This window comes from Anolis carolinensis, chromosome 2 (genome assembly GCF_035594765.1).
Source record: "Anolis carolinensis isolate JA03-04 chromosome 2, rAnoCar3.1.pri, whole genome shotgun sequence".
NCBI classification, from domain to species: Eukaryota; Metazoa; Chordata; class Lepidosauria; order Squamata; family Dactyloidae; genus Anolis; species Anolis carolinensis.
In genome coordinates, this window is record NC_085842.1 from 273,739,768 (window position 1) to 273,811,856 (window position 72,089).

Below are 72,089 nucleotides of genomic sequence, written 5' to 3' on the forward strand. Positions count from 1 at the left end.
TTACAAGATAGGGAGGATGTTTGGAAATCATAGCATGTGATGTGATTTGAAAGTTACTATCTGATGTCAACAAAATAATGCTCTACAGTGAACATCATAGCAGTTTGATACCACATCATCCACCATGGCTCTCTTTTATAAAATCCTGTGGCTTTATAAGATACTTATGAAGCCTCTTAGAATTGTCTCCCAGCGAACTGTAGCACAAGCTGTTCTCAAGCCCTTTTTTCGGGTTACCTTGGGAACTGCTGTTCAGGATGGAACAGAGTGGACTGGAGCTCTCTAGCAGAGAAATCTAACTCCTTCACCAAACTTACAGTCAAGTTCATGGATAATTGTAAGGCAGAGGTGGATTTTGTGTGTTGAACTTCTATAAAAATAAAACTGGAGGATCCAAAATCATACTTAGATGCTAAATCCCAGCCAGTGGAGGGAACAATAGGAGCTAGAAATGTTGAAGGCTGGTTAAAGTGATTTAATCAATCATTAAAGCAAGACTTGCATTATAGAACCTCAACACATCCTAGGATGCTTCCTTGATGGAGCCCAACAGAGCCTGTCATACAATGCAAGGCTATTTCTGGCAAGGCTCCATACAGGAAGCATCCTGGCTTCCTGTATTTTCATTAGATAGAATGGGGACAGTGTGGGGGGAAGCCAGATAGTGACGCTTTCCCCATGTGATGGGGAAAGCGGTGCAGCAGGTGTGGGGTGACGGTTTCCCCCACTGCCTCATGGATATGCCACGCTGCCTGGCAAATCTCCCCAATGTCACTCAGCTTGTGATGATGTGGTGAGGCCCATAGGCTGTGCATACCTGCATATACAAAAGCACATCTGATATATTATAGATGAGAAATGGTAGCAAAGCCCTAAAATTAAAGAGCTGATGGAAAAAATAGATTGTGAGAAAAGAAAGTTAGAATAGTATAATTTTTTCATGGAAAACATTTATGCATAAAACATTGTATTTTGGGTGGAGTATACTGTTTTCTATAGAAAAAAACTCACTGGCATTTAGTACTATAGTTGTAGATTTGTAACCATTCCGTATTCAGTAAAACTTTATACAGCAGTCTTACTATTGTTGCTTGTTGTTACCTGCTTTTCATAGAGAGCGCTACATCACCTTATCATCAATAGCCTTGTTTAGGTCTTACAAACTATTTGTTGTGTTGATCTCTTTATTTCCTTCAATTTTCCTTCTGTCAGGCTCATGCGCAGAGGCTTCAGCATCACATCCAATAGTATAAATACATGCTTCTGTTTAAATCATACTTTTCTGTCTTTATTTTGAATTTGTTTTATTTTTACTTGACATGAATGTAATTTCTCAAATATGGATATATTGCACATTCTGCAGATGTCTAATACATTTGATCAGATACATTCAAACTCTAGTGAACAGTATTGTAGGAAATATATATCAAATGGAATTATCAATCAGACCTCAAGCATATATGCCTAGCAAATATATTTAACACTGTGACTTCTCAAATTTGCTACATATTTGTCAACGGCAATAAAATCCAAATACAATTTAGCCTTTAGTTGGTTTGCTGCCAGTTTCTGTCAGCTCTAATATCACAAAGAAGCAATTTGACTTTAGATTTTAACAAGCCCTAAAATCTTTCACTCCTACTGATGACGAAGTGATTCTGTGTGCTTGTGATTGCTGCTCATTCTTCCATTCAGTTGAACATTTTCTGCTTTAGCACTTGGAAAGAGAAGAAGAAATGAACTGATGTCATTGGCTCTGATCTGGTTTGGATGTGTCGCTAAACTATGGGAGCCTTGTCCTCATATGTTCCCCTTTCCCTTTTCTGCAGCATAGTTGAGAGAAGAAGCTTTGATTTCAGCATTCATATCCCTTACAGATAATATTTATGTCCAAAACTTCAAATGTAGCCAATTGTAACTATAATGGAGAATTGGAAAAATTATGGGTCCTGCTCACCTCCAATATCCCCATGGTCTCCATCCTCTAAGACATCCAGGTTAACCACTTGTACTGTGTAAACAATTTTCAGAAGCCCCCAAATAAACATCAGAAGTAAACTTTCTTTCATTTTTGATTTTTTGTAATTTTCCCCTTCTTTTGGAGCTTATTGAAGAGGAAGAAGATTGGTCTCTGTGCCTTACAAAATTGCTCTCCCACTTGAAAACCACAGTTTGAATTGCGTTTGTTCTCCACAGTAAACATTATACAGAGTTTGTACAGCAAATTAGACGTAAAAAATAAACCATGGTTGTTAAACATGGAAAGAAATTTCCCAGTTTCTTACATCTTCTCAGAGATAGAGAGCAAAGTGGAAACTTGTGACTTTTGGCATACTCTGGCATTGCATTCAGACAAGGCCACTATGTCAATAACATACTACTGGGTTCTAAGTTAGAGGTGTACATTTTTTTATTTTACTCTCCAAAACAAGAATGAAGAATTTAAAAGGTTTTATGCATGCTGGGAAAGATTATAAACACTTTAAAGCTTTTAGGGCAATGATTTTTCAGAATTTATTTTGCACGAGTGATCTTACTTAGGACACTACATCCTATCTGATCCTGGAAGTGAAGCAGAATATGTTCTTAGTCAATATTTGGATGGGAGACTATCAATGAGTGCCAGGTATTGTAGGGGAAGGAACTTGCAAAAACGTCTCTCTGAGTATTTCTTGCCTAAAAGCAGAAATGGAAGCAGAGCTCTATGTGCTGCTAGATGGTCACTTTATAGCTTATGTATTTAAAAAGCTCAGTGTCTTCCAGCCTTATTAACAGTTGTCCTTCTTCAGGGGCTACAAATACAAATACAATTCCATTTGACATATTATAAAAGAAAACAGAAAATTAATATAAAACATATACATTATATAGTTTTACATGTCAAAGACTATACACATACCTTTAAATAGAAATGTTTGTATGAGACATTATTCATAGAACTGTACCATTTGCATCTCTACCACAAGACATATATGTTTTCACATGGAATAAGATATGGGGACACACAAAAATCCTTTTACTCCTTTGCATGTTAGATTTAGTCCTTTCCATATAGAGACCCCTGACTTTGGAATGGTATGGCAGCATCTGACCCAAATACTGTTTCCTTTAACTCTGAATAAGTTGTAGCTGTTCTTCCAGTAAGAAATCTTCTGCAAATTCTTTTCCTTTTCTAGGGGAGAACATACAGTCGAGAACTCTCAGCTATTGCTGAACTCAACTGTAGTTCTCAAAACTGGGTCCTTGTAGTACTTGCATTTAAACACTAGACACAGACACGCATATTAATTGATATCTCAAGTAGAACAGACCTGTTGAATCAACTCCTGAATTGGGTCAACACTTAACACTGATTTCGCTGGCCTGCTATAGTATGATGTGGAAATTGGATTACGGCGGTAGGGGAATGACATACCTAATGGTCACTGTTTAGTTTTCTAAAGAGTCAGGGTATATTTCATAAGAATTTAATCCCTGGAAATTGTCAGTATCATATGCTTTTAAAGCACACTATGCGTAATGGATGATGGGGCATGCCATATTTTCTGATGAAGCCAGAATTGTTCATCAGATCACTGCTAAATCTGTGACCAGATGTGCAGGGAGGAAAGCAATGATTGGAAACCACCAAAGTCTGCTGAGAGAAAGAGTAAGAAGAGGAGAAGGGGGTTACTCATGGGAAAGATGATTTCTGTTTGTTAATGAATGGGAATAAAGTCCACATAAATGGTTGAATTGTTTGCACTTAAATATATAGCATAACTGCAAAAGGTCTTCAGTCCCCACATTAACAATGTGCTGTGATCAACTCTATTTTCAGAATAAAAATAAAAGACTTATTTGATGTTGCATGAAAATCACGTGTTAGTGACTTGTGTCACAATAATGGCAAATTTAAATCATGACATGATTAAGTAAAACTTTGGATAAGCAACTTGATAAATACCCCAAGATTATAATATGCAGTGGAGGAGATTGAAAAATATAGTTGTAAGAGATTTGACAGAACTATATTTTTCTAGTGCATTATGAATTAGGGAAGAGACTGGAAGGATTTGGGTTCATTTGGGAAGAAGGGGAAGATGTGTTGCAATCATGATGTTGTACTATTGTAGAATGTCTTCTTGTAATAAAAATAATAAAATTTAAAATAAAGAAGAAATGAAAAACTATTTTCAGAACAAAGCTTCTAAACTTTTGAGAGCTTTTATTTTCTGAACTGAAGTCAGCCTATACATGACAGGAATGTTTGATTAATAGAATATCTACAAGTTGTAGTATTGCAAAGTAATGAGAAACCTCTAATCATGTCTAAACCCTACATTTTCCTTACTCTTCAGATTCTTCACATTGCCCAAGGCCACCTGGCTTAGAGTCCTGCTCAACCAGAGCTGCAAGCATCCTCTTTCCTATCTGGGAGAGGAAGATATTAACAAGGAAAACAATCACATTCTCAGATCAAAGTTTTATTGGAATGGCTAAGAGACATTAAACTTTAAAATGGCTTAGAGACAAAATGATTTGCTTTTGTGTTATAACATCCAATGAACATTCCTTCCTATCAAGGGATTTATTCATCCTCCTAGATTCTGACTACATATTCTGAACCCATAAGATGGTGGTTGGATGGTTGGGTGGGAGCGAATAGTGTTTTTTAATACGAAAGTATCTCCTACATTTACCATAGAGATCAATAACCACTTGCAGGTATGAAACATACCACAAAATAGATAAATATGAGACATTCTGCTGGTGATGCATCTTGAGTGCAAATGCATCTTTAAAACAGACCCACATTCAAATATTAATTTCATACATCAGTTGAAAATATATGCTGCTGTTTCAGCATTGTGTTGTCAAAGGTTTTTCGTTGCCAGAATCACTGGGTTGCTGTGAGTTTTTTAGGCTGTATGGCCATGTTCCAGTAGCATTCTCTCCTGATTTTTCAACTGTATTTATGGCAAGCATTTTTGGAGGTTCTGTTCAGAATGCTAGTGGAACATGGCCATATAGCCCGAAAAACTCACAGCAACTCTGCTTCACCATTATTTCTGATTTCTGTGATAATGAAAGATATATTTATTTACTTCATTCAAAATCCTATTCTTCTACAAAACTCAGATGACATGCTATCTCAAAGGTGTTGGCTCATGCCCTTCAGGGCTAGTAAGGCAAGGGGCAAACATGCTATAACTGGAACAAAGGCTTTGCCAGCTATTGAGTCAAAGAATTGATTGAGACAGAGCCAACTATGTCTTACTTGTTACCCAATCTCTCTCTTTGCAAGGTTTAACTACAGTAGAGTCTCGCTTATCCAACCTTCACTTATCCAACGTTCTATATTATCCAATGCAGTCTGCCTTTTAGTAGTCAATGTTTTTGTTTTTGCGATGTTTTGGTGCTAAATTCGTAAATACAGTAATTGCTACATAATGTTATCATGTATTGAATTGCCTTTTCTGTCAGTTTGTTGTAAAACATGATGTTTTGGTGCTTAATTTGTAAAATCATAACGTAATTTGGTATTTAATAGGCTTTTCCTTAATCCCTCCTTATTATCCAACATTTTCACTTATCCAATGTTCTGCTGGGCCATTTATGTTGGATAAACGAGACTCTATTGTAGATACAATTGAGGAATACATTTCAATTAACTCAAATGAAGAAACTCATTCTAATACTTTAAAACTTAAGAATTAACATCTTGTTACTTTGAGATACTCAATAATATAGCTTAAGATGTTCTTATTATATAGACATTTATTTTATGTACTCATTCATTTGTTGCATCTGTCATGATAAATTTGTTTGGTCAATCTGTCCCTCTATGTTTGCATTATTGTTTCATTTTTGTCACTTTTTATCTACATCTACACCTGTGTCCATATCTGCTTCTATACCTGTGTCTACGTACAACAATATCTGGCATTGTTACAGGAGAGCTGGGTGCTATCACATTTGGTTCTTTGTTGGATTGGAATATGTGTGGCATTAGCTGGCTCTTACTTTTCACACTCCTTCAATTAGGAATTTGGCCACTGCAAAATTCAGCTTGAAAGAAATGCCCTGTGCAAACACCAAAAAAGGAAAAAGAATGCTTCCTGATTTTTATGAAACTGTAACAAGGGGTTATTATTATTATTATTATTATTATTATTATTATTATTATTATTATTAACTTCATTTCTATCCCGCTCTTCTCACCCCACAGGGGACTCAGAGCGGCTTACAACATACATTCAGGCAAAAATTCAATGCCTCATTGTACAAAGCAAATAAAACATAACATAAAATCAATAGAAACAATCAACATATAAATACAATTTTAAACCATTAACATTAAGATATTAAAACATAAAACAGCATCTAGATACACCCTACTAGCCCCCCCCCCCCCCGGTCACGATCTTAAAGTCTTATTTGGCTCCCTTGGAAGGTGCTGGAATGACTGGGAGATGAGAATGTTGCAGTTAGGAATTAATTTTATGCAAAAAGGTACACAGAATGCTGTTGTATGTACAAATGACAAGTCTTTTCTGGCAGACCCATTGAGATTATTTTTAAATTCTAAATGTTAAAGTATTTATTGACTGATGTGAATGTTAATATGTATTCACTTTATATGCTGTTTTAATAGATGTTAAGTCTTTAATCTATTGTTATTCCACATCTCAAGTCAAGGGGCAGGTAGTAACAATGACCACAATAACGACAATGGCAACACGGTATGCATTTTTGAGAAGGGTATGTTTGAAAGTCCTAGAGAACTATATAGTTTTTGAGAGCATTCGGTGGGAGAAAAAAAGCAAAATCATTCTGTCTTGTCCACAAGAATGAAATGTACAAAGATTTTCATCCCTATCCCATAGGAACTGCCTCCCTGTTAATATCTGCCTAGCATCTTCAATTCTAGCAGTCAAGACTATATTAGAATCTTTACTTTTTATTGCAGTATTATCTTAGGTGAATCATTTACCGAATGTTCTCACTGAATGTTCTCAAAAACGATACAGCTCTCAAGGACTAGTCATCCTTTCAAACATACCCTTCCCAAAATGCATACCATGTTGCCATTGTCATTGTTGTCATTGTTGCTACCCACCCCTTCACTTCGAGGAGATTCAACGTTTCCTCAGTTCTAGTTTAGATGTTAAAGGAACTATCCAGGGTCCTGAATACTATCCGCTAAATAGGTTCAAAAGTTTGGACATCTCCTGGAAATCCCATCTTACTCCACTGACATGGCTTAATTCTGTTCGGTTTTATAGGCACAGCTTCTGTTTACTCCCTGGCTCTGTTCACCCTAGTCCTTGGTCTTTTTTTTAGTGGGGATGGTGGCATCTGTTCTTCCTTCAGAGCAAATCATTCAAATGTTTTATTTCTTCAAACTACTTTAGTGTCCCAGATACATTTTGGAAATAAAGATGATGCAGTACTGCAAAGTGACACTTCACTTTGTAGTGTGCCAACCTTTCAAATAAGCTTCTAAAAGGTAAACACCTCAGAAGTCTCAACAGGGACAAACAGACTTAAAGGTACAAGAAAGTGCCCACAGATACTTCGGCACCCAAAAGTACGTTGCCAATAATGCATACACATAAGCTAATAGCAAAGGTGTCTCATTGATTCTCACTACCTTGTTTTGCAGCCTAACAACTGATCAACAGGATAAAATCCCATGAAGTCAAATTTGGGTTGGGTGATGACTGTAGATTTCATCCCACAAACAGGAGTGTCAGGAAGTATAAATGTTCTAGTTTACTCTTGGTAGCTTCTTTTTTCAGTGTGTCTCTGGTAGGCTAACCAGAACAATTTGACATGTCCACCCCATCTCAGCCTGCTGTTGCCAAGGTTTTACCAGGCAGAATACCTTCTCATTTAAGCCACACATAATGTATATACACATGACAACCCCCCACATGAATTGTGCTTGTGCTCATTTTGTTGAAGCTTTTGAAAAATTGATTCTGTGATTACTATCTAAAGAAATAGTTCACTTCATCAAAAGGAATGCTCTGTGAGGGAAAGGTCACACAACTAGAACATGTGCTGTTTCTAAATGGATCTCTAATTGGCCGACTCCTTTCCTACAGAGAGTACTAGCTGATATTGTTTCTGCTGTTTTTAGAAAGGGAAAACTCATTTTTCCTTTGCATTCTTATGAACTACATCCAGAGTTAAAGGTTTTTATAAACAACAAATGTAGATGTTCAGTTCTATAATTATTGCTGTGGAAAAAGGGACAGGTGGTCATTCTAAACTGTTAAGTTAATCAGAAGTATATACCATTGGTGGAATGACAGTACTAATTCATTGTTATTGTTGTGTGCTTTCCAGTTGTTCCCAACTAGTGATGACACTGCGATAAAATCTATCACTGCATTTTTTTGACACAATTATTTCACAGGGCTTGTGTCCTTTCCTTCCTTTTCAGAGAATAATTTGCGCAAGATCACCCAGTGGGTTTCCATGGCTGAGCATGGATTCAAACTGTGGTCTTCAGAGGCATAGTCCAATGCTCAAACTCTCCACTCTCCATTACTTTTTAAAAAGTCACATTAATAGAGCTTGGAAGGTTACTTTTCAAAAGTTAATTTGCTTTATTATTCATTAGAACATTAAAAAGTTATCAATTATTGTTTAGCATTATGATTATGAAAAAGGATAAGTTGCTACTTTATTTGTTACTTTTTGATTATATTTTGCTTTGAAAGGAAAAAGTAGGGTTGAAAAAATTGAAAAAACCTCCAAGTGCCTCTAAAATGGCTTTGAATGTAGTTTTTGATAACAACCAGAAAGTAATGTATGTCACAGTAATAAAGTGATCTTATCTGTTATACCACATTTAAAGTGCCAGTTTATTATAACCTCATTTTCTCCCAAGGACATCACCTGTACCTCATTACTTTGGGTATTGACAAACACTTCCTGGGCTCACTGTGAAGTTTCTGTGGTGTTAAAACAAAGTAAAATAGAATCTGGTAAGCTCTTTCTTAATCTTAACATATTGGAGTGGAGCAGGTTTAGAAGTACAGTTGGCCTGCTGTACCCACAGTTTCTACATCCACCTACAGGGAGACAATCCACAGCACTGTTGGTAACAGCTGACCTCCAGCTAGAATGCTCAAGGGCCAGGTCTTCCCAGTTCTCAGTGTCTATGCCACAGATTTCAAGGTGTGCTTAAGCCCACCTTTAAATCTCCTTTCCTTTCCACTAACATTCTGTTTTCCATTCTTGAGCTGAGAGTAACTGCTTAGGGAGATGGTGATCAGGCATTTAGACAAAGTGGCCAGTACAGTGAAGTTGATGGCTGAGGATCATCACTTCAATGCTGGTGAACTGTGCTTCTTCCAGAACGCTGACATTTGTCCACTTATCTTCCCAAGAGACTTGGAGGATTTTTCAAAGGCAATGTTGATGGAATCATTCCAGAAGTTGAGTGTGATGTCTGTAGATGGTCCTTGGTTCACAGGCATATGTATAAAAAGGTTGGGAGTACAATAGCTTTATAAACAAGCATCTTGGTATCCTCACGAATATCCCAATCCTCAAACACTTTCTGTTTCATTAAAAAAATACTGCATCTGCAGAGCTCAGACAGTGTTGTATTTCAGTGTCAATGTTGACTTTTGTGGCGAGATGGCTGCCAAGATAGTAGAAGAGGTCAACATTTTCTAACATTACACTATTAAGCTGTATTTCTGGCATTGCAGAGGGATTTGCTGGTGCTTGCTGAAAGAGCTCTTTGGTTTTCTCAATATTGAGTGAGAGCCCAAGCTTTTAGTATGCTTCTGCAAAGATGTTTAGAGTGGCTTGTGGGCCTTCTTCTGAATAATAACAGACTACATTATCATCAGCATATTGGAGTTCTATAACAGATGTTGTTGTGAACTTGGTTTTGGTTTTCAGTCAGAGCCGGCCCTAGGTATTTTTCAAGTGTAGGCGAACAGAATTTTGAGCCCCCCCCCCAAAAAAACCCCATCACTGAAAAATAAAAGTGTTGGATAAGTGAAAATGTTGGATAATAAGGAAGGATTAAGGAAATGCCTATTAAACATCAAATTACATTAAGATTTTACAAATTAAGCACCAAAACATCATGTTTTACAACAAATCAACAGAAAAAGCAGTCTCGACTGCGCCCCCCGTATGTTTTGCGCCCGAAGCAACCGCTTAATTCGCCTCATAGTTGGACCGGCTCTGCTTTCAGTCCGCTGAGGTTAAAAAACTTGCCATCTGTCCAATAGGTGATTTCCATGCCGCTTCTTACTGATATACCATGTTATTAAGGGATGTCATTTAACTATAACATTGAGACTTTGAGAATCCATGGATTTTGGTATCTATGAGGAGGTGGGCTCCTAGAGCCAAATCCCAGCAGCTATTGAGTGTCCACTATAAAGTTAATTTTGTACAGAATCTGCTCCAAGAACTCCTTAGCAAAGGGAAACACTTTTGAAAAGATAATGTCAGAGTGGTGTCCAGGTAATGAAAAGAGACAGTCTAACATCTCCAAATAGTAATATACCAGTAACTAGTATTTTGTGGGGTGGGGATGGGAGACCAAATTTTCTGGAAATATGTGGGCAAATCCTTCTCATATTTAAATAAATTGGTGTATCACCTCAATAGGAAAAGGTTTGCTGTTGGATGTGAAGGCATTCCCTCACTTCATGAAAGATATTCAAAAACTCATACCCTTCTATCCCATTTGTGATCTGAAGCTTACCAATCCAGAATTGCTTTTGCCATCTCTTCTGCTATTTATATACAGAACCACTAGATGGTGAAATTCAATAATCAAAAAGGGCTAAAGGGCTCGCACATTGTAGCTGATTGCATAATACAGGATATCAGATGTCCACAACTGGATTTTGAATTCCAGAGAGCTATTCAGTATTATGTTGTTTTTAGCAGGCACTCCGGTTTCAAGATCAAGAACTTGGAGAAGTATGAATAGAATATGATCACACTTATCCTCCCAACAAATGAATGCAGAGACATCATTTAATAAAAAAGATAACAGACATGCAACATGCTTTCACTGCAAAGGCAAGAGAAAAGAATCTTGGATATTGTTTGTGTATTTCTGTTTGCCACCAATTTCCCCCCTGTTAACAAACACTTACTGGGCTCAACTGTGACATTTCTGTGGTGTTAAAACAAAGTAAAATAGAATCTGGCAAGCTCTTTCTTAATCTTAACATGTTGGAGTGGAGTTCACACAAACAGAACTTCACTCTTGCATGGCATAAGGGCACTGTACTCAAAGTGTATTTACTTATTCTTCACATTTGGAGAAATTTAACATATCCAATCCCACCCAAATATTTGCAGAAATTTAACATATCTAAACCCACACAAATATAAGTTTAAGATTCAAGTTCCCCCAACACTTTAGAGTGTGTATGATAACTCATATTTAAATGCAGTAGAAGAAACCCACATTTGCCACTCTTCTTGCTGTTGTTGTTATGAGCTTTCAAGCAGACTGTAACTTATGATAACCATATCATAGGGTTTTCTTGGAACGATTTATTCAGAGGAGGTTTGTCCCTGCCTTCCTCTCAAGTTGGGGGAGTGTGATTAGCCAAGGATGCCCAATGGGTTTCTATGGCTGAGTTTGATTCAAGGCTTCCCCATAGTCCAACATTCAACTCACTGTACTGAACTGGCTTGCTATCATTCTTAATAGGTTCTATACCAGGCACAGGGAACCTTCAGCCTTTCAGGTGTTTTGGACTTCAAATCCCACAATTCCTAAAAGGAGTTAGGCTGTTAAGAACTGTGGAAGTTCAAAACACCTGGAGGGCCAAAGTTTGCCCATGCCTGTTCTATACAGTATATCCATGAAGGATACATTCTTCGACTGCAGATGGATACAGTGGATAATTGTTAACCCTATTGAAATAAAGCACTTTTGGTCCAAGAACAATATAGTGTCATGCTAGAGGACCTAGAAAATACCTAGAGATGACATATTTTGTTGGATTTGGAAAAATGAAACTAGAAATCCATCTAATGGATAGGAGAGTGATAGTCTATTTATTTATTCTGCCAATTTTTTATGATTAGGTTTTTTATTAAGACAGATTAAAACAAAACCTACATACAAGCATACAAAAAACAAAAATGTAGTAGTATTATTCTATTTTAAATCTTCAGGTGTTGTTGATGATGTTTTGTTATTCAACCAATAATTTCTCTGATTTCAAATTCATTTCATCGAAGCCATACTGTAAAACAGGAATGAGGCACAGAGATGAAACTCCAACTTCCACCAGCCCTTGCCAGTAGAACTAATGCCAAAAGTTGCAGATTGAGCTCAACATCTTGGAGAGCCAAGTGTTCCTCATAGAATCATAGAGTTGGAAGAGACCTCATGGATCATCCAGTCCGACCCCCTGCCAAGAAGCGGGAAAATCGCATTCAAAGCACCCCCGATAGATGGCCATGCAGCCTCTGCTTAAAAGCCTCCAAGGAAGCAGCCTCCACCACACTCTGAGGCAGGGAGTTCCACTGCTGAACAGTTCTCACAGTTAGGAAGTTCTTCCTAATGTTCAGGTGGAACTATACCACTGTAGTTTGAAGCCATTGTTCTATGTCCTAGTCTCTAGGACAGTAGAAAACAAGCTTGCTTCCTCCTCCCTATGACTTCCCCTCACATATTTATACATGGCTATCATGTCTCCTCTCAGCCTTCTCTCCTGCAGGCTAAACATGCCCAGCTCTTTAAGCCACTCCTCATAGGGCTTGTTCTCCAGACCCTTGATCATTTTAGTTGCCCTCCTCTGGACACATACCAGCTTGTCAACATCTCCCTTAAATTGTGGTGCCCAGAATTGGACATAGTATTCCAGGTGTGGCCTGACCAAGGCAGAATAGAGGGGTAGCATGACTTCCCGGGATCTAGACACTATATTCCTATTTATGCAGGCCAAAATCCCATTGGCTTTTTTGCTGCAGCATTACACTGTTGGCTCATGTTTAATTTGTTGTCCATGAGGACCCCAAGATCTTTTTCATGCATACTGCTGTTGAGCCAGGCGTCCCCCATTCTGTATCTTTGCATTTCATTTTTTCTTCCTAAATGGAGTATCTTGCATTTGTCCCTGATGAACTTCATTTTGTTAGTTTTGGCCCATCACTCTAATCTGTTAAGGTTGTTTTGAATTCTGCTCCTATCTTGTCTATCCCTCCCAATTTGGTATTTTCTGCAAACTTGATCATGCCTTCTAATCCTTCATCTAAGTCATGAATAAAGCTGTTGTACAGAACCGGGCCCAGGGCGGAATCCTGCTGCATTCCACTTGTCACTTCTTTCCAGGATGAACCCTCTGGGTTCATTCACTTAGTCAATTACAGCTCCACCTAATTGTAGTTTTGTCTAGCCCACATTTGACTAGTTTGTTTGCCAGACAGTCATGCGGGACCTTGTTGAAGGCCTTACTGAAATCCAGATATGCTGCATCCATGGCATTCCCTGCATTTACCCAGTTTGTAACTCTATTGTAAAAAGAGACCAAAGTAGTCTGGCATGAATTGTTTTTGATAAATCCATGTTGGCTATTAGCAATGACTGCATTCCTTTCTAAGTGCTTGCAGACCTCTTCCTTAATGATCTTTTCCTGGTATCGAGGTGAGGCTGACCAGATGGTAATCTTTTGTATAAAGTTCTCCTTCTCTCCAAAAGACACATGGGAATGTAACAATAATACCTCAAGATCAGGTTAAGAAGTCAGTCCACTCTAGGTATCCCTGAATGTCAATTCAAATTGCCCTGGGTTACCATGGTGTCAGTGTCCAAGGGTCTTCTCCGCTGTCACAAAGGAGTTTGTTGGCAACATTCCAGAAGGAGGGCTGAGAGTTCTGTCATTAAAAATAAAAGATTCACTTAGATTGGAAGAAGCAGGCATTTATGCTAGACCTAAAGCTAAAGATGACCAACAACTGTATGTATTTCAACATGCCCTGTATAATGTCTGATGCTATGTAAGCAGCACATACAGCTCTGCAATTATTTCGATTTGGAACAGGTAGCTATCTGCTTAGAAGAGGGATGTGTTCACAACACTTTGCCCTGTCCCAATCTTTTCAAAGGCAAACACAGTGTCAAAGGAAGAAATCTTGGGAGGAAAGAGGCAGCTTGTCCAGCGCTCCTAATTTTGCTTAGTTATTTGGTGACACCTACTGGTTCCTCTTCCTATCGTGGGGAATCTTTTGAAAGGAAGAGGTGCCTTTGCAAGAGGAGGCGGGATAAAGGACTTGGCCCTGGAGAAGAAATAATAAGCCATCCTGTCCTGAAGGAGCCATGTGAGCAAACTGGTCGTTCCAGTAGCTGGCAAGAAAGGCTTCTTGGGCAGCCAAGCTTGACAAGAGCTCCAAAGGTCCCCACCTCTTCGAAAAGAAAAGCTTCTTGGAAGGGGAACTCTCCTTTGCAAACCGGTTGGTTTGGGCGGGCGGGCGCGCGTGCTTCCCGGTGCGCTTTCCGAAAGGGACACGCGCTCTGCCTCCTTCCTTGGCCCTTCCAGAAGTATTTTGGGAAGCCCAGGCTGCTCCACGGAAACCTTTCTCCGCCTGCCATGAAGAAAGACGGCGTGGACAACCCGGCTTTTGAGCCCGGCAGCCCGGATCGTGTCGGCGCGGCTGCGGCTTCCGACACCGCTATCCGGGGCTCGTTCGTCTCGGAGTACATCGAGGACGAGCTCTGCGGGTTTGGAGGCTATGCGCCCGTCGCCCTGCAGCTCTGCAACAACGCCAAGGGCTACTTGGTCTTCTACAGCCTCCTCTCCGTCTTTCAAGGTAAGGAGTGGGAAGAAAGACAGAGCGAGAGAGAGAGAGAGAGACCCTCTGCAGACAAACGCAGGATAGCTTGGCTTACATAGCAGTCCTTCCCCTGCATTCCTAGTTCCATAGCTTTAACTGGAGGTGTACATACACTAGAACAGTCATGGGCAAATTTGGATCCTTCCAGGTGTTTTGGACTTCAATTCCCACCATTCCTAACAGCCTCAGGCCCTTTCCTTTTCCCCCTCAGCCGCTTAAGCGGCTGAGGGGGAAAAGGAAGGGGCCTGAGGCTGTTAGGAATGGTGGGAATTGAAGTCCAAAACACCTGGAAGGATCCAAATTTGCCCATTCCTGCACTATAGGATTCATGCATCTTGATGCCACTGTAACTGCCATTGCCCAATGCTGTGGGATCCTAGAAGTTGTAGTTTTACCGGCTTCTCTGGCAGTGAGTGCTGCTGCCTCACCAAACCACAATTCCTATAATTGACATTGCATGCAGCCCTGGCAGTTAAAGTGGTGTCAAACCGCAGGAATGCAACTGTGTAAATGCACTCTGAGTTGCTTCCTATATGCGTGGGAATGGGGAGGAGAGAAAGAGAAAGATTTGGCAAGTCGGGAGGAATGAAAATAATAATAAATAATAAAACTTTGTTTATAACCCGCTTCCATCTCCCCGAGGGGACTCGGAGCGGTCCACACAGGGTCCAAGCCTGATCAACTGATAAAACAATATGATGGCAGCATATATAATTAAAACAATAACAGTTAAATAACATTCATAAAATACATAGCGAGGATCAGGACTAAACGGTGGGGCTGTTAAGAAATTACAGGGAAGACAGGTGTGCAAAAACACAAGGCAATGAGATTCAGGGATATGGTGAAGTGCTGAGGGTTAGGGCAGTAAATAGTTAATGAAAACGGACCTACTGTTCAAAAGCACATTGAAACAGCCAAGTCTTCAAATTTTTGCAGAATGTGGCCAGGGTAGTTGTTAATCTAATCATCCTAGGGAGAAAGTTCCAGAGCTGGGGGTCCACCACTGAGAAGGCCCTCTCTCTCATCCCTACCAGTTGTGTTTGTGACAGAGGCGGGATCGAGAGAAAGGCTCTCCAGCAAAACTAAGAGCTTGCGCTGGTTCATAGGAGGAGATATGGTCATGCAAGTAAGCAGGACCCAAGCCGAAAACACGGGATCCCATTGCTGCTCCTCCAACCTTTTTAAATGGTAAAGAGTTTATTCGGAGCCCCCGGTGGCGCAGCGGATTAAACCACTGAGCTACTGAACTTGCTGTCCAAAAGGTCAGTGGTTCGAATCCAGGGAGTGGGGTGAGCTCTTGCTGTTAGCCCCAGCTTCTGCCAACCTAGCAGTTTGATAACATGCATATGTGAGTAGAGCAATAGGCACTGCTCTGACAGGAAGGTAACAGTGCTCCATGCGTCATGTCAGCTACATGACCTTGGAGGTGTCTCCAGACAACGCCAGCTCTTTGGCTTAGAAATAGAGATGAGTACCACCCCCCAGAATCGGACACGACTAGACTTAATGTCAGGGGAAAACCTTTACCTTTAACTTAAACAATTTATTATAGTTATGGTACATAACAGAACAACAGATCATAACACATATAATCAAGTAAATGTATACATGCATATCTACCTTAGTCAATCAACCAGTTATTTCTGACATTGAATGCATATTAATATCAGTAACTTAACATAATCATTTAGTCTTTCTATTTCTACATGTTGTCCACAATTTTCAGTCTATACTTTCTTCTCATTTAATATTTTATATAAGAATTCACCATAACATTCAAACAACACATGGCATATTACAGCCCATACACGCACCCAAAACCCCCATCCCACACAAAATAAAACCTCTTCCCCGCACCTGTACACCCTTCACCATGACTTACAATGCTGAAGCACCATGAAGCCTTTAATGCAATGTATCTATCCTTGTACATAGTTGTCCTGAATTCCTAATGGAGCTCCTCTATGTCACTGACTCTCTATTCAGATATGCCACGGCCAGCTTCCATTTTTCCAAAAAGTCCTCATTACTTTTGCTCATCCTATTATGGGGTTGGTTTGGCCATTAGCATATATTCCCGCGTTCTTTCCCTCTAATCCTTTTTAGTTAAACTTTCCCCCCTTTTCCAGTCTTTGGCTATGGTTAATCTTTAAATCCCCCAACTGTTAAAGATATATTTCTCAAGAAAGGGAGCAGAGGAATCCATCACACACACCTTCAAATACCATTAGCATAAGGTAGAGCCAGTAGGGTGTAGTGGTTTGAATGCTCGATCCTGGAAAAATAAGGTTTGGATCCTTCAGCTGGACCATGCAAAACTCATTGAGTGACCTTGGGGAAGTTCCACTCTTTCAGCCTCAGAGAAGGCAAGGGGAAATCCACTCTGAACCAATCTTGCCAGGGATGTGCTTTGATAGGACTGGCTTTGGGTGGCCATTAGTTTGAAATGATTTGAAAAAAATGTAGGAGCAGCATATCTTGTATCCATCATTTATCCCTAAAGTCAGTCCTGGGCTTTGTGGGGGACCTTGGCATCAATGCTGTCTTACAGACCACTGAGGCTGTTCTGTCTTTGTTTGGAGTCATGTTTCATCTAACTACCTGTAATGCAAAATGACTGGCAATAGACCTTAGGACAAGTGAAGTAAATACTTCTGGCAACAAAGGCAGGGGTGGGGTGGGGGACACTTAAATGGGTGCTTGTCCATTTCATTCTTGCTGAGATCCCAAGGGATTCTTCTGTTCTACATCTACACTCTTCATTAATCCGCTGCCCTTTCCCATTATGAGTGCTGAGCTAAAGTTCAACTGCCAGTGCTAGTGGAACAGTGCTAAGGGGAAGAGGAATATGTTATTTTTGCCTTGGATAGAAAAATGTAATGAAAACTCTGTGGGATTTCAACACCACATGAAAGGCCTGTGATTGAGCCTCAGACCTTTTTGATGCAAACCACGCATTGTGCCACAGTCTTTAAAGAACTAATTGCCTCACTTTCCCCAGCAGACCTTGCCATGTTGCCTAAACACAGCAGCACATTGTGACACGGCACAATTATAACAATTTGGCACTTCAATTGCCATGCCCGTCATACTATAGAATCCTGCAATACGTAGTTTGTTGAGGGGTTATAGCCCCCTGAACTTGAAACTTTCTGGATGAAGAATCCAGATAACTCACAAAACTACAAATCTCAGGACTAGATACTGTGACTCCATCCTATATGACTCCATAGGATGGAGTCACAGAAGTTCGAATGGCATTGCAGTGTTATGACTGTGTCATATGTAAACATCTCTGTAACCCTTAAAGCCACTTTCATTTGGGCAGTGGAATCTTTTAATCCCTGTACAAATGTTCTTGTTTGTATTCTTGAGGGACAAGTGATTATGACTGCAGCAACTGAGAGGCTCTGTTTCCCATTTTGCTTTGGCCAAATATTTGCACAACTTCCCATGTATATAGACCCTATATGTACCAGGTCCATCAATAAATCCATAAATTTACCAGTGTTAAAATTGCACAGTTAGAGCCTGTTAAAGCGCTGAGCTGCTGAACTTGCGGACCAAAAGGTCCCAGGTTCAAATCCCGGGAGCGGAATGAGTGCCCGCTGTTAGCCCCAGCTCCTGCCAACCTAGCAGTTCGAAAACATGCAAATGTGAGTAGATCAATAGGTACCGCTCCGGCGGGAAGGTAACGGCGCTCCATGCAGTCATGCCTGCCACATGACCTTGGAGGTGTCTACGGACAACGCTGGCTCTTTGGCTTAGAAATGGAGATGAGCACCAACCCCCAGAGTCAGTCACGACTGGACTTAACGTCAGAGGAAACCTTTACCTTTACCTTATACATCAAGTGGCTTCATTAAAGCGAATGGAACTAACTTAAATCAATCCAATTTATGGATTCAAAGCAAAGTATAATATTTACTTAAGGAATTGAACATTTCTTGTTAATGGTGTCCAAAACGTGTTGCATCTTCATTTTGCTCTTTTTCTTGGTATTGAAAGAATAGTTACAAACTGCTATGAAATCAAGTTGTATTTGAATGGCTGCTAATATTTGGGAATTTAACTCACTGCAGCCAACAGTGGTAACTACCATGATCTGCTTTTCCTCTAGAGCAGTGGTTCTCAACCTGTGGTTCCCCAAGTGTTTTGGCCTACAACTCCCAGAAATCCCAGCCAGTTTACTAGCTGTTAGGATTTCTGGGAGTTGAAAGTCCACTAGTCTAGAGACCTTTAAAGAAATCACTATGGGCACTGAACCATGGATGCTTATGGGCATCCATCCTCCTCAAATTTCACTGTTGAATTTGTGATGGGAGAAAAATACTCTTAATCACTCTTAGGCTCTTTCATATTTAAGAAAAGATGATATTTTGCCATTTAGTTCTCTAGCTCTCTCCATATTGTAAAATGTGGCCATTTCAAACATCTGACTGAAAAACCAAGAAGTATAAACTAAAAGTGAGTTCTGATCACTTCTGGTCTCCATTTCCAGAACAAATTTAGATACAAATGTGGTGATATGGTCTCCTATGAAGATGTAAATTCACTCTTATCATAATAGCTCCTGCTGTACAATATTAAAACTGCAATTTCATAATCACATAAGAACTGCTAAGGCTTATTTCCAGCTAGACATATACGGGATTTCAGCCACATTTTTGTGAAGTCATTAGTTTTTCATTAGACGATACCTCTATTGTAAGCCATAAAATATGCAGATGGCATATTAAACAGTTTTATCCATCTTACTTTACTACTTTAATATACATATTTCACCTTACATTTTATGCCATTTCACAATTAACAAGCCCTGTTTGGAATAACTTTGAAACTTAAGAAAGAAAAGTTTAGGAAGATGTCTATCTATCTATCTATCTATCTATCTATCTATCTATCTATCTATCTATCTATCTATCTATATCAATAAAACATGTTTGCAACCTTTAATTGTCTAATTATATGTCTCTTTTGTTGCAGGCATTGTGGTAAATGGACTAATAAATGTGAGCATTTCCACGATTGAGAAGCGATATGATCTGAACAGTTCCCTCACAGGTGTAATTTCTGCAGGCTATGACATTTCATTCTGTATTTTGTGCCTTTTTATATCCTTCTATGGTGAAAGAGGGCACAAACCGAGATGGCTTGCCTTTGCATCTTTCCTCATAGCACTGGGATCCCTTGTATTTTCCTTGCCACATTTTACTAGTGGAGTGTACACATATGGAGAAAAAATTGAAGGTAAGTTCATCGTAGGGTTTTTATTGGTTTCTTAATTTACTTTTATTGATGCTTTGGGGAAATGTAATGAATCACACACTGAATTTCTACAAGTTGAAGATTCTTTGTCCAGAATTCTGAAAACTGAAACTCCAAAATTGCCCATGTGGTTGTCTGAGATAGAGACACATTGTTTTCTGATGATTCAGTGGACACAAACACATACTATTTCATGCACACAATTATTAAAATATACAATGTAAAATTTATTTCAAGTTATGCATATAAGGTATATTAAACATAAATGATGTTTGTGTTTAGATGCATTTCCAAGATATCTCATTATCTATGCATATGCAACAACAGATATTCCAAAATACAAAATAATTAATTAAAAACTTGTTTTGTCTCAAGCATTTTTAAAAAGGTATACTCAACTTGTGCCATCCCTATCTACATCCACATCTAAATATCTCACATGCATTTATGAGTGTATACTCTCTATTATTTCTTTATTATATTCCCTCTTCATTAGGATTGATAGTAATCACCTGTGGATTCTATTTTCTTCTCTAGATGGGGAGCATCCATGCATATTTATATGCTTCTGTTCGCAATATAGCACAAAGCATTGTACAGAACAAAGCTTCTAACAACGAATGGTACATTGATACTATCACACAATGCTGTTATACCATTATAGCAGTGGATTAATCTTGCCTTTTCCGTAGCCTATCACACAATTTGGTAGCTTCCTGGGTGTTTTTGTGCTGTTGAGCAATTTTGATTTTACTGGAAATAATCTGTTAATGATCCTATCTTTCCCAGTACAGTTCAGTTATCCGTTTAAATGTGAATATTTCATTTTTCTTCACTGCAAGAAGGATTAAATAGTGGATGTTGATTAGGTATGAACATGTTCTCCCTCCTTTGGGGATTTCCAAGGAAATATCTGGCAAGGAAGGTCAGACTACATTTAGTGTCTTGGCTTTGTTTACTGGTTTGGGTTCTATATTCTATACTTTTGAAATAGTTTTTAGATTTAAAAAACCATATATATATATATATATATATATATATATATATATATAGTTTGTAAGCATAGTGCAATGAAGGAGCAATCCTGACCTGTTAACATTTGCAAATCACTAGTCAAATACCTTACTGCAAGAAGGTGTTTTCCAAAGATCTCTTCTCTGTTTTCCTTTGGCATCAGGTGCCATAGTATTACTGTTGCAATGTTATTGTATATCATTATCTATATCTGCGATACAGAATGTAAAACAGATAAGATTGTATGAATGGCATTTTTGTATTAAGAAAGTTATAGTGCAGATAAGAAAATATTGAAAATTAGGTTGTTAAAGCGCAAGTGTGATGAGGGTGCGATACACGTCATCATTTAACTACCTTTGTGAGTATGGATAAAGCCGTTTTTGAACAAAAGAACTCAAGCAATTGACTACTGTGATACGAATCCTAGTGACAGAAGTGTAGGTCAAGGCATTAATCTTGGCATGCGTTGGTAAATCAAATGAAAAATACTAACACTGAGAGGATACAGTATTATGTCTCCTCAGAATAAAGCAGTGCCTCCAACACCATATTTCCATATAAGTGCTTCTTCCAAAGTGAACTATGGCAAGGGTTCTCAACTTTTGGTCCTCCATATATTTTGGACTTCAGAAGCCACAGTCAGCATGACCAATGACCAGGAATTTCTCAAGTTGAAGTCCAACAAAATCTGGAGAACCACAGTAAAAGAAACACTGAGCTATAGGAAAACCTCTCCAGTTCTGTGTTTTTCAGATTCAGGCTGCTTTTGGAGACTAGGGAACTCATCATACCGATGCCCCCTCTTTTGTTGTGTTTTGCCAGTAATTTCCTAAATAGCCTTTGTTTCCTAAATAGCAAAACAAAATTATGACAGAACTGTTGTCCAAAGCGTTAACCTTGGCATGATCCAGTAAGTGCTTTTTTAGACTCAGGCTGCTTTTGGAGACTTACCACCTCTTCACATGGGGCATTTTTGGCCTGTTTTACTGCTTTGTTATGCTCTGCCCACATTCCTCTCGAAGTGGGGTGGAAAGTGTAGTTTGGGTAGTCCCGACAGAGCTACCCACACTTTCTTCCCTTTTTTCCCATCTGATGAAGACAGGGTGCCAATGCACCCAGTCCCCACATGTGATGGTAGAGGAGGGAGGGCGCGTGGGGTGCCACAAGCCCCCCTGTGTGTTTTCCCCTTTGCCGGTGCTTGCTGGTGCAACAGCATGGCCTGAAAAAGCCATATGAAGAGATCCTTAAACTGGAGTTTGGGTTGTCATATCTTGGCTAAATGGCATATATAGTGCTTTCAGCTGGGATTCAAATCAGAAAAAAGACAACTGTCATTCAGCCATGCTCTCATTCTGGCAGAAGTAGTACAGAAAAAATACAGAAGGAAATAGATTTCTTAGAAATTACATCTAATATTACTTAATTATGTCATGATAATATAATAGGTTATATCCTATGGCACTGTATATATCCTATGCCCCCCGCACCCATGTTTCTATTTTAATTGTCATGGTTTCATCCCTTGCAATGGTAAGTGTGTAGTGTGAAAGGGCCCTATGATTCTACTTTAATTGTCATGATTTGATCCGATGGAATACTAAGCTTTCCAGTTTAAAAAGACACATTTATAATTCTCAGCTAGGAAGGTCTTTTGTGCACTCCAACTATAAACCTCAGAATCCTGTAAGATGCTCCTATAGCAGTTAAAGTGGAATTATAATGTAATAATTGTGTAGTGTGAAAAGATCCTTGGTTGTATTCAGGTCTCCTTAAAATCAGTAAGAATCAGTCATGACTAAATTCCACTAATTTCAGTGGGAGTATAAATGAAACTCAAATAATCTGGATTTAACTCTGTGTCTTTCCAAAGGATTGATATGACTGCTGTCTGACTATTCCTTTATTACACTAGGAGAGCAGTTGCCTGATAGTGACTAATTTTATAGAGGTGAAGAACCTGTTTATGTTTTTGAAACAGACTAGTCAGCAATGGTAGAAGGAAGTAGAGGGGAAGACAGATTTTGTTTGTGAATAACAGGCACTTGCACTTCATAAGCCACACAAGCACACAAAACAAAAGGGTTTCTAGCTATCTGAAACTGGATATATAATATATGAGATTTAATTTGGGAGCTGTCCAACATTCTGTCAAGGAATTTGCCTTGTAGGAGTGTCTTTTCCCTTTCACTTATGCTATCCTTATATACAATTAATATATCCCATTTTACAAAGATGATTAATTTTTATTGGAATTAACTAGCATCCAAAGGTAAATGAGTCTAAGTATTGCTACCCCTAAAGGTTCCCACTTAACAATATAGTTTAGTGCCCTTTGGAAATGGTGAATGGACATTTTGGTGCAAAAAAACCCTGGTTTTTTTTTTAATGCATGTTATCCTGTGTGTCAGAAGAGCAATATAGGTTTCCCTTTTAGAACAAATAGTATATTATTTTCTTTGCATATAGCATAATACATCATTCTATAAAAGTCAGTTGCTAAATTCCATGATAAAGTATCATACTGTATCATCACGAGTGAAAAGACTGTCATAGTGAATCATCACCAGAATCTAGTGTGGGACGATGGAAACAAAGTGGTTGAGCTATGTACATTATGAAATAAAGGAACGGTAGCTTACACCAACATGGTGGTTAGGATTCAAAACGTGTCACACAGGGACTATGTACCAAAATATGACAGATACAATCAATCATTAAACAGCCTTGGCAGGATTCCAAACTCCTCTCTTCTCTCTGTTTATCAGTTGTGGAGAGTCCGTTGTTGAAAGCAAGGTGGTAGACTTTGAACTAGAAAACATACATTCAGCACAAAATCACTACCTTCTTATTATGAGAATTGCCCCATATACACTGGATTTTAAATACTGATTGCGTATCCTTTATCCAAAATGCTTGAAACTGGTAGGGTTTTGGACTTTTTGGATTTTGGAATACCTGCATTTGCATATATGTATATAATGAGATATTATGGCAATGCCACTGATGGCTGTATATCAATGGTTCTTAAACTGGGGTCTCCAGATGTTTTTGGCCTACAGCTCCCAGAAATCCCAGCCAGTTTACCAGCTGTTAGGATTTCTAGGAGTTGAAGGCCAAAAACATCTGGGGACCCCAGATTGAGAACCACTGCTGTAGATGAAATTCATTTAAGTTTCATTCATATATATATATATATACACATACACACACAAAGACTAATTTTACTTATTTTGTTCATGAAACAAAGTTTGTGTATGTTAAATCACCAGAAGGCAAAGGTTATCTTAGTTACTCATGCGGACAATTGTGGAATATTTCAGATTTCAGAATTCCAGATGAGGAATGTTCAGTCTGTTCTTATTACAGTAACAGTTAATCATTTGAATGCAGTGAAGCAGATAGATAGCACATTTTTTCTCATTTTTAATCAACACTCTGTTTGGACAGTGCAATTGCAGTTGATGGACTTGATAGTTGAACATCATGTTTGACTATGAACCTACATGTTTAACATTTTTGGTAGAGCTTGTGTAGGTTTACACATCATACACTTCACACAGATCTGCAATCTCAATCTTCCAACTTGCATGTAGACTTCTGTTTAAAGGGCCATTAGCATATCAAATGAAAGTCTTCCCCAATCTGGTATTCTCCAGATGTGGTGAACTATAACCTTCGCCACCCCCAGGCAGCAAGGCCAATTCCTTAGGCAAATATTCCTAGACTAAAGAGTTATGCATTAGCTACACAACTTGTTTCAACTTGAAAGGAAACATGAAATCTCTTTTGTCTCTTGCTAAATGAAACACAGTGCACTTGATGCAACACAAGCATTTCCAAAGAGGCCACCTGCAAAGATGATGTTGTCACATTAACTCACTAAGAAATTCCCTGTAAGCATGTAGTATTACTATCGTAAGGGAACTTTGTTTGTAATTCATTTTGTTTCTAGGGAAATAGCTCTCAAGAAGAGCTTTCTCTTACTACAACAGTGGTTATGCAACAAAGCAAAGAGCACACGTCATACACTTGAATCAGGAAGACATCTTCACTGCTGATTAGTTTTACAAATAACATATGAACTATTTTTATTTGAGAAACGGTTACTAATGATATCTTGTACATGTTTATGAAAAACAAATGGAAAATCTGGAGGTAATGGGAGGGGCTCTTGGCTAAAAGTAGGAACTGAAGGAAAGAAGTTGACAGAGTGCAAACCAGTTTCCACTGGAGAGATGTAAATGTGTTTCTGTGATATGTTATGCATGAGAAATTAGAAATATAACTGCCTGTGAGAATATCTGCTTTAGACAGAGAGATAAATGTCAGATTTATCTCTTTGTGGTTTAGAGTGATAGATGTGTACATGCAGAAAGAATAACATCTTACACAATGTCGATATCCAGAGCTCTAAAGAGTTCCATTTGGACTATAGTTCCCACTAGTATGCTTATCTTAGTTGAGTGATTCTAGGAATTCTAATACTAAAAAGTTACTATTCTGAACACTATGTCTGATTTGGGACATTTCCATATTTCTTTGGTTTTTGCCATTCTCAACTGCATTGTCAAGTTGCTCCATATAAAAACTTTGCAGAAAGGTTTGTGTTTCAGACTTCTAATACTAAGAATGGGCCTTACTTATGTGCACATTAAATGCTCATTGCTCTAAATTTCTTTGTTTGTTGAAATGATTTTTCTTTAACTGAAAAGTGTGATAGCATCAAGGTTACTGCTATCATTAGTGAGAGTGAGTGAGACAACTGTGTTAGGTGAGATGGTCACTGGGAATGCGGAGAGCAATCACTTCAGGTGATATGTTTCTGGGTGCTTTATGGAAACTTCTTCCTGAAAATCTTGACTGTCCCCTCAGTCAGATTACTGAATTGTATGTGCCACATAGCCCCCTAAATTAGTGAACTGCCACAGCTGTGTTAGAAATGATTATCCACTTCCATTACTGAAATAAGTCCCCGTAGCTTCCAGTGATGAAATAGGGAGAGGACAACATCTTACCTTTGGTGTCAGGCAGCAAAATGTATTGGGTTGACCTTGAATGTCACAAACATCTCATTCATATATCATTCATATTTAAGAGCATATTGTTTCATTTTTATATTTTTAGAAGTTCTTAAGGTTGGGAAAATTCCATGTTGTGTTTAATACACAATACAAACATTATGTTGTACCAGCACATTAATTGTACTTCAGTAATTGTACCATAAATCAACACTGTTACCTGAACCAAATCCATGGAGCCTCTCTGTTCTATAACAAAGCAAAGAGAATGTGTTCAGTTGGAGCTGTACACTGTTGTCTAGGTTATCTGGATTCCTGCAATTTAGAGACCATTAAAACGTAATGTGTTTTTGGCTGATTACCAAGAAACCAAAGCTGCCAGCCCAAATGAAAGCTAATCTCTTTTCAGCTGCAATGACATATTGTTTGTGAAAGAAGAGGTCTGTGTAAGGTTTTAGCTCTCATTTATTTCGTTGTGGGTTCTTATTACAAATGGATTGTCACAAAATGGTGTAATCTTCTTATTCTTGGAGATTCTGGCAAAAGCAAATGTAATCCTGTTACTCCTGATCACCAGTGGAGTCAATGAGTATTGGAATGAGTAGTGGGTATGGATACAACTTTGTTCAAATAGGTACTGCTGACCTTCTCAAATAAATCTCAATCAATCTGCACCTTGACAGGGAAAGAATACTGAATGCCAACCAAAATACACAAATAATGGCCACAACTTGGGGCTGAAGTGCAAGATCAGAAATTCCGATTTCTTCTGAGCACAATTATTATTAAACACATTACAGTTATTAGACACATTTCCATAAAAGCAGGAAATGAAGTATGATAGAATGAGACTGTAGGAACAGAGTGTCAAGCTACAATCAGATTTTGAACCCTCCATTGCCTGGACTGGTCCAAGTTATTTTTAAGGCAAGGTAATAACATTTTCATTCGCCCCTTATCCACTTTTCCCCAAGGCTTGATGTGGGGTACAATTTGGAATTAAAATATAATATATAATTAAAACACATAAATTAAAAACACATAAAAATAAGACTAAAATAAACCATTGCACATAAAATCATCCACAATTTTAATATATGTATTTTACACGATGTTTTATAATGATGTGTTTTTAACTGCATTGTACCCTGTCTGAAGCCTCAATGAGGTTCATAGAGGCAGGATAAGACCCCACACTACTGCTATCTCTTGATAAAAAGTAAAGGTAAAGGTTTCCCCTGACGTTAAGTCCAGTCATGTCTGACTCTGGGGGTTGGTGCTCATCTCCATTTCTAAGCTGAAGAGCCGGCGTTGTCCGTAGACACCTCCAAGGTCATGTGGCCGGCATGACTACATGGAGCACCGTTACCTCCCTGCCGGAGTGGTACCTATTGATTTACTCACATTGGCATGTTTTCAAACTGCTAGGTTGGCAGGAGCTGGAGCTAACAGCGGCCGCTCACTCTGCTCCCGGGGTTTGAACCTGGGACCTTTCTCTTGATGCATGTCTTAATTTTCTTATGTTTCTATACAGATGTTTATGGAAATAGGAGAAGGGATACTGAAACAGCAGACAGGATCGGCCTGGCTGTTCTGGGAGTAAGGCCCCCCACTCAGAGCTACAGGAATAGGAATGGTGCCTTAATCTGGACACTGGCTGGTTTGCTATTCACTGCCAGGAGGCCCTGAACAGATAACATTAAAGCTCCTTTTCAACTCTCCACTTGAGAATCCTTGATACTTTGTTTGCCCCTTGTCTTTCATAGAAATAACCATGTCACTACATCGCACAATTAATGCAGTAAGTTAACTGAAACTGCCATGGCTTAATGCTATGGAATCATGAGAGTTGTAATTTTACAAAGTCTTAAGCCTTCTCTGCCAAAGACTGCTACTCACTAAACTGAAACTCCCATGATTCCATAGCATTTAGCCACTGCAGTTAAAGTGGTGTAAAATTACATAATTCTACAGTGCAGATGCTTTAAGATAACATTTATCACTGCCTTGCGGTATTAGAAAAGATAGACTGAATTATAATTTGTAATTTCATTTGGAAAAAAGCTCTATAGGTATCTAAATTTTTTTTCTCCTCCTCCTCTCCTTTTTCTTTCTGTCTTTCGTTCCCTATCTCTCCAGCCTCTGTACAGGTAATAATAATCATGAGCCCAGTGTTGTTTTATTAAATGAATCTTTGTTCTTCAGTTGAACAAAAAGGGAGCTCCCTCTAGTGGCCTTCCTTATTTTAACTTTCCAATAGAAAGCTCAAGTGGTAGGTGTTTGCTCCTCTGATTTTTAATCAAAATCGGGCTACTTTGGATGGGGCGGGGGGCAGAGTGAAATGTCCATCTTAGAAAAAATACTTGACTGGAGTCCTGAATGGGGATATATTTTGTAGGTTGGAGAATTCATTGCAGTAGGTGTTGTGGTCCTCTCGTATTATGTTAGTGACATGCATTATCCAATATTATTGTTGGAAGGACTTTGTGTGACTTCTAATCTTGCCTCCATTCTTTTAAATATCTTGAACCCAAAATGAATGAACAAACAAAGAACAATTGTGTTGACTCTGTTTCATACCAAGCAATGTAGGCATGGCTTTCACTGTCCTTCTGGTTTTTTTTTTTCATGAAATGCTGTCAAGCCAGGATTAAAATGTATCAACATGAAAACCCAATGACCTTCATGCAGGAATGGCTGCATACTTGCAGTTACCATTTCCTAGTTTCCGTTCATTTTTTGTCATTTGACAAGGTGTTTAAGATCTACTCGGGTGCTGTGGTTTTTAACTTTGAATATGTTTTGATGGGTTTTAACTGAATTTTTACTGCAGCTTGTGTTTAATTCTGTTTTAATTTTTGAATATTTGTGTGTGTGTGTATGTATATGTGTGTGTGTGTGTGTGTGTGTATATATATATATATATATATATATATATATATATATATATATATATATATATAAAGGGTAATGAAATTTCGGCCTAGGACAAAGCAACAAAACTACACATCCCAGAAGCACTAAACTTGGCAGCACAACCCCTCATCCATGCCTCTATGTTCATACAACGAAAAGCTCCAGCTACTCCAGAAAACAGCCAGGCTTTGAGACTGCAAGGCTATTCACTGCTATTTCACCTGGCCAACAAAGGATTCCCATAAGCCACAGCAACGTGTGGCCGGGCAAAGCTAGTCTATATATATAAAAGGGTAATGAAATTTCGGCCTAGGACAAAACAACAAAACTACACATTCCAGAAACACTAAACTTGGCAGCACAACCCCTCATCCATGCCTCTACGTTCATACAACAAAAAGAAAAGAAAAATAAAGTCCTAATTAGAGGGAGAGGAATCATTGTTTTTATCCAATTGCTGCCAGTTAGAAGGCTAAGCTCTGCCCACTTGGTTTCCTAGCAATCCACGCAACCCAGGGGACAGGCAGAGTTAGGCCTCACTTAGGCCTCTTCCACACTGCCTATAAAATACAGATTATCTGATTTGAACTGGATTATATGGCAGTGTAGACTCAAGGCCCTTCCACACAGCTATATAACCCATTTATAATCTTATATTATCTGCTTTGAACTGGATTATCTTGACTCCACACTGCCATATAATCCACTTCAGTGTGCAGTCGAACACAACTGGACTTAATGTCAGGGGAAAAGCTTTACCCTTTACCTTAACTACCACCAATTCTTCAATACTTTATTTCCCATACCACCAGACTTCGCCACAGCAACACGTGGCCGGGCACAGCTAGTATTTGTATATATTGAATTCTGTGCTAATGCTTTTATGTCAAGCCACTTTGAGTCCCCTTTAAAGTGGGGTATAAATTAATAACAATAACAATAACAACAATAATAATTGTTGGTTTGCAACCCTATATTTCTAGATATTTGTCCTATACCTGAATCTGGAATTCATAATGGAACATGCACTGGCAAAAGAAGATCTACACTCACCAACTACTTCTTTGTCTTTCTGCTGGCCCAGCTCATCTTGGGAGCAGGAGGGACTCCCCTTTACACACTGGGAACAACTTTCATTGATGATAGTGTCCCAAAACACCAAGCTTCAGTCTATATAGGTAAGATTAGTTAAATATTTTTTTTAAAAGAAATTTCCATTTGTTTCTGTTGTGTGCCAGTTTTTGAAAGTTTGTTCAACTGATTTGTTCACAACTGCTGTGATGAATTGATTCAGCACCAGGACTATTAAACTGGATTTGTTTTCTACTACATGTTGAGCATCCAATAGCCAGACTCCTGAAATACTCTAAACCCCCAAATTATACACATGGGTGGCTGAGAGAGTGACACCTTTGCTTTCTGATTGTTCAGTGTGCACAAACTTTGTTTCATGCACCAGAGAGCTTGGACTTTTTTAAAAAAACAAGTAGCATTGCAGAATTGACTGCTTCATCCTTTCAGAATAATGATCAGATTTCAGTTGCTCTTTTTAATCTTTCTAGTTAGAAGATAGGAGAAAGGATAATTATCCTTTCAGAATAATTATCAGATTTAAGTTGCTCTTTTTAAACAGTCCAGGTGAGAAGAAAGAAGCCCAGTGCTATGTTCTGGTTAAGACAGAAACTGCTTCTCCATTGTCTGTACAGCCTTCAAAGTAGCCAAAATGCATTTCTGCAGCAATTCAACAGCACATGAATATGTAACAAACACTTGAAACACATACTCCATTACTGATAACTATGCCCATAGAGTCCCTTGCAGTTGGACAATGTCCCAGCTGCAGAGAATTGTCATAAAATGTAGAGAGTGGAAGTGGTGGCTTTCATGTTCATGGGGTAGAGACTCTGCTTTGAGTTTTTGTGCAGACTTTAAAGGCTGTCTTGAAGATGATGAACTTTATTTCCCCAAAGAGTCATTAACAACAACAACAACAACAAGCTTTATATCTCACCCACTCTCTCCGAAATGACTTGGGGAAGCTTACAACAGAAAAAACACAATATAATAATAATAATAAACATACAACCAAATCAACTTAAATCACAAAATAACTAAACATAAAAACACATAAATATATTAATAAAATTCAGAAGGGCATTACTGATGGACAAGGAGGTATGTGAAAGTTAAAACATATACTGAGATTAAAAGGATTACAAAAACGGATCCTTCCTAAAACAATAAACCAGTTAGCATTTAAATCCTCTATCATTCTAATTGTGTTAGTCATTCTCAAAGGCCAGCTTCCATAATCAAGTTTTTTTTCATACACATTGGAAAACTCTTTCAAACTGAAAGCCAGAAAGATTCAGTGTTGTGGAAGCCACCACAGAATGCACTTGAGTGCTTCCCTGTAGAAGGATGGAAATAAACACAGTACAGGAACTATTGTAAACATGAAGCACCAGTATTCATTGTGTACTTTGCCACCCTCAAACTAAAAATATTAATCTTCATACATTTTGTTCTTCTAGACAGGAAAGATTCTCTCCACTGTGAGAAAAATCCTCAAACTGTGCAGTTGATGTTCATTATTCACAGCTTATTCTGTGAAAAATCCACACATGGAGGTTTTTTTAAACATAAAAAATAGCATTTTGAGTGCAAAAATGTTATTTTCTGTGTTAAAAAAATTCCTGTGCCAAAAAGATATACATTTTTACATGCACTTGCCATAAGCCCTAGCTAACACAGCCAATGGTGAGGGATGCTAGGAGCTATAATCCAACAGTATACAGAAGATAACAGAATCCATATCTCAGCTTTCTTTCATTAGATTGGGTTACAGAGGTTTTGTTTCCTCTGAAATAGTCATGTCAGTGATTTGACTCACAAACTATTATCCTTCTCTACAGGCATTGGTTACGCCATGTCGCTTCTGGGTCCTGCTATTGGTTACGTACTAGGAGGGCAGTTGCTTAATGTCTATGTTGATTTCAATCGTCAAGTAAGGCAAGGATGTTTCTCTTTTTTAAAAAACACATCTGTTGTACTAACCTTAGGATTCAATTTTTTTCTTAACAATACTTGTATTTCATATCCTATTAGGGAATATACTGTGCAAAGGAATATTTATTTAGTGGGTGAAATGGTGGGGAAGGAGGCGTGATTTGATCACAATTGTGATTGAGCTGGGATCAGGAGATGTGGGCTAGCATCCTGTTAGTGGTATAAAAGGTAAAGGTTTCCCCTGACGTTAAGTCCAGTTGTGTCCAACTCTGGGGATTGGTGCTCATCTCCATTTCTAAGCCCAAGAGCCAGCATTGTCCGTAGACACCTCCAAGGTCATGTGGCCAGCATGACTGCATGGAATGCCATTACCTTCCTGCTGGAGCGGTACCTATTGATCTACTCACATTTGCATGTTTTCGAACTGCTACATTGGCAGAAGCTGGAGCTAACAGCGGGTGCTCACTCCGTTCCCCAGATTTGAACCTGGGACCTTTCAGTCTGCAAGTTCAGCAGCTCAGCACTTTAACACATGGAGGTATACACAAATATAAATTAACCTTATGCAGTGTATGCATTCTTTTGGTTGGTATTCCCTCCTCCAGTCTGCACTGACCAATGCATGCCCCCCCCAATAATAATAATAATAATAATAATTGTTTGTGTAGATTTTCTTTCCATCCTCATCTTTCTTTATCTACTGGAAAGCAGAGAGAATTGCAGAAGCTTCTGGCTGTGTCTTTGAACCAAACATGCAATGATAACATCATCCATGGAAGGTCCTTGGAGACTTCACATTGCTTTTGGCTACAGATATTTAGTCAAATGCTTTTGTGATCTCCTTTGGTACAGAAAGCCCAGTTGGTGGTGATGGTGAATCTAGGAATTCCCCATATGAAACTACTATCTTATGCTGAGCTTTTCAGAAATGTAGTCCTTATTAGATCATGCAATTGTTTCTCAGCAATTTGTTTAAGCAATACAAATAGGAAAACAATGTTTATCTTATTTATCTATTACTAATTGCTCTCAGAACTTTAAAACATAGTGATTTTCCAATCTGGTGATACAGAGATGCCTCTGTTTATGTAATTGTTCTCAGCATGGGCAAAACGGGCTGAGGCTGTGACAAAGAAGCCAAAGATTTATAATTTGTCTAGCAGAAAATGTACTGACTTGTAATGTACTAACTCTGTTAATCATGCTTGTATTAAATCTGAACTTGTTATATTAATATTGTTTTAGCATAGACATCACTCCCACAGATCCACGCTGGGTTGGAGCTTGGTGGATAGCATTTGTTGTATGCTGCTTTGCTACTTGCCTTTTAGTAGCACCATTTTCATATTTCCCAAAGCATTTGCCAGGTAAATAAGTGTTTGAAAGTAAGAGATAAATGCTCTAATTCTGGGAGGTCTTCATATGAATTTAGAACTCTTAAAATTGAGAATGAAAGAATTTTAAACATAATGTTCTGGCCTGCCTGTGTCTTCATTGTTGCTATTTGGTTATCACCTCTATATTACAGAGGTCTAAGAAGCATTACTTTACTGTTCGTTATTTATTTCTAAGATTATTTTATGTATTCAAGTTAATTCTGACTTGTGAGAACTCTGTCCTAGATGTTTGCCATTGTGATCATTTTAAGGCAAGAGATTGTGATTTGCTCAAGATCACCCAATAAGTCTCCTTGGCCAAGACGGCATTCCAACTCTGGTCTCTTGGAGTCCTTGTCCAACACTGAAATCACACAGGTTGAAGCAATGATCCTCAGGAATCTTAAAACCACAGATGACTATGAAATATGGAATCTGAAGCCATATGTAGTCTATGGAATTACTGCAAACTATTTTGCATTATAATATTGAAGGTTCTTGAGATATTCAAAGCAGTGAGTCTAGTAGAAACACCAAGCTACTTGTTTGGGGGAATGGAGGTAACAATAAATACCATATATCACCTGTGGAATTTCCATGTAGTTAATCTTTCATTCATTATAGCGCTGTGGTTCTGTAATGTTCTGTGGATGATTTGGATTCAGAGTGAGATTACAGGTCCAGTCCCTCTTTATATAATAAACTAAAAAAACAACTCAAACAACCACTGCCTTGCATACCTTGACAAAACGACCACAATATTTAGAAATAACCCTAAAAGAACTAAAGAAGACCTCAGTAACTATGAAAACAACAACTTACCCCTTCACACAACAAGAAGATATGGAAAGAGGAGTTTTAGGATTCACGTGATTGCTCATATGTTTTTATACCGTAAGCCACTAAATGCAGCAGTTCCCATCTGAGCCTGGAAGCTAAGGAGAGTCAGCCTTGGTTAGTACTTGGATGGAAGACCATAGAGGAATATCAGAAGCTGTAGGCTAAATTTTAGAGGAAGAAACTGGAAAAAGCTACCTCTGAGTATTCTTGGCCTAAGAGAACCCTATGAAATAGATAGGGTTATCATAAGTTGATAGGCAATGTGAAGGCACATACACACAGCCTACCATGAGGGGTTGTGAATTTTAGTATTGTTTGAGCCAATTGAGAGTCTTTGGATTGAGAAGCAAAAATGCACAAAAATTTAGAGAGTTTTAAAGAAGTATTTAAGAAAGTCAGATATGCCATTCAAGCCATAAAGACATATGAAGAAAAGAGAGAGAGGTTTTAAAAAGGCAGACAATCACAACTTCTCTCAAACATGTAATCTGATATAGCTTTGGCCAAATGAGTTCCAATTCTATACTGAAGAATACTATCTTTCCCTAGACAACTTGCAAACATAGTTACAACAAATCAGGGCAGGACCCATATATACTTGAGACAAATAGTTTTGCAAATGATGCCCTCTAGTCAGTTGAAGATATGTGATATGCAAAGCCAGTGGAGGGATCCTTGCTTCCATGAGGTAGAAATCCTATAAGCACATTTCCATGCTTCCTTGGAGGTAGATAGAATACCAACAGTAAATAGCTAATAGATTGATTCAGAATCCTCTGCCTAAGGCAAGCCTCTCTGTACCTAATGGAAGGACTGTCCTTCAAGAAGCACATCTGTCAGAAGAAGGAGTCCTCTTTTGATTTATGATCTGAGCAAGGACATTCCCTCTAGCATGCAAAGTTTCTCAAAGTCATAGCTTAAAAATTCCCTGCTCTAATCTGTAAAAACTAAATGAGGGAAACAGTGGGTCAAAGTAATGTTGTATTTCCTTTCTGTCATGGGATCACTTCCCACGATGTTTCCCTGCTGTCCCCAGCTTCTTCTATGAGCTTACAAGATCTTTAGCCCCACCAGATGGGCTGATGGGCTTCGTGGGACTCTGTGCTGACAGCATGCCAGTAGGGCAAAGAAGCACAGAGAAGACACTTCTCAACCTCTATATGATGAGGTCCTAGACCAGCTGAACTGGAGGAGGAGGTTCAAACTGATTTCGGGATGCATATCAATGCCTGTTGGTTGCAGCTAGAAGTAGGAAAAGCATATGTGAGCCCATCAGATGTAATATAATTTGAAATGCTACCTTCAGGAAACTGACGGGGGGAATCTACACTGTTGAATTAATGTAGTTTGGCACCACTTTAACTACCATGATTCAATGCTATGGAATACTGGAATGTGTAGTTTTGTGAGGCGCACTCACTCTTTGGCAGAGAAAGGTAATGTTAGGCCCCAGCCGGCTAGGGCACCAAGGCCTGCAGTGTTTCAGGACCTGCACTTTGACATAGATAATGAGGAGGAATTCGCTGATATTGTTCGGTAGATTCCTTTGCGGTGTCAACGATGCTTTCTGGAGGAAGGTTTCTCTGTTCCTAGTTCCTGATCAAGCCAAGTATCCAGTTTCCAGTTGGGCTGCGCCAGGCCGCGACTCTCAAGTAGATCCCGACCTTACTTCGGATGTTAATCCTCGTTCCTGATTCAAGATCACCTCTGCTTTAACACCTTGTTTACCTTGATTGCTACAAAGCATTTCCAGTGGATAGAACTCTGTTTTCTACCAGCCTTGTTTCCCTGTTTAATTTCATGGACTTGTTTTCTTGGGAGAGCTAATGAGTTCTCATTTTGGATTATGATATTGGACCTTTTCCTTCACACAATTGAAACTGTCATTGACTTTCTGACAAGAACTATTCCTTGCTCAGACTTTATACCTAATTTCTTTTGGCTCTATAATTGTTTTAATAAAGATATAGTGTGTTATATTGGCTCATGTCTGGTTTTCGAGTGCTCACGCTGCCTTGGGGTGCAACAGGTAAAGATCTTGTAAAACTCCCATGATTCCATAACATTGAGCCATGACAGTTAAAGTGGTTTTAAACTGCTTTAATTCTACAATGCAGATGCATACTCAGAGACAAACAAAAGGAAACTTCCCATAGCAGCTTACATTTGTCAAAAAGGATGAAATTATTATGTTTATTCTGGATGACAGGAGGATTTGGGAGGAACATAGGCACATTCAAGCCAACAGATTGAATCCAAATGGAACATCAGACCTTAGCTTGGTTTTTAACTTTGAATTTGTTTTAATGATTTTTAACTGGGAATTTTTAAAATACTGCTTATATTTAATCCTTTTTTAATGTTCACACATTTGTGTATTTTAAATGGTTATGCTGATGCTTTTATGTTAAGCTGCTTTGAGTCCCCTTTGGGAGAGATAAAGCGGGATATAAATATAAATATAAATATGATAATAATAATAGCTTGCATTTTTAAATTTGTTTTAAATACCACATGTAATTTATTTTAATTAATGTAATTTAATGTAATTAATTTTCTGTCTTCTGTTACATGGTAGTTGTTTAACATTGCCTCCTGCTACAAGTGGAAATGTGTCACTGTTTTCTTCTTCTTCTAGGTACACAACAAATACAAGCTGAAAAGATTTCTGAAGCACATGGAGGAATCATGAATGTTGACTATACCGGCAGTAATTTCAAAAACCTTATATTGACTCTCTGGGTAATATAAAAATGAATCTGAAGCAATGTTCAAGGCAGTTTTTAAGTTTTGTGTGTGTTTGGTTATTTTAATTTGATGTTATATATAACATTATAGATATATAATAGTCTTGAATTTGTAGCTCATGGATACATTGGGGCTTATGCAAGGTTGGCAACTTGAATCATGATGCTGAGGGGTATGGAAACTAGGGACCTCATCAGATGGAGGTCCATAAGCCAGGAGACCATGGGGGAATCTGTAGGGCAGCAGGGTGAATCTGGGGGGCAGCTGGGGAAACCATCATGCAGCACCCCTCATCACCTCCTTATCATCCCATGGCGTTTCCCGTCTGCCCCTGGATTAATCTCACACTGTCCCTGGTTTAGTCAATGAGAAAACGGGTGGTCACCTGTGTTCTCAGGGCAGCCTCTGAACATGCTGCTGAGATGCTGCCGGGACAGAGCCCCATCGGAAGTAGCCCTGTGTCATGTGATGGGTTCCATCCTGGCTGCATCTTAGGATGGGAAAAAGCTCCATGTGATGAAGTTTGATCAGTGTGGTTGAAAGAAATTAGTACATTTAGCATGAAAAATTAAAAACTGGGAGATGATGTGGAAACTACCATCAAATATTGGAAGGGTATCATGCAGGAGATGAGACAGACTTGTTCCTGTTGTGCTAGAAGGGGATGGGGGAACTGCATGGAAAGAGATTTTAGCTTAAATATCAGAAGAAACCTCCTCATGGCAAGAAAAGTGTTCCTCTGAAGAGGGTGTGCAATCCTTTGCTATGGGTAAAGCAAATGTTGCAAGATTTCTGAATTTAACATTCAGGAATTAGACAAACTTCAAATTCTCTTCCAGATACAAATTTCTACGATTCTGATTCTAAATTAATAATGTTTGAGAACTGGGAGAATGGTATAGCTGCTCCACTGGTGAAAGCAATTTTCTCAGTTGAATCGGGAAAAGAAATTCCTGCTCTATACTGTCTCCTCTTTACACTCTCACTAGTTAGGAAATGTGTGAGAGAAGTAGGTGATCTCTGTAGCAGAGTAATCAGATTCAAAAGGCAAAACATGAGCAGTCCCATGCTCCCCTGCCCAATACAGAGAGAAGAAAAAATGTATTCTTCTTTGTAAGGTATCTAAAAGTAGCTTTATTTATACATGGTCTAATGAAGGAGAGATAGGGAAACACAGGAAGGAGACAGTCTCATTAAGAGTGCATCTGCACTGTAGAATTAATGCAGTTTGACACCACCTTAGGACTCTAAACAAAATAATGAAAAGAATAAATTCAAAAGCCAAGAGGATAAATGCATCAACTACAAATAACCCATTTTATTACTAAAATATTTGTTCTATATTAAAACAGCTGGTTTAAGTATCCGTAATTAGCCTTGCTTCCCAGTGTGAAGCCACTTACCATAATATTGTCTTCATCTTCACCATTGTCTTAAAACCAAAAGTAATATTAATTCTTGGAATTCAATTAATGTGCACAGAAGGAGTTTTCAATAACTCTACTATTGTAACAAAGAGATATTAAAAGCTAGGTTAGTACAGGTACAAAATGCCTAGTCTATTCAGCTTGGATCAGAGCCCATTTGGAGAGAATCACAGTTCTTCAGATGTAACACACCTATCCTCCCTGGTGTTTTGAACTGAAATGGATTATTCCCAAGGCCTTGGAGTCACCTCAGATCTTAACCCCCCCCCCCCCAATTCTGAGATATGTGGGTTTCTAACTACCAGCAGAACAATGGATACCAATGCAATACATAGCTGCCCGAGGACTGAGGTCTTGAGGATGCCTTATATGTCCCAACAGTGAGGTCAATACCTGATGTACAGTTGAATCTCCACATATCTAGATCTAACTTTTTTTTACATTTGATTATTTGTGAATTTGATTAATACATTCTCTATAGGAGAATGTATATTAATACATTACATACATAATATATTAACCCTAGCTTTATTTAGGAGCCAAATAAAAATTTGGCTTTTTTTATTATTTGGAACTAACTGATTTGTTGTATATTTTTTAAATTGTTTTAAAGTGTTTCAAACTTTTAAACCTGGTTTAAGTTGTCAAGAGGCTTAATACATTTTAGTCTATTTAAATTATATTTATTGTTTTACATTGTCTTAACATATTTATTATGAAACTCTTGTGATATAGGCCATTTTAGAAATAATAAAAATAAATACTTTCATGAAAGTAGATCTTGACTATTTCAGCCAGTCAGAGCTTGGAAAAGTTAGTTTTTTGTTTTTTTTTGCTACAAATCCTCAAATTTCTTGCTGGGTGGGGGATTTTGGAAGTTGTCATCAAAACAACTTTTCCAAGCTCCAGCTCAGCCAAAACCAATCTGCTAGTAACATATCATTTCCTCCATTGAGTTCTGATTGTGTTCCTCAGCAGCGATGCAATCAGACAAAGAAAAATATTTCAATAATGTAAAGTGTTGCTTGAGTTTTATGAACTGTATTCACACTAGTCGAGCAATAATATTAATATTGTTTTGATGGAAGGTCACAAAATTTGAGAGGAAATGTTTATAAAAGACTTAAAAAGCAACCTGAGTAGCAAAAAAGTATAATAATCCCTCCACATTTGTGGTTTTGACTTTTGCAGATTTGATAGTTAAAAGATTTTATTAAAATGTTCTCTTTAGAGTCTATGGTCAACTTTCTCCGGTCATGGTGGAGGACCTAGAGATTTCTATAGAGATCACCTCTCTAGGAATCCCCAAGTCCTCCAATGTGATTCTGTGTTTTGCTTCTAGTGGAAGTTGACCATAGAATTGTCCTGTAAGACCAAATTCTTTATTTACTGTTTTTCACTTTCACAGGGGCTTTGTGCTCCCCACCTCAAGTGGATGTGGAGGGCTGATTATACTTACATTGAAATGTTATTTTAAAAATTAAGAGTTGTCATTAAGTGTAATTATCTGCTATGAATACAACTATCTGCTACTGTATTTTGTGCATTAGATACAGTGATTTCAAAAGCATAATGACCGTGTGTGGGATGAGCTGTAATTATTGTTTTCCCTTGCTTCCAATTCCAGATGCTGCTCCACAATCCTGTGCTCATGTGTCTCGTAGTAGCTGCTTCACTGGAAGCTTTAGTTGCCACTGGCTTTGCAACTTTCTTGCCCAAATTTATTGAAAATCAGTTTGGATATACCTCTAGTTATTCTGCTACCTTAGGAGGTAATCTGTTTGTGAAACACACACACAAACACACACACTTGTTGAACAATAAGATAAGAACAGTGTGAAAATCATTCTTATTGGGAAGTAGCTCTTACTGAATTTGGTGGGATTTATTTTTAAATATGTTTTCCATAGTTGATCAGCAAGGAAGTGAAATTACATCTGAGATCTACAACAGAGCTTTGCTCTGCTAATGCACTTCCAGATTGCACCCTGCAGCAGCTCCCAAGCGTCAAGAGGGAATGCTCCTTCTTACCATGGGAAGTGGGGAGGGCATCAGATGCTTAGGTGAAATATAAGGACAAGAGACTAGACCCCTGCCCGCTATCCAAAAAGGAACATACATTCATGTAAGTGGCACTTATGTGCACACATATTACTAACAGGATGATTGCCTGCAACTCCTGGGGTGCATCATATTCTTGTCAGCATAGGACAATATTGGGTGCATCTACACCATAGAATGAATGCAGTTTGATACCACCTTAACTGCCATGGCCAATGCAACAGAATAGCGGGAGTTGTAGTTTTACAAGGGCTTTTCCATCTCTGCGAAAGAGTGCTGGCACCTTACCAAGCTGATGTAGGATGTTTCCAAGATTCCATAGAATTGAGCCATGGCAATTGAGAAATGTCAAATAGAATTCATTCTACACCCCTTGTCTACATTTTATTGTTTTTTGAGATGGCACAGATATGATTTCAGATTGAAGGATGAATGGAATCAAGTGCTTCAAAGTTAAACTTGAATAGGTGAGTTTGTGGTTCTGTAGTTCAGGTGTTTTTTGAGTTAGAAACATTCCAGGTTGCTTTTGCTACCTGCTTCATCACTCTTCACTTCATGGACCTTGAGGTTGCCTGTCACTTTATGGCAACCCCCTGACTTCCATGCAGTTTTCTTAGCAAGGAGTACTCAGAGGTAATTTTGACAGTTTCATCTCCCCAAATATAGCCTACTGTACCTTGTAATCATTAGTGGTCTTTCAGGTACTAAACAGAGCTGACCATGCTTAACTTTCAGTATCAGGTAGAATTTGATGCTACTTCCAACAAAAATATGGTTTTCCCCAGTTTTTCTTTTACATGTCTTTATTGTTTTATTTTGCCTTGAATTATTAATCTGATAATTGCTTTTGCCTTGTTTCTTCCCAGGGCTTGTATTGGTCCCAGGAGCAGCAATAGGTCAAATTATAAGTGGAACTTTGATTTCCAAGCTCAAGATGAGCTGCAAAAATATTATCAGGTTTATTCTCCTGACTTGTTTGGTAGCACTTTTATTAAATACAGTGTTTGCATTTGCTAAATGTGGGAACGAACCATTTGCTGGTGTCTCTGAAACATATAATGGGTATGTATGCTTTAAAGAACTATGGTATCTTTTCAAAAGAATATCATAATATAATATCAGCATTTATGGCAATTCACATAGGAATAGAGATCACTTTGTATTTGGAAGTATTTCATTCTACATGCAACAAAATGTGATTTCCCATTCTTCCTCTTTTCTTTTTGGAAGCTTTCACTGTTTTATCTGCAGATTTACTTGCTCAATATCACCTAGTGGCTTTCCCTGACCAGATGGGAATTAGAACTCTAGTCTTTTTAGGACTCCTACCACTCTACACCATGCTAAAACAGATTCACCCTATTGGTTGGATGAGTCTACCTACATACACAGCCTTTACTGGCATACAACAACAAAATTGGCATACAACACATAGACAACAAGAGGAAGTCACAGATAAAAAGAAAAATACTTAAATAAAATTACTAATCTCAAGGATAAAATTTGCAGCCATCTCACAAAAGAATGTATCATGGTTGTTCTGAGGATATGGAATTTTATAACATATTTGCCATTGAAAACACTGCAAAAATGAAATTCTTGTATTTCATTCATATATTATCATACTTGGGGCTAACAAACAAAGAATGGTGAAGTGTTTCAACATAGACTAAGTCACAGGAACAAATCCTTTTGGAATGTTCCACTTTTTATATCTATCTTAGCTGGGACTAAGAATTGCATTTAGACCACTGAAGAGAGAGATCTGGGAGGAATAGGACTGGAGGATATCATAAAGGGTTATGAGTGGAGCAGTTGGCTTTGTATGTACTTCATTTGGGACTGACTCACATGTTGATTTGTGGATATGAAAGAAAAGCAATGTACAATCATGATATTGCTCAGATTGCTGGTACCAGCCATAAGAGATGGGAAGGAAGCATAGGTGGATCCATCTAAGAGTACAACAAGTCAACTGGCAGCTGAATGCATTAGAAATTGATAAGCAAAAGTCACGAGCATTGGAAAAGACAGGCATTTTGGGTAGTAGTAAGATGAAAAAATCTTTCTGCATGCATATAGTACACATGTATTTTGTAAATAATTGGGAATTTGTTTTGCTATTTAATTTATAAATCTCTGTTCCAGGACGGGCACGTTATCAAATCTCGTTGCACCATGCAATGCCCACTGTAGATGTATGCCTTCAGAATTTGTACCAGTTTGTGGGGCAGATGAAGTCCAATATTTTTCTCCATGTTATGCAGGATGTACCTCTTCAATTCTTCACAAAAAAACAAAGGTACAGCCCTATTACATCACTACCCGAGAAAGTAAAATCCACCTATTTGCATGTAAAATATTTAGATAATTTGTCTGTGATTTATTAACTTGCAGATTAATTCTACTAATTCAATTATTTATTTTGGTACTGAGGGAAAAACACACCCACGAGATAGCACTTGCATTATGCGTGTAGGAAAATACAGTCAGCCCTTTGTATTTACAGTTCCAACAATCCTAACAAAAATATTAAAATTGGAAGTCTTAATTTTGCCATGTACTCAGCACTATGCTGAAACATAGTTATACCCTGCTGTAGCCTCCCACCATTTCACAAATCCTCAGGCCCTCTCTGGCACTCATTTGAGATGCTGGACATTTTGTAGAGGGAATGCCATTTTACTACATCATTCTATATAATGAGATCTGAGCATCCAAGTGGGGTCCTAGAGCCAAACTACGGTGCATACCATTGACCAACCATATACAGGAGGACTGTAATATGCATTAATATACACTAGGTAAAAATATATTAAACATGTAAATTGTTATAACTTGTTTTGATAATGTCTAAAATATCTGAAATAAGAGTTTCATGGTTAGCTTTTAGTTGCTTTTAAACTTTTGTATTGCACCTTTTAAACTTACTTAGTGTGGAGTGTTAGCCACCTTGAGTCCCCACAGGGAGAAAGGCAAAGGTGTAAATGATGATGATGATGATGATGATGATAGCTGGAAGCCTAGATAGGGAAATTCTTCATAGGATTTGAGAATACACTGCAACATTGAGTTGTGGGTATCAATTATCATTAGGGATTGAAATAATATTCAAAACTATTTAAAAATGGACTTCCCTACTTTCAGGAATCCTTGACAAGAATGAAAATAAGTTGCAAAATTTGTACACATGGCAAGTTTTTATACACATGGCAAGTTTTACTAGAGCTCGATCAGAAAACATTTGAAATGATAAAAGAATCCTGCAAGTTTGTTAATACCTTTATTATGTAATATTTTACTTATTTAGAACAAGTTAAAATCAGACTAATTACTTATATTGCTGTACTGTTATTCTTTAATGCACTGTTTCTAGGTCTACAACAACTGTTCCTGTGTAGGGAATCCCACCGTTGTAATTGAGAACACCATCCAAGGAGCCTTGCCGGGAAAATGTAAATCAAAATGTACCGTCCTGCCCTGGTTCCTTAGCTTTTTCTTTCTAGCTGTTGTTTTTACTTTTATGGCAGTTACACCAACAACTGTGGCTATTCTCAGGTAGTTGCTGTGTTACGTTCTCTCTATCAGATTTGTAAAGCCTTTTAAAAATCACACAAACGTATTTTATGTAGTTAAAATATTATCCTAATATTGCATATACAGACTATTATTATTGTTAGACATGTGTGTGAAATTTGTTCCTACCATTTCTACCATTTCTTTTGTGTTTTCTGTGTCTTTGGAAGCACGAAATGGAAAGCCCCTCCCCACACAAAGATCTGTTTGACACAAAAACCTGCTTTTGTGTTCATCCAAATTTGCCTCCTTGCCATGGAAAGAGAGTGTGTGTCTGCATGCCCCACCACACATGCACCCTTGGAAACTGTGGTGACAGGGTGTGTGTGGCGGGGTGTGCAGGCAGGTAGACAGGCCAAGAGCTCAGCTACAGGCACACTCTGAGTCTTCCTGAACACCCTGCCACACATGCACTCTCGGAGAGAGTGGCAGTGGGGTGTGTGTGGTGTAGTGTGCAGTCAGGCAGGCCTGGAATTCTCCTGCAGCTGAGCGCCTATTACTCTAGATTAGAAACAGCAGGTGCCAGGTAAGAAGAACACATGCTGGGAAGGGGAGCCAGTGGGTGGGAAGCCCTCCTTATAATGGTCTGATTTTCAGGACCCAAAACAAAAGACCTGAAAACAACCCTCCCAATTTTGGGAAGCTTACAAAAAACAGATCAGGGCCCCCAACAAAAGCTGGGACATGAAACAGGACAAGGTTTCCCCCAAATGCACATGTCTAGTTATTATATTTCCTTGGGGGTTGATGCATGGCCGCATCAACCCTAAAAATAAACCAGTGAGATCAAAGCAAAAGCTTCAGCAGTCATGGCTTAACTTGAAAATATCTATGTTGATGCTGGATTTGGTCTGAAGTGATATTGATTGGGAAGTTCACCAAATTTCTACCCATTATTAAAGTGTGTGCTAGCTGTACTAGTTGAGACGTATTTAAACTTTGTTTACAGTTTGTTTTATAACACCTATTTTGTTGTGGGAATGATAACAGAGTGTGGCAAAAGCTCAGCAGAGTCAGCCTGGGTCAGTACTTGAAGTACCGGTGACTCATTATCAGATGTCTGACTTTCTGAAAACTGCATTTTTCTTAATAAACAATGTCATGAACATATAAAATTATTAAAGTAATAACTTCTTATAAATGCATAAAGTTATTGATTTACTTAAAATGTAAGTTTCTACTTATGAATGGTAAATAGCAATTGGAAATAGCAACCCCCCACAACCAAAATGCAGTTTTAAAGTTGTAATATGGACATATTTTTAAACTTCAAACATTAATATATCTTTATATATGATAAGACTTGGTACCAATTTGTCTCTCTGTTTTTGCTTTTTTAAAACTTTTCCAGATGTGTACCAGAAACAACCCGGTCATTTGCCATGGGTGTTCACATGTTGTTTCTACGAATTATTGGTATGTTTTTTTTTTTTAAATCGTTAAATAGAAATGGAAAATCCTACGTTCTTAGTCTGGAACAGTCTGTAAAGGGATTTTGTGGCTACTTTAACACTAAATGAGTAAGAGTGGTAGCATGGGCTTTCCACAAATTTAAGTCTAATTCATGAGATGCATGGAGATGCTACAAGATTCCTTTGTAAAGAGAAATAGTCCCACTCTCAAGAACCATGAGGACCTGGAGATCATAGTTTTATATGGAAACTTTGAGATGATTAGGTAGGGAATGGCTCTACTATTAGACAGTAAGGTGTCCATTTTCCATGGCAAGTGTGTACAGCAGTGAGATGTGGCAGTGAGGCATTACATTACAGAGGTGTTTGTGAACCAGAGATCCTGCTGTATACCCTTTAAGTTAGCATTATGGGCAGCAGAGAATGCTTTCCTGTTGCCTGGCAAAAAATGGAAACATAATTCAGTCCTAACTCTGAACCTTCAAATGTGTTTGGGGTTAGCAAAGTGGCCCATGGAGTTAAAGTAATTATAGAGCCCTTCGACACTGGCCCAAATTTACATGAAATTCGCATTGGTGCCCATACAGCGGGCCACAACCTCACCTTTCCTGCCTTCCCATGCCCCCTTTCCTGGATTTAAAATGCTTTAAAAAACCTACATACCAAGCATGGCGGCTCCTGTTTTGCATCTAAATGATGTGAGAGAATTCTGGAGAAGGGAGGAGAGAATTTAGATGTGACACTGAGTCCTTAGAAGTCTCCAAGCTCAGTAAGGAGCCTCTTTTAAATACTTTAAACATAGGAAAGTGGGTGGGGGAGAGGAGGACGACATTGCCATCCCTCCTCCATGGGCTGCTTGAGCACACAGAGGTGGTGTGAGTATGGAGACTTCTGCTAAGATTGCAGGTGACAATCTTAGAAGCAGTCTCCACTGGCCTCATATCTCTAAACAGAGGTCCTCAAACTTTTAAAACGGAGGGCTGGTCCACAGTCCTTCAGACTGTGGAGGGGCCGAATTATAATTTGGGGGGGGGGGAAACGAACAAATTCCTTATTTGTCTTATTTGTAGTGCAAAACAACAACAATGAAAGAACAATACAATATTTAAAAATGAAAACAATTGTAACCAACATAAACCTATCAGGATTTCAATGGGAAGTGTGGGCCTGCTTCTGGCCAATGAGATAGTCAAGTTAATTAGGATTGTTGTTGTTGTTGTGTGCCTTCAAGTCATGTCAGACTTTGGGCGAGCCTAAGTCTAAAATTATTTATTCATTTACTACATTTATTTATTACATTTATATCCCGCCTTTCTCACCCCGAAGGGGACTCAGAGAAGCTGTATGTACATACAATATATTATATTATTAGCATAGCACAATATTAGCATTATATATTACTATATTGAATTATACCACTACACTGTAATATTATATGTAATATATATCATATAATTAATATTATTATATTGTATTATTAGTATTATATTGTATAACATTATGATATTATTATCAATATTATATGTATATACAATATATTATATTATTTAAAATTATATAAAATATTATATTATAAAACTGAGGGCAGGGGCCAGGTAAATGATCTTGGAGGGCCGCATCCGGCCCCCGGGCCTTAGTTTGGGGACCCCTGTCTCTAAAGATCTGGATAATCTGGATTAATCTGCATTATCATGAAGTATCATTTGGACTGCCTACACCATATTTGTGTTGCTTGGACTCTCTACATCACATTTTTGTGCAGTGTAGATGGGACCAAAGTGTCAATACATTTGGAGGGTACGCACGCATTTAGGGAAGACTACTTTGTGAAGTGGGTGCCTTCCTGATATGGAGACATCATTTATTACCTATTCTTATACAATTCAGTAAGTTTCAGTTTCCACAATGCTAGCCATTGAAAATGAGTGTGTTTTAAATCAAAAAAAGTTAACAAATGAATATGACTACATTTTTAACTAATTCCCTAAAAGATTAGTGAACATTTTTCAGATTGCTTACAATTGATGGCTAAAACATGAATTATAATTATCTGTATTTTCCTTCGAGGCTAGCAATACGGAACTAGGCCAGACCGAAAGGAGACATGAAATTCTGCAACCCCATTTGCTGGTTTGGGGGTTGCATGAAGATTTTCCCAATGATTGCTGGCTGGGGAGGGGCATAAGATTTCTTCTCCCAAGTTCCTAAGAATGGCATCACACAATGGTATTCCATTGTTTTTATATCTGCCTAAGGAAGTAGAAAGACAACTCCATCTAACAGCTTCTGGATAGGAGCACAAGATAAGCACTTCGCAGTATCATTTACATTGAGTATGAGGGTTTTTATGCCTCTTTTGTTTGAAAATTTAATTAAGTTAATTTAAGTAGCATTTTCTCCATTTTGTACTATAGCATTTACAAAGTAATTTGTTGTTACTCATTCCAATATTAAACAGAAATTTGCATTATAATTTGGTGCTTGGATTTCCCTTTTAGCTTTTTTCCCTTTTCTGGAAAAAGAATTAAAAAAAATTCCAAAATGGGTCTAAAATGACCTTTAATTATACCTTGAACAATATGTAGAGAATATTACCCATTACTCAAAAAAGTCACTTCATTCTCACTTGCAGTGTCACTTTTGTGGTAATGTTATGTTAATTTTAAGCCTCTGTCTTTTCTTCTGAGTAGATATGCAGAGTGTTGTACTATAAAATCTATTACAGTTAAAGTATACAAAATATATATTAAACACTATTTTATTGGCTAGTTATCTACTCTCAGAGTGTCAGATCAAGAGGCATCCATATAGAAAAGATGTTCATATTTTGGAGGAAAGCATCATGGTATATATAGGGAACTGAGAAAAGTTCTGAAACTTAAAATATCAAATTGTCTATTCCTTTTCTCTTTACAGACAACTGTCCATTCATCTATCTTTACTAATTAATTTTGTGTTATACCACTGTCTAAGCAAAATGTATATCAACAAGTTTGTTGAATGTTTTTGCTGCGCCGTCTTGATTAGGAGCATTTGTACAGCATTCCTAAAATACCTAATTTACCACTTTGCAGAACAGGTTCAATCACTTGTGTTTGCATTTAAATTAATTCTACTTCATCTTTTATAGGCACAATACCTGGACCGATACTGTTTGGTGTTGCAATAGACCATTCATGTACATTATGGTCTGTTGATAAATGTGGAATTAGAGGATCATGTTGGACCTATAACAACAGCAAAATGGCATATATGTTAATGGGCATAAGTAAGTGTCATATCACTTGTTTCTGTATCCGCCTTTATTAATAATATTGAAAATTCTACCACTGTGAAGGAAATAGAAGGATGAAGCTAAAGGATGGGAAGGCAAATTTTTGCTGAATGTAATATTATCATTCATTGATTAATATTACATTCATAACCTCTAATGGGCTCTGGGCAGCGTACATGGCTCTCTCTCTTTTTATAAAATCCATGACAACTGAGGTGGAACTAGCCCTTTTGGAAATCTTGGAGGAAATCCCATATAGGAGCTTTTAGGGATCAATGGACAAGAGGCCTGTGTAAGTTTGTAGGTCACATTTTCTCCAAACAAAGCACCATTATTAGCTGAATTTTTTTGTTCTCATTTGTCTAATGGTTGGAATGACCTTCAGCTGGTCTTCAGTCAGCCAACCAGTCAATATAATAATAATAATAATTTTTATTTTTATACCCTACCTCCATCTCGCCATGGGGACTCGGGGCGGCTTACAAATACAGAACAAAAGTACAATAACATCTGGTACCGAACAACACGTAAATGAAAATTTAAAAAGACATAAATAAAATGACAACTATTAATAAAACACAGGTTAAAATATAGCAATAAAATCATAAAAAAGAACTAGGCAAAAGTGCACTAAGTAAGACTTGTAAACATGGTGGAAGTTAAAGTGCTATAAGATCATGGGGGAGAAGCTTAAAAAAAGGGAGGGGGGTGAACCCTGAGACTAGTATGGAAAGTTTATCATACAAATAGGTGGTACTTATTCAAAAGCCTGAGTGAAGAACCATGTTTTCAGGCTCTTTCTGAAGACTTCCAGAGTGGAAGCTTGCCTAATTTTTCTCCTTTCTAATTTGGAGTTGCTGGGGATCTCTTGAAGGTAGACCATATTACTTGACATTATGAGGCCTAGGACCTTATTAGAAAGGCCAGACAAAGCATCCCACTTTGCCTGGCTTCATCAAGAAAAGAGAGAAGGAGTGGGGCGAATCTGTCACCCTGCAAGCAACTCCTTCTTGACAGTACTATCCACATCACACATGGGAAGAGTCTTCTTTTTGTAGCCTCCTGTGTTGTGGGGGAAGCCTCTGACTATGCTTTTACCCTGGTTTGGGGCAAGACTTCTGCTGGAAGTCACATATTGTGTGATGTCCGGTGTGGGGCTCCGCCCCTAAGACAGGGTGGAAGCCACCTAGGACGCTTAATTCACCCCATCTGATGAGGCCCCTAGAGAAGACTATTGGGAAGGGGGATCCCTGTTTTCCATAAAATTTGCCTGTACATACCATTGTACATCAATCACTCATGTGTCAAATTTAATCAATGGGCTCTGATTTTAATTGGTGGGAATAAGAGTTGTGGCACAGATGTTTGTTTCTTGAAACTAGCTTTTTACTGCTAATATTGATACTGTTAACTAGTATGTATGATATATTTGCTACTTTGTGGGTTATAAATCTACTTTTTTAGTTATGTCAGATTTTGGGAAATAGTTTTTCTTATAAGTAGGATGGTGAATCATAAATCTTGTCCTTTCTCTTTTACAGCTGCATGTTCCAAGGTAATTTCGATAATTTTTACTTTTACAGCATGGATGTTATACAAGCCCCTAGCAAATTCAGCTTCAGCTAACAAAGATGAAACTGGGATTTCTGTCCAGCTATAACAAGATGATTTTTTTTGAGAAAAAGTCACAAAGAGTAAAATGGACAGAAGTGGCAGCTCCGTAAAAAAGTGTCCTAGTGGCCAAATAGGCTGAATATGAGCCATGCTACAGGACTGGAGTATTCATTAGCCATTTTGCATTTTAAAAATAAATGCAGATTTCCAGGTTTACGTCAGTCATGGGAAGCACTTTTTTCAGACCAAATGTGAGACTACTCATATTGCTTAATTTTTCTTTTATCAACTGATCAAGAACAAGTTGTCTTATTTAATTTGTTGTCATGTGAGTCCCAAACTCAACAGCTTTCTAAGTATTTATGAGAGCACATGGGTCACCAACAAATACATAGGCTTTTTTTTGAGATCCCATGAAATATGCAATTATGTCTTCCTGTTAGTTGATTATAGAGCCAAAACTGATTTGGTAATCATGGCAGCCACACATTAATAAATCTCATTTGCAAGTAGTTCATACAGTTGGTGCTTTTGTGCACTCAAGATGGTCATATGAACTGTCATGTCTGGTCTGCTACTGAATAGTGAAGAACCAGAAAGCATTAGCAGAAGATTTGCTTTTTGGATGGCAGTTTCCAAAACTCTTCAATTAGCATGGCTGGAGATATGGCTGCAGGGTTTCAACAAGTACACTTTAGAAAAGTAATATTCCCAAATTAATTTGCTTGTTTCAAACTCACATATATTTTCTATAAACCAGGAAAATATGTAGCAGTGACTTTGCTTAGTTTATTACAGATTCAGTGTATTGTAAATTTGTTCATGGCTAAATTTCTGAACAGATGAATGTGGTTTAATGTTTACATAGCTTCCTGGTGACAAAAGGGTGTACTTGTGAAAATATTTCATTAAAGTTTCAGTACTGTGTATTGACCGAAGCTTTATCATCACATGAGTATACAGAAAAGATGTTGCTATGTTTCCCAAGCCCTTCACTGTTACTACGGTATGAAATAGCTATTTAATAGAGCATTAGTATCAGTCACAAAATTCACCAGTATTTTATCAAGAATTTCAATTTCAACATTGGAAGTGAATCAACAGACTCCATCTTGTAATGTGTCTTAACAGAGCTTAGGGAAATTACTATTTTAAAGTAATTTCTGGTGTCAGAATCCACCAGCTAGCTTGGCCACTGGCAGTTGCAGTCTAAAATGTAATTTTTTTGCAACTTTTTTGTTTATTAGGTGAATGTAAATGTTCATACAAAAATAGTGGCAATCCTACCTAAAATTGACGAATGTGTAAGTAAAGTATTCCAAAATTTGTCTTTGAATCACCTGTGTGTGATTGATAAATATGAAACAAAGTTTTGTTTTTATTGTCATAGGTTTCTGTATAGAATTTGCACATCAATGTCTGCTTTCACATAAGCATTTCCGTGACATTACTAAGTTTAACATGAAGATGTTTAGTAAAGAGTAGTGTTTGTAGGTTTGTTGGCTTTTTTCGTGTTTTACTCTGTTGTCTTTATTTCTAGAGGAAGATGCATAAAGGGTTTCTAGGGTGTATTCGTAGATTATTTCCTTCTCCTGCTGTTTGCATCTGTGGATCGGAAAGAATGATCCTGCTAAATAGCAATGTGCTTGATCTTATAAAGGCATCCAAAAGTGATCTCTGAAATCAGCAGCAGCAGCAAAAGGCCAGTAATGACCCAAAGACTGCTGAAGAGAAGTTAAGTTTGTTGTAGTTAGTCAAATTATAATTTACTACTCTATAGGGGTTTTACAATTTATTTGTTTTGTCACAGCATTCCATTATTTCCAAAAAATCCATTAATAAATGAACCTATAATATTCTTTTGCAATGCTCAGTGAAAGCAAAACAACATTGTTCTATGAAACTCATCACATTGATGAGGTCCTTCAGAGTGATCAGCCAGCAGGACGAGGATGAATCAGCAGGGCAGTGGGGTAAACCTGGTTCCCTTTGCTCCTCCTCGCAGGCAGTGATTATTCCCCATCACATGTGGGGAAGCATCGCCATGCGGTTTCCCCCTGCTCTGGCCCTGTTGTTCAAAATGGAACATGGGAAGCCTCCCATGTTCTGGGTGCAGTGTCATAGGATGCTTGCGCCCCAGTTAACCGATGGAGTTATGCTGGATATCAGCTTGCACCATGTGGCATGGCTTCATCTATTATCTGTGTTGCAAGCATCCTAGGATGCTTGCAGGTAATCATAAGATGAAGTCCATATGTCTTCATAGTAAAAAGAAATTCATAGGGCAAGAAAACACTGTTTTAATATCTTTGTTTTTCCTGTGCATTTTGGGGTTGTTAAAAGTTGTTTATAATTTTAGGTGAATTGAAGTATGTGGATAAAGAAATAGTACAAAAAATAGCATTTTATTATCTTGAACATTATGTTTACATTATAAGAACTACTGTTAACTAAGTGCCTTCAAGACTGAAACCACAACCCATGAAGTGGATATCCAAAGAAGTGGAGTTGGTTCTTTTCCTTTCTCCATATCACTCTACAGCAATAAATCTCAAATTCCTTGTTGAACTTTTGTGAGTTCTTTATTTCACACCAAAATACAGAGTTGACATATCTGGATTTCAGTTATGCTCTTGTCTTGCAGTATTCCTGTAGAGAACAATGATTTCACATTCTGTAACAGACATAAGTATGTACAAAAGAAAATATAAAATGTAAAGTTAAAGGTTTCCTCTGATGTTAAGTCCAGTCATGATCGACTCTGGGGGTTGGTGCTCATCTCCATTTCTAAGCCGAAGAGCCGGTGTTGTCCATAGACACCTCCAGGTCATGTGGCCGGCATGACTGCATGGAGCGCTGTTACTGCTGGAGCGGTACCTATTGATCTACTCACATTTGCATGTTTTCGAACTGCTAGGTTGGCAGGAGCTGGGGCTAACAGTGGGCGCTCGTTCTGCTCCTGGGATTTGAACCTGGCACCTTTCAGTCCACAAGTTCAGCAGCTCAGCACTTTAACACACTTTGCCACCAGGGGCCCCATAAAAGTAAATATATGAACAACAAAAATGAGTTCTTGGAAACACCTTTCAGATAGCATTCTAAAGAATATGTTAAATATATGGAGAAAACATGCAAATGTGAGTAGATCAATAGTAGTAGATCTGATGGGAAGGTAACGGCGCTCCATGCAGTCATGCCGGCCACATGACCTTGGAGATGTGTATGGACAACGCCGGCTCTTCGGCTTAGAAATGGAGATGAGCACCAACCCCCAGAGTCGGTCATGACTGAACTTAATGTCAGGGGAAACCAATGGAGAAAATACAATGGAACTTTAGGAAGTCTCCTTTTCCATGCGCTTCTCAGCATTACTTGAAAATGGACTGAGGGGTAATAGCTCTTCAGAACTAGATTTGATACATGGGGTAAAGATGAATCACTGTTCTCTCAGTTCTGGTGTAATTGGATATTTTGTGAGTTGAAGACTCATTGTTGTATCTTGCCTGTTTTTTGAAGTGTCAAGGAATATTGTCTTCCATTATAATAGAATTCTCATGTTCTGTGTGTTTATTATGGTTTTATTCATTGGAAGCTACCTGTATGTTGGTATAGGTTGCTCCACAGTGCCAGATGTTTCCATCCTTTTTTGTTGAATGTATTTTTAAAAAGATATATATGCAAATATCCTGATGAATTGTATTCCTCTCATGTCAAAATCACATTGTGTAATATTTTAAATGGAAAAACTTTTTATTTTATAGAAACGCCATAAAATGTAAAAGAATAATTTGTTAAAAAGATGCTATTGAAATATTTGAATTAAAATAGTTTCACCACTGCAATTTGTTATTAGTGTGCTTATATTTTGCCTATATTTTGCCTTCTGTTATCTCTCTGAATGAATAATGCTTTAGAGTTCTCTTATTTGTTGACTTCAAAGCTTTGATAGAGGGGGACATTTTCATGTCACAGAATTAGAAGAATACTTAAATTTATAACTGACAAGGATTTCAAATTCCTTTCATATAAGGTAATTTCCTATATTTTTTGTATTTTAAGTAGATCAGTGGTTCTTAACCTGTGGGTTCCAAGATGTTTTAGGCCTTCAACTCCCAGAAATCCTATTAGCTGGTAAACTGGCTGGGATTTCTGGGAGTTGTGGGCCAAAAACATCTGGGGAACCCAAGCTGAGAACCACTGATGTAGATCATAGTCATGCCAGAGTTGAGGGATCACACAAAGGCAATAACACCATTTGGATGCTGTCTCTTAATGCAGATGGGAGGTCTTCCCTTGTATGGTATATTTGGCCTTGCATCCCTCTCCCATGTTCAATGGGAACATCATGGCTTTTCTCTTCCCAGTTTTGACACTTGGATGTTAAGGGAATAAAAATGGGTAGGGATTTGGGGTGTCGCATAGGCAGACTGAGAAATGTTTTAGACTTACTGAATCTTTTGCAGGCTATGAATATACCTCCCAATACGGTGCAGAGTGGGCAGAGGTTTTATTTAAGCCCTAGATCTATTGTAAGACCTTCACTTCCATTGCAGTTGGGAAAAGATAGCTCATTTGAAAAAAGTACATATGGAAATTGTTGATGAGAGGAGTCAACACCCATTCCCTTTATAATGAAACCACAAATTCTTGGAATTTCTTCAAGATTCTCACATTGAAACTATCTATAAATGACAAGATTATCCTATGGGAAAGTTTATAAGAAGGATGAGCACATTGCTCCCAATAGGCCACATGTGAGCCCCAAAGGGACTTTTCCCCAAGTCTCTCAAGTTTCCATGCTCCCCAATTTGAGTATGTTTGAAAACTACTCCAAATTGGTTACGAGCTCATCATAGAAGTCTAAGGAACTTGTATAGCTCCTTTAAATTTGGATTAAAATCTGACCACAGACACTGAAGCTACCAGCCTCCATTGAGTTCTACCACAGAATGATTCCACCTGATACACAATACAAAGAACAATATTATAGTATAAAATATAGCAGTACTCCCACATAGGTCATATGGCAAATATGCCCAAGCACACAATCACAGAAGTTATTTTGTGTTGTACAATTATTTCATCTTTTCTCTCCAGAAGATTATAAGAGATATAGATACTTTAAATCTAAAATTCTACTTATTAAAAAAGCAGCCTTTGGAGGTGAGGAGGGGGAGAAAAGGATTTGCAAAAATATTGTAAAACTCTTGTTTCACCCTGAGGGACTGGGTGGCTCCAAATGCAGTGGAAATAATATTTGTATACTCTATTTGGTTTTGGCCCTGATCGTTGGGGATGGGGGTAGTGGTGGTGTCTTGATATAGAATGCAAGCTAGAAAGATTTTGTTTCTTGCACTCCTTGCTTCCATTTTTATCTCAATTCATCCTATTGCAATGGGTGGACATGTAAAACTGAGTTTTCCAAAAGCTATTTAGCTGCTTCCATCACTCTGAACTTCAAGGGTATGTAGTAGAAAATGTAGTTGAGTTGCACTTTTGCTGCTTTCTTTTTGGCACCAAATCAAGATGTGGCTTTTAAAATACAAACAACTTTTAGCCTTTCAAACTTGTTTTCATTTGTCATTTAATTTGTTTTAATTTTGTTGAAGTTATTAATTTTAATTAGGAATTGTTTAATTTGTTTATTTTAAAATAAATATATATCAAGTTGGGGTTTTTGCCTTCTTTCCAGAACGTTTGTAGTACATTAATGTACATTTAAATACCAACTGAAATTAATGTAATATAATACATGTTTCCATTTCAACATAAACAATCTAAGGTTGTTACTTTTTAAAAAGTTGATTAGTGTAAACATAATATAGTAGCACCTTATCATTAACTTTTTGACTATAATTTAAGGAAATAAACCTACTTTTGAGCATTATTTGGCCAACAGATGGTGCTGTTGTGTCTTGAAACAAGATTTCATTGCAACTCAACTGTAGAACTGGCATCATGGTAATTGATCACAATCTGCAGCACATTTAAGATTTTGTTCTAATCAGTGCAGCCATACTCTATTTTTTTTTTTTTAAGATTGAACATTGTTTTTTCAGTGAAATCACAGGTCATCCCAAGGTGTTGTAATGGAAGCAATGGCTCCATGTAGAGCTTTTATTTTGAATGCAATAAAGTCATTTCATGCAAAAAAAAAAATAGATTGGTAATTCTAACAGGGATGTTCTTGTATTAGCAACAGAGTTTTCAGTTTGTGAAGCGGGTTTTTTTGCCACAATACTGTTAGCAATCTATAGGTTGCTATTAGTCTTTATTAATGTTGAAATTTTAACATGGTTTGTCTTTTTATATTCATAAACTAAACACATGTATCCACAGTCCACAGTTTACGTCTCATGTCTTTTATTTATAAAACATATATTTTGGTATTGTTTTTGTTTTCAGAAATGAAAACAGTTCAGTTTACTACCAATCAACTCTAGGTGGCTGTCTTGGATGGCAAAGCAGCAAGTAAAAGTAGCTTTCTTCACCCGTCACAACATTGTGTATGTATGTATGTGTGTGTGTATGTGTGTGTGTGTGTATATATATATATATATATATATATATATATATATATATATATCCATTCTAAGGAACAGCAGAATGTTAAAAAAATAGAAAAGCTTCTTCTATAGCACTGGTTCTCAAACTGTGCTCTGCAGAGCCTTTAGGGAGGCCCTTCTAAGAGTGCCGGTTAGAAGCCTTTGTCTTTGAAGCCTCTGCTGCTGATAGTGTCACCTCACTGTGTGAAAAGGCAGAAAGAGAGAGAGAAAGGCAGACAGGAAGGAAGGAAGGAAGGAAGGAAGGAAGGAAGGAAGGAAGGAAGGAAGGAAGGCAGGCAGGCAGGCAGGCAGGCAGGCAGGCAGGCAGGCAGGCAGGCAGGCAGGGAGGGAGGGCAGCAGGCAGACAGAAGAAGAAAGGCAGGCAGGAGGCAGGTGCATGCCCTTGGGCATGCAGTGAGGTGCTTAAAGGCGCAGGGTGGGGAGGCTGCAGTCCATATGGAGACACAGCACATCAGTGGCGCTGAGAGGGTTAAGCCATGAAAATCATTGATAAGTTTTCTTATACAGAATGGTATGAGTTCCATTCCTAATTAATCTATTAGCATTACTTACTTTAGATATCATAGTAACTTGTACATACAAGCATACAAGAAAAGCAAGGTAAGTAGTAGTACAGTAGAGTCTCACTTATCCAAGATAAACGGGCCAGCAGAACATTGGATAAGCAAAAATCTTGGATAATAAAAAGCCTATTAAACATAAAATTACATTATGATTTTACAAGAAATTGTCAGAAAAAGCAGTTCAATACACAGTAATGTTATGTAGTATTTACTGTATTTACGAATTTAGTACCAAAACATTGCAACATTTACCACAAAAACAATGACTACTAAAAGGCAGACTGCCTTGGATAATACAGAACCTTGGATAAGTGAAGCTTGGATAAGTGAGACTCTACTGTAGTAGTAGTAGTAGTAGTAGTAGTAGTAGATGTTATTATTATTATTATTATTATTATTATTATTATTATTATTATTGACACAACGACATTGTATGACACAGCAAACATTATATGCTGGATTTCGTATCACAAAATCACAAGTTGAACACTTCCCAAGTGTTTAGGACTGTGTGATGTATTTTTCGGATGATGCGCGCAGATCCCATTAGGGTGGCCTTTTGCAATTGGCAGATCGTAATTTTGTCAATGTCTATTGTTTCCAAATGAGACATTGACAAAATAATAATAATAATAATAATAATAATAATAATAATAATAATAATAATAACAACAACTGCAAAAGGCCACCCTGCTGGGATCTGCACGCATCATCCGAAAATACATCACACAGTCCTAGACACTTGGGAAGCGTTCGACTTGTGATTTTGTGATACGAAATCCAGCATGTCTATCTTGTTTGCTGTGTCATACAATAAAATGATAATTACTATTATTATAATCTTTATTTATACCCCACCTTTCTCCCCAAGGGACTCAAGGATGCTAACACTACACACTAGGCAAATTTAAAAGGTGCAATACAAAAGTTAAAAAAGCAATTAAAAAGCTATTAAATAGTAGCACTGCGGCAAAAATAAAATTAAAATACAGTAAATATACTAAAATGGCATTTAAAACTCACATTCCCACCCACAGCACCCCCTGAACTTATCTTAAAAATCTCCTCCTTTAAATGCCTGTCTAATTAAAAAGGTTTTAGCCTTCCACCAGAGGGGGGGTATTCTGGCTTCCCTGGGCAGGGAGTCGAGGGGCAGCCACCGAGAAGGCTCTCTCTCTCATTCCCACCAACTGGGCTTGAGATGGGGGTGGGACCAAGAGAAGGGCCTCTCCTGAAGGTCTCAGAATCCAGGCAGGTTTGTACAAGGGGATGCGGTCAGCCAAATAGCCTGGACCTGAGATATCTAGTCTTTAAATGTCATAACAGCACTTTGAATTATGCCCGGAAACAGACCAGCAGTCAGTAGAGCTGCTGCAACAGGGGGGTTGTCCTTTCCCTGTAGCCAGTCCCAGTGAGCAACCTGGCTGCAGCTCTTTGGACCAGTTGAAGTTTTCAAGCACTCTTCAGAGGCAGCCCCACATTGCAGTAATCCTGACAGGATATAACTAAGGCATGTATGACTGTGCCCAGATCTGGCTTCTCAAGGAACAGACGCAGTTGGTACGTAAGTTTTATTGTGCTAAGGCTATCCCAGCCATTGCCGACACCTGGACCCCCAGGTTCAGTGCTGAGTCCAGGAAGACCCCCTAAACTATAAACCTGTGTCTTCCGGGCAAGTGTGACCTCATCCAGCACAGGGTGGATCCCTATTCTCTTATCTACCTTCTGAGTGACCAGGAACACCTCTGTCTTGACTGGATTAAGTTTCAATTTGTTTGCCCTCATCCAGTTCATTACTGATGCCAGGAACTGATTTAGGGTCAGTACAGTTTACTTGGCATTAGGTGGAAAGGAGTTGTAGAGTTGGGTGTCATCCGCATATAGGTGGCACCATACTCCGAAACTCTGAATGACCGATCCCAGCGGTTTCATTTATATATTTAACAGTATGGGGACAAAATGGAACCCTGAGGAACCCCACAGGTCAACGACAAGGGGTTCAAACAGGAGTCGCACAGCACCACCATCTGAGTACGGCCTTCCAGGACGGATTGGAGCCACTATAAGACAATGCCTCGCAGTCCCATCCCAGCGAGACTGCCCAGAAGGATACTATAAAAGCTACTGAGAGATCCAGGAGAACCAACAGGGAAACACTCCTCCTAACCATCTGTCTGTGGAGGTTATGCACCAAGGTGACAAAAGCTGTCTCTGTTCCATAGCCAGGCCTGAAACCAGATTGAAATGGATCTAGATAATCAATTTCATTTAGAAATCCCTGAAGTTGGGAGGCCACCATGCACTCCAAAACCTTGCTCAGAAAGGGAAGATTGGACACTGGCTGATAGTTGTTAATTATAGAGGGATTCAGGGATGGCTTTTTTAAATACAGGTCTCACAACTTTCTCCTTTAGGCAAATTGGAACTTTGCCTTGTTTCAAGGAGACATGGACCACCACCTTCACCCATTCTGCCAGTCCCTCTCTGAGCTATTTGATCAGCCAGGAAGGGCAAGCATCTAGAATACATGTGGTAGCTCTCACCTCTCCAAGGATTCTGTCCACATCTTCAGGCTGCACAAATTGAAAGGTATCCATCAATACTGGACAAGTAGGAGCCAATGTTACATACATTGGAACTGTATCAATAATAGCATCCAAGTTGGAGTGGATCTGAACTACTTTATTTGCAAAGTGCCTTGCAATTTCTTCACAGCAGTCTGCTGAATGGTCAGGGATTCCTCCTTGAGGACCAGTACATAATAGCTCTCTGACAACTCAGAACAACTCAGCTGGACGGTTCTTTGCAGATGCAATGGTGGCAGCAAGGAACAATTTCTCTGCTGCCTTCATTGCTGCGGAGTAGGCTTTCAAATATGCTCTAGGCCGTGCTCAGTTAGATTCGCTTCAGGTTTTCTTCCAATGTCGTTCTAGTCTCCATCTCACTTGCTTCATCGCCGCCAACTCCTTGGAAAACCAAAAGGCTTGTTTGGCTCTGCTCCATGAGAGGGGATGTTCAGGAGTGATTGTGGTCACTGTCCTGGCCATTTTCCCATTCCAGAGGTCAGCCAGAGCTTCGACAGAATCACCTGTCAAGGTGACAGGAAAATCCTCAAGACCCATCAGGAATCTATCTGGATGAGAAGGAACCTGCATTGCCTAAGTAACATGAAGGTCATGCCACTCAATACTTTGTAACATGAAGCTCTTTTCATTTCTAATTGTGAATTTAATTTTTTAAAAAATCTCTACCAAGCAGAACACCTTGCAGTGAGGATGACAAGGGCTCAGAAACACTGAGCTAATTACCTACATTAAGTGAACTGGAGCCGTTCAAGTGAGATATTGGCGAATAAGCATAATAAAGCAGCTATAAGAGGAGATGTGAAATGAAACAAAAGATATGAAAGATGAAACTGCAATGCTTGGGTGGCAAGACTTCAGAAAGATTATGAAAAGGACACGGCTCTAGTGTTTCAGTCTACCCAAAGTGAGTGACCTTCATCTGCAATGTTTTGTAAGTCATTTCTATACATTGAAAAAGCATGGGTTCACATCACAGCTGGTTGCATACAGATTTAATTCTACATGGGTAAGTATATAAAACAAGAGTAGAAAAGTTGTGGCTTTTCAGATGTAGGGCTGCAGCTCCTCTCAGCAGCAGCCGACATAGCAAATGATAAGGGATGATGGAAATTATAGCATTAGGATTCGGGATAGGGTGGGGCGCATCCTTGGTCAAAAACAAGGAGTATATCACAGTTCAATAAAATCATACCTGAGGCTACAGTTTTCATGGCTGTTCCTTTGATGTTAATCTTCAAATGGTATGAGCATGAATTACAAAGCTTTTATCATCTTTTTACTTATGTCTTTTTCTGATTATTTAGTAATGCCATTTGTCTGATGCCATTCTGTTTATATCAGGGGTTTCCAAACTGCTCTGCAGAGCCCTTGGGGTTCAGTGAGTGATAGTGAGAGGCTTTGCAGCACCATGCTGCTTCCTGCCACTACCACTACCACTACCTCCTCCCTCTCCCCTCCCCCTCCTTCCTCCTCCTCCTCCTGAGAAAGGCAGGGAAATTAGAGTTTGGAGCTCCTGAAACAGAAGCAGCAGAAGCAGCAGCGTCCTTCTAGGGCACAGACCTCCCTCCCTCCACACCTCCTTCACTGCCCAGGCTATTTTCCTTGCTGCCCAGACCCTCCCCGCTCCACATCATCTTTGCTTCCGCTATTTCCCTCCCACTACTCAGGGAGTGCTTTGATTGTGCTTTGTCTGTGTGGCAGAAGGGAGTTGAACTGAATGCCCCTGGGGTTTCTGCTATCATCATCATCTTTCTTTCACTACAAATGTGATATGTGCAGTGTGCATAAGAAATTTGCTCATGTTTTTATTCAATCAGTTCACACAAATAGTCTCCCCTCCATCTGCCACTGGTCTGACCCATCCATCAAATGGCTGCCCTGAGTCCCCCTTTGGGGGTGAGAAGGGTGGGGTATAAGTATGGGAAATAAATAAGGGGAGTGAAGGGAAGTGATGGAAGAGGAGGGAAAGGAATGAGTGGGATGAAAGAAGACATCTGCAGTGTGGTGGGTTGAAGCAAATTATTTTAAAAAGGTATCGGTAGAAAATAAATGGATGTGATGGGCTCTAGAGTGCATTCTGTATGCATACAACAGTAAAAAAAACCCCTATGGATAGAAGACATCATATACTCTCTCTTGTCTCAGGTGTGATCAGGTCCCTAGAATAACAAGTCTATTCCAGGTTAGCCTGGAGTATTGTTTGGATTATTTGCAGTGTAAGTAGGCTCTATGAGATAGAATGACTCATATCAGGCTTACATTGGTGGGCAAAATATTACCATTTGGATTTTCCTGAATCCAGGAGCTGCTCAGAGATCTTCAGTAAGAATGATCAAACAACTCTTCAGTTCTGAAGTGTGAGAATTCATTCATGGATTCTTATTGTTAAGCCTCACAGGATGTTGTTAAATGTGACTGTGCTGGTTTCTTTATTATGTAATATGTAAATGGTAGTTTTAGATATTCAGGTGCTAGAGACTGAGATATCATTTTAAGACTGATGCCAGAAGTGGGGAACATATTCATTACAGTACATATTTGTTACCACTGTGAATTTAACAGCACTAGAAAATAAGATTTCCTCCAAGAAGAGAGAGAAATGCTAAGGCCATAGACAAATGGATTAGCGCACTAATTCTGGATATATTTACAAAGAAAATGAAGAGAAAACTGATCTTTTATTTCACTATTTCATTTATTCTTTTTCTATTCTACTATTTGACAAAGCAATTCAAGTTTCAAACTGAAATACCAATTGAATAAAATAGCAGTGGAATATGTCTCTTTGTTCCTCCATTCTCCTGCAGAATGGCTGGTTATTAATGTATTGTATCCAGCGTCTTCTGTTCCTGATAAGATAACAAGAAGTGAAACAGGAATTCACTCTGAGAAAAGAGAAGGAAAATTTACTTAGCTTGTTGCAGTCATAATTACTCGCTACATCATGGATCCAAATAAAGACCACTTCAGCCCAAACTAAACAAGCAACATCAACTTCCCCAACCATCCCTTTTATTTTAAAAGGCATTGTGTGGAATCGTATGTGTAAACTGGAGTGAGACTGGAGTGAGTTTGCATGTATGAAATGGAGTGATGGCAAAAGGTAGCAAGCTTAAAATTTTCATTGTCTATTGCCTTCAATTCAAGATGGATGCCTAAACTTTGTCCCATTAGGCAAAGAATACACACACACACATGTTTTCATTAATTGTATAAATACAGGAACCCTATATTAATGATAAAAATGCAGCGGGTTTTTCTTCAGGAAAACACTTCTTCCCCCATGGATACCTTTGGAGTACTATTTTAAATTACCCCTCCCTGGAGGTTCCTACTTTGGAGGCTTTTAAGCAGAGGCTGGATGGCCATTTGTCGGGGGTGCTTTAAATGCGATTTCCTGCTTCTTGGCAGGGGGTTGGACTGGATGGTCCATGAAGTCTCTTCCAACTCTACTATTCTATGATTCTATGACATGGATGCAAAATCTGTGAGTACAAGGGGTCAACACATTAAGGCTTAATTTAGAGAGAGGGTCCTTGTATGCTGCCCAAAAGCTTCAGAATGAATTGGGTTATTTCAACCCAGTTCTTCCTGGGTTGCTGTACCCACACCCAATCCAATCTCTGGGCTTTCCCTCAGAGGGTAGCTAGATGCCATCCTGGGTCAATGAAAGGTTGATTCAGGATGGCACCCAGCCCCCCTAAGACCCTCTGTTTTCCCTCAAAAACGTCTCTGAGGGGACTGCCATCAGTGCAGGCTGCTCCAGAGGGTTCTCCTGATGTGAGAAAATGACACATCAGGAGGTGGGGTGGAGGTCCATTGGGTAAGTTTTTGAGGGGAAAATGAGGGCTGGGGGGAGGGGTAGGTGCCATCCCACTCCTTTAGGCTCCAGGAGCATGAAGAATCAGGATTGCTGTGGGGATTGACCCCCAGGACCGCAGAAGCAGTTCTGTGAGTCAATCCCCAAAGGGCCCTCACCTGGAAAGATCTGGACCTTATCTTAAATTCTGGATCTTTCCAGGTGTCCTATTAATCCCAGTTTTCTCGGGATTGATTCATTTTTACCTAATGCGTCACTTGGATGTCTCAGGTAAAACCGAGACAGGTCCCGTGTTTTGGTCCTGTCTGGAAGGGCCCTTAATATAGCACATCAAGGCTATTTAGACCCCTTCTACACTGCTGTATAAAATCCACATTATCTGCTTTTAACTGGATTATATGGCAGTGTAGACCAAGATAATCCAGTTCAAATCAGATAATGTGGATTTTCTGCTTTGATAACCTGGATTATCTGGCTGTGTAGAAGGGGCCTTCGACTTCCCTAATGTTCTTTTAAGAGCTAAAAAAAACTAGTCACAGATCTCCCACATCTCAGGCTGGATCTGTACTGTCCTATGTCCCAGGATCTGATCTCTGATGATCTGCTTTGAACTGAATTATATGTGCTTTGCCTCAAACAATGGCAGAAGTTGTTGTATGTCTTTCGGGCTGTGTGGCCATGTTCCAGAAGTATTCTCTGGAACATGGCCACACAGCCCGAAAGACATACAACAACCCTGTGATCCCGGCCATGAAAGCCTTCGACAACACAATGGCAGAAGTTAGCTAGAGGGGGTATTAATGGATAGCAGCAATTCTATGCATGGGATGGATAAATTCCAGCAATATTCTAGAAGGAATGGTTTCCTACAATTGGCTAAACCTTTGCAAGCTGATCTTATCAAAATTCTTCCATAGTTTGTGTAGCTCAGCAGTAATTATCTGTCTTTTTTCTTCTTTTTCTCTTGTGTCTCTATGCTAGTTTGTCTTTTAAACTGAAGTTTATTTCAGTTTAATCTGCTTTTGAATTGGTCTGTGCATTGTAATGGGATGCATCTCAAAGTCTAAAATTATTCGAGGTAGACGTGTGTAATAGATAAGGAAAACAGGCATCTTCTTCTTTATATATATATATATATATATATATATATATATATATATATATATATATAAATGTTTATTTATTTTCATTCATTCAAATATACATACATTGCAAGTGTTTGTTGCATACAGTGCAATACTTTCATCTATTAGTCTTTCATAATCATTTCTCAGACAATATATTTACAATAAGGGGTCACAGGCTTCTATTTGTATAGTATATATAGTGATATTATAAGTTCCAAATTTATATCCGTTTCCTCCTTGCCTTCAGTCTATTAGCTTCCTCTATGTATATTTTTAGATTAATTTTACATTGAAATGTTGGATCATTGGTTGCCATTCCTTAACAAAGTTCTCTAAAGGTTCTCCTCTTAAGTGCATTGTTATTTTGTCCATCATCAGCAACTCTATAGTATATTGTTCCAGTTCTGCTAAGGGAGGTACCTTAGGGGTTTTCCAGTATCTAGCGTATACTATCCGAGCTGCCACTGTCACATAAAACAAAATTCTTCCATATTTCCTTTCCAATTCTTCTTCGGGCATGTTCAAAAGGTACATTTGTGGTGTCATTTTAAAATTTGTATTTAATATCTTTTCTAGATGTGCATGAATCTGTTTCCAATAGCTGTTTACTTTGTTGCATGACCACCACAGGTGGTAAAATGTGCCTTTTTCTTTCCCACATTTCCAGCATTTATCGGTGCAGTTGTACATCTTCGCTAATCCCTCTGGAGGGAGATACCACCGCAAGTGCATTTTGTAAATGTTTTCTTTTAGGTTTTGACATGCCGTGTATTTCATTCTTCTATTCCATGTTTTTTCCCATTGGACCATTTTTATCTCTTGGCCGATGTTTTGAGCCCATCTAACCATTGAGTCCTTTACTACTTCCTCTTCTGTGTGCCAAGTCAGTAGGCTTTTGTATATATAAGATATAAGTCCTTTTGGTTTTTGGAACATCGCCACATCAAACCATGTTTTTGCAGTCTGGAAACCTGAGGTTTTGAGTTGTTCTTTAAATTTCTCACGCAGTTGTCTATATAAAAGCCAGTTACATTTAAGGCCTGATTGGTTCAGTTCTTCTAGGGATTTCATTTCTGAGTTTTCCAAATTAATATGGACCAATTCCCTGTAGGTTAACCATTTCCCTTGTAAGATGTTCTCCCTTTTGTAGTATGCCTCATGTGGGGACATCCACTCTGGTGTCTTTATATATATTCTTTTTTTGTATCTGTTCCAGGTGTTTAGAATTGGTCTTCGTATGTAATGATCATTAAATATGCCTGTTGGTTTGGCCTTTTGTATATCTAAATATGCATGCCATCCAAAAGGGAGATTTATACCTTCTAAATCTAATAGCTCATTGTCTTCTAGGGTCACCCATTCTTTAATCCACTCCAGACAGCATGCATGAAAGTAGAGTTGTAAATTTGGAAGGGATAAGCCGCCTCTTGTTTTATCATCATTAAGTATTTTCATTTTTACTCTTGGTTTTTTCCCAGCCAAAATAAATTTTGAGATGTCTTTTTGCCAAATTTTGAAGATTTTTTCGTTGTTAATAATTGGTATGTTTTGAAACAAAAATAACATTTTTGGCAGTGTTGTCATTTTGATAGATGATATCCTCCCTAATAGGGAGAGCCCTCGTTTGTCCCATTCCGTTAGTTCTTTCTTTATCTCTCTCCACACCTTTCATAGTTATTTTTGAATAGTTCTGAATTTTTCTTTGTGATGTATATTCCTAAGTATTTGGCTTTCTGTACAATATTATATTCTGTGTTTTCTTTTAGTTCTTGTTTTTCCGATTCTGTGAGGTTCTTTGTTAAAAATTGACTTTTCTCTTTGTTTACTTTTAACCCAGCTAATTCTGAGAACAGGCATCTTCTGACTCAATGTGATGCCACATAGGCAGACTGATACAGAAATAATTATATATAATTTAGAACATGTGTGGAACAGCAAAAAGGCACATTATAATGTCCAGATCAGATCAGATTGCTTCTGTACTAAGTTTAATATATGAATCAAATTAAGATACTGAAATGTTTCCCTATTCAAAGAAGATTGCAAAGCATTTAAAACCAATTCTAATTCCAGTGAGAGAACAACAGTAAAAAGCAATAACTAATTCAGGGAAAATCTGCAAAGAATGTTTTAGGAACAGACCTGTGGGCTTTAGGAGTACAACGGTTTGAATAGTGCTTGATACACTGTGCAATACCTTGCTGATGATATGCAGAACTGATGTAATTATGAAATTTATACCTTTATCTTTCCAGAGCAGTGTTTGAGAAAATATTGAGTTTTATTCATTGCCTTATAGCATGATTGCACTCAATAATGAAACTGCTACAAGCCTCGGTGCAATTTGCTTTTTATACAAGCATTGCAACATTATGCTTAATATGAACAATATTTTCAGTCTAAAGACTAAAGAACTCCAAACTTATAAGTCCTTCCTAATGAAATCTTCCTTCCATTGGATGAGGAATTTATCCTGTTTTCAAGAGTGAATCCTGTTTGCAAATCCATTTGGCTTTGAAACCATTGAAGATACGGGCAGAATCCTGGGATTTGGGATTGCAATTCAGGGCCCTTCCACACAGCCCTATATCCTAGAATATCAAGACAGAAAATCCCACAATATCTGCTTTGAAGTGGGCTAGCTGAGTCCACACTGCCATATATTCCAGTTCAAAGCAGATAATATGGGGGTTATTTTCAGCTGTGTGGAAGGGGTCTCAGTATCTAGAAGGGTTAGGCAATTTCTGTTTGAAGGAGTCAGTGGTATCCCATGAACTCCATTGTATGCCCTCTTGAATTTATTGCTGTTGTGGCAACAATCCCACCATCTCCCTGGCTGCTATTTAAAATCAATGCATCTGTTGTCAGTGTACATGCTTCATCAATGAAATCATACTTTTGAGAGCTTTCCAGGAGTACAGTTCCATTTGTGAAAATGCTGCTTGCTTTATAGAAAAATAGATAATGCCACAATGGCTGTGAATTCAGCAATTTCAAAGAAGTCCGGTGAGGGTAGTGGTGAGAAAATGTCAAGGAGCTTTCAGGTGTCCCATAGGATATTTGTTGCCTCTACTGCTCTAAAGGAAAAGAATATAATTTTAAACAAGTATTTATTTAGGAAACATGATATTTAGAGGAAGTAGTTATCTTGGGAAAAATAGTAAAAAAGAAAGGATAGAGAAACCAAGCAAATATTCTCTGGGAGAGATCTCCTTGGCTGGGATCTGAAGCTTTCCTTTCACTAAATGAGCAATTTTGTTAGTAGAATTGTGTGTTTGTGTACAAAACTTCCAGTCACCTCCAATCTTATGGCAACCCCATGAATTTCATAGGATTTTTCTAAAGCAAGAAATATTCATAGGTTGTTTGCTATTTCCTTTCCATTTGAAATACAGCACCTGGTATTTATTATTAGGCATCTCCCATCTAAGTACTAACTGAGGCTGACTCTGCTAAGCTTCCAAGATCAGACAGGATCTGGTCCTATAGTGTATTTAAGGCTTCCCTCTTCCCTAGTTTTCAAAAACCACACTCAGAACAAACCACAAAGTTATCTGAGGAAAGCCATGGGTTGGTCAGCCAGTGAAAGGCACGTAAGACAGCTAAGTGGGGGTGCATCTACATTGTAGAATTAATGCAATTTGACACCACTTTAAATGCCATAGTTCAATAGAATGGAATCATGGGGTTTGCAGTTTGGTGAGTCAACAACACTCTTTGGCAAAGAAGTTTTAAGATCTTATAAAATTACAACGCCTTTGATTACACAGCATTGAGCCATGGCAATAGAAGTGGTGTCAAACTGCAGTGCAATCAAATGGATTGGGACCATCATGCACATATAGCTTTTCTCCACTGGTTTTTATTTTAAAATCCCCGATCACACAAAGGCTTTGAAAAAAACACTCTTCATTGGAGTTAATAGAGAAACTATCTTTTTTAAATTGCATTTGGAGGAAAGATAATGAAAATCACTTGGAAAGGGAGGTTGAGCTATATACAATGGTACAGATCTGGAATGGGGACATACATTCTTACTACAATGTAAAAAATGCAAGTGTAAACTGCATGTTCTGTATTTGTCTGTTGTTTTGGAGACAGCTAGTCTAATAAGTAATTTTGTTTCAGGTATAACTGGTTTCCTCACATCTGTTCCCTCATAGCCACCAGCATTTCCAATCTCTCTCTCAAGAACAAATCAAAAGGACAGATGAAACTTCAGCCTCAAGATTTGGATGACTTCACTCAGAAGTTTCATAGGGTCCACAGGAGATTTTTTTTAAAAAAAATATCCACCCAGTGCTGTTTTCTGCTAAAGGGCTTGAACATGAAAGAAAGGAACTGAAATACCTGTTTTCCCCTGCACTTGTTGGGTGGCTTTGGAGATGTTGTTAGTTGTTCGGCTTCCACTCGCCCGCCTGCCAAAATGTGATCGGTTGGGTCCCGTAATTGGCCTATGGGTAGATGTGCTCCTGCTGGGGGAGGCTCTGCTGCTCCTTTTAATGGGGCTTGGTTAAGCCCAGTCAATTTGTGGCTGCCTCAGGGTCCCAGCAGGAAGAGCACTGGTGTCCAAGCTGCTAATTTGCTAAGGCAATTAATGATGACATAAGTCGATAGAATCAGTGGGGTGGGAATGGTGGATAAACCAGAAAAAAACAGAAGACATCTAACGATCCCTGCCAAGACTTCCCTTAACACTCAGAACAAGATGTGTAGACAGAGAATTGTAATAATTGTCTGTTTTTTTACTCATTCCTGCACTGAGCTCAAGACAGCACATGTAGCTTTCTTTTGGCCTCCAAGCTTACTTGAAGGTATTCCCTACCCTATGAGGTGGGTCTGAATGTAACAAAGTGACTGCTCAAAGAGTAACATGGCTTAGTCAAGGCTAGAAGCTGTTTCTATTGAATTCTAGGGCCTTTGCATCATTGTAGCACTATGATTTCACTTTTATTGCCTTATTTAAGGAATTCTGGATTTTGGTGAAGAGCAGAGAATTCTAAATACATCTCCCTAAACAGTGACATCCAAGATTGCCTAGAATATCAGCATAGCATTTCAAGGAGAATGATAGTGCTATAAAATAATATTCACATTATTGTGTAGTGTGAAATATTCCTAAAGTCTCTTGTCATTGTTCTAGAACTCTGGAACTTTTAAACTGCAGCCTTTAGAAAGGAGTCAGTTTGGGCTGGTTTTGTGGGATGAGAGTTTTGAAGAATTACTTCCTTCTCCTGTCTGTTTCTTGTTCAAATGGCCAGTCTACATGAGGCTAAAAGTTTTATCCTTGTGACAATACATGATGTTTGATTACTCCCCAGTTAAACACTAATTTCTTATTCTTCTCACTGGTTAAATCTGGGATGAATTTGTTTCAATTTCTTCTCTGTGGACCAGGGTTTGAAGGCATTTTGGGGGGCCTTTTCTATGACTGGATCTATATTGTCATATACTGCAGTTTCAGAATGCATATCCACATATCCACCACTGAATAATTGCCTTACTGATGCAGGGGAATGAAAGGCACATGTTCTCCAACAAGGACAAGAGGGGACAGTGACAAAGATGTTTTGGGATGATCCAGAGGAACTGCAGCTAGTTTGGGGAAGATCCTTTGCCATAGTCACTAATTCCTGAAAGTCAGATCTCAAGATTTCAGTTACAACATTTTATGAAGTTCTTCCTACATCCAGTATAAGTGGAGGGCAGGGAATCACAATGGGCTTTCTTACACCATTCAGCTACAAGAAGAACATGCAGACCCCTGCCCTTGTTCTCACAAAACACGCTCTGGAGGAGTTCACGCGGGGGGGGGGGGGGGAGCATATGTTTTCTATGACTACTGGGATACATAGGTAGGCATGGAAAGATGCATGTTTCTCAGGAAGAATTGGGTTTAAAAGGCATCTTTTAAACACGTGTTTTCCAGCATCTAATCTGATTCCTCCTTGACTTTGGCTAAATGTCGTTTAGCTCCCCCCGCCCTTCCTTTTAACCTCTCAGGTTTTAATGCATGTGTAGAAGGGCTCTGAGTTTTAACAACCTTAAGGCAAGCCAGCCATAGAGTTTTCTTGGCAAGATCTGTCCAGAGAGTGTGATTAGCTCAAGGTCACTCAGTGGGTTTCTTTGCCGAGTGGACATATGAATTTTGGTTTCAAAGTGTCCCAGTCCAACACTTACAGAGGCCTATGTTCAAACTTTCCCTTAGCTTATAAAAAACACATATTTGTCCCCCTTTAAAACCTAAAGTAAAGGTAAAGGTTTCCCCTGACATTAAGTCCAGTCGTGTCACGACCCAGGCTGCAGAGCACCAATAACCATACACAGAGGCCAGAATCTATCTAATATCTTTATTGAAGGAATATATAAAGTTAATAAAAACAAGTGTAGAAAATAGTCCAGAATTAGACCTTTCAGGAAAGGTCAGAATTAGTCCAAAAAAGCAATGTCCAATAAGAAATATTAAGGTCCAAAGTTGTAATCCAATAACCGAAACACTCACTTTGCCAAGCAAAGTGAGGGGAGATGACAAGGTCCTTTAGTCCATGAAACTTGAGCGAGGCTAGGAAATAACTTGATACTTGAAACAAGGCTTGAACGTGGAACAAGGTAACTAAGAACAAGAACAAGGTCCGTGGAATAACTTGATAAATCCGTGGAACAAGGCAAGGATTGATCCTGGGAAACAAGGCAAAGTCCGTAGATAAACAAGGCTGGGAAGCAAGGCGAAGGCTGGATAGCAAGGCAAGGCTTGAGCAGGAGCGAGGCTTGAATCGGAGCGCGCTGTCCAGACACAACTCGCTCCGTAGGCTGACGAATTGACTCCGCGAAGTTACTACGCGGGTAAAACACCTAAATAGAGTCTAGCTTTCCCGCCGAAGCAGTTCTCTGGGAATCAGAACCGAAAGCTAACTCTGAGACCAGATGTGAGACTCCCCAAAGATTCTCACGAGAAGCAGTCTTAATTGGCCACATTCTTAGCTGCAATCCTCGCACTCCTGCGCGAAGCTGAATCCAAACTTCTCTGTTGTTTACAAAACTCC

At 38.5% G+C, this 72,089-nt stretch overlaps 1 protein-coding gene and 1 long non-coding RNA gene across 3 annotated transcripts; one reads left to right on the forward strand and one right to left on the reverse strand.

Annotated features, from left to right (window-relative positions):
• Nucleotides 1–10,993: 10,993 nt before the first annotated feature.
• On the reverse strand, nt 10,994–16,912 carry LOC134296691 (uncharacterized). The gene is made up of 2 exons (XR_010003516.1): nt 16,712–16,912; nt 10,994–13,869 (listed from the first exon to the last, which is right to left on the reverse strand). It is a non-coding gene; the product is annotated as an uncharacterized LOC134296691 (long non-coding RNA).
• Nucleotides 13,848–54,227, forward strand: slco4c1 (solute carrier organic anion transporter family member 4C1). 2 transcript variants are annotated; one of them, XM_016994840.2, is made up of 13 exons: nt 13,848–14,802; nt 19,816–20,079; nt 30,032–30,226; nt 31,964–32,060; nt 33,303–33,424; nt 36,912–37,015; nt 40,076–40,220; nt 41,376–41,571; nt 42,658–42,811; nt 43,886–44,067; nt 45,437–45,501; nt 48,628–48,765; nt 50,355–54,227. In XM_016994840.2, the coding sequence occupies exons 1-13, from the start codon at nt 13,986–13,988 to the stop codon at nt 50,429–50,431; spliced, it is 2,556 nt and encodes an 851-aa protein (XP_016850329.2). In that variant the 5' UTR covers nt 13,848–13,985; the 3' UTR covers nt 50,432–54,227. The 2 variants fall into 2 exon arrangements, with proteins under 2 accessions (XP_016850329.2, XP_062828301.1); XM_062972231.1 differs by having other exon boundaries at nt 13,851–14,802; nt 50,313–54,227.
• Nucleotides 54,228–72,089: the final 17,862 nt, after the last annotated feature.

Excerpts from the sequence above, each read along its gene's own strand:
- slco4c1 (XM_062972231.1), top strand. The coding sequence starts at position 13,986 with ATGCTATGTAAGCAGCACATACAGCTCTGCAATTATTTCGATTTGGAA. Across the intron at positions 32,061-33,302 it reads GATTTCAATCGTCAAGTAAG|CATAGACATCACTCCCACAG; the intron begins GCAAGGATGTTT and ends ATATTGTTTTAG. Across the intron at positions 33,425-36,911 it reads TTTCCCAAAGCATTTGCCAG|GTACACAACAAATACAAGCT; the intron begins GTAAATAAGTGT and ends TTCTTCTTCTAG.